The sequence below is a fragment of the Lynx rufus genome, unplaced genomic scaffold (assembly GCF_022079265.1).
Source record: "Lynx rufus isolate CCGP_SWC_20201006 ecotype Redwood Valley unplaced genomic scaffold, mLynRuf1.p SCAF_2, whole genome shotgun sequence".
In the NCBI taxonomy this organism is placed as follows: domain Eukaryota; kingdom Metazoa; phylum Chordata; class Mammalia; order Carnivora; family Felidae; genus Lynx; species Lynx rufus.
In genome coordinates, this window is record NW_025814834.1 from 37,761,513 (window position 1) to 37,822,460 (window position 60,948).

At 37.1% G+C, this 60,948-nt stretch overlaps 1 protein-coding gene across 1 annotated transcript; it reads left to right on the plus strand.

Annotated features, from left to right (window-relative positions):
* The first annotated feature begins 20,864 nt into the window (after positions 1-20,864).
* On the plus strand, positions 20,865-46,626 carry BOLL (boule homolog, RNA binding protein). The gene is made up of 10 exons (XM_047085751.1): positions 20,865-20,885; positions 24,470-24,613; positions 27,139-27,230; positions 29,102-29,156; positions 31,117-31,192; positions 34,185-34,312; positions 41,368-41,439; positions 43,606-43,653; positions 44,678-44,806; positions 46,510-46,626. The coding sequence occupies exons 1-10, from the start codon at positions 20,865-20,867 to the stop codon at positions 46,624-46,626; spliced, it is 882 nt and encodes a 293-aa protein (XP_046941707.1).
* The last annotated feature ends 14,322 nt before the right edge of the window (positions 46,627-60,948 follow it).

The window sequence follows — 60,948 nt, forward strand, 5'->3', positions numbered from 1 at the left end:
AAAGAAAACCAAGTTTAAGCCCCCCATTAAATTTTTTAAAACTTAGGACTTGGCATATAAGGGGGAAAACACAACTATAGTAGAAAAACAGCTATAATAGACGCTACAAAGATGTGTAAAGATAATTGTTGTTATTGTTTTCATCCGCTCAGAAGGAAACTGTTTTCTCAACTAAAATCATGTTTTCACAAATTAGAGAGGGCAAATTTACTGAAAACATTTCTTTTATTAATATACAAGACATTTCTTTTATTAATATACAAGACAGTCTGTTTCCTGGTATGATAGAGCAATGCACTATTCTGATTTGTCTAATATCCAAGTTAATAGAGAATATTCTAAGTTGAGCTGAAAATAATTTAATATTTGATGATTTACAACCTTTCAGTGGCTCAGAGTTATGATCATGAATATCAATTATCACAATACTAAGGCTATTTGGAACCGCATTTAATAGTTTGATTAACATAAAATGTACTACAGCCTTTATTTTTTATGTATGTTTTAATGCTAAATAAAAAGAACGCTTGGCCAAACTCTGAAGAATGTGTTTTTCTCTCAATATAGGATATGTGCTACATATTTATTATATGATCTAGACCGTTTTTAGAGACTCTCCTTTTTACTTTGCTAAAGTGAACAAACCATGGGGCAGCAGATTCAAGATGCCAACAGAAAGGTCCTTCCTTGATCTCAGAGATGGTGTGGAACAAACCCCACCACCTGCTTCTTTCCCCATTGGAAGAGAATGAAGGCCTCTGGGAACAGACCCTAAGGACCCATGCTCACCAATGATCCACCAGGTTATTCTTGAAAATTAACTGACACATCAGAACGATTTTGGACAACCCACTAGGAATCAAAAGCACTTGAAGCAAATTTGAAAATATGAGGCCTATAAACTTCAGTTAAATTTTATTATATAAATCAAGAACGTCAATAGTTCACCACAGATATATACAGATACATATGCTTACATATGCATGGAATATTTCTGGAAGGATACTTAAGAAAGTGTTAACAGCTATGGGGGCGGACTATGTAAGTGGGAGTGTGGAGTGGCTGGGAGTCTTCCCTTCATGCTCCTTTGCAACATTTGATTTTTTTTCTCATCTGCTTATATTTTCAATAAAACCTACTTTAAAATAATACCAATTTACTTCATTTTCTAGTACCTTTAATTACAAAAAACCATTTATTAAATGCTTATTTTACTATTAAATAGGGGAAAGATCAAGTTGATATTCTGTTGCCTCCCTCTTTTGCCACAAAAATAAACCTCAAAACCAAAAAGGCACAATTACTCAGCAAGGGTCCTTCTGAGAATATCATAATACAATATAGAAACTGCAAATTAGTTGCAAGCATTTATATATTCCTTACACTCTGTTACTTTTATTTTTTACAACACTATAGAGCCCACTTTTTGTGATGGTATATTTTAAACTATCTTGTGGTGTTTGTTTTCACACACAGGGAACACATGTAGTATCAATATCTTAGAATCCAAAATGTAATCGTTTCCTAATTGTGCTGTTTTTTAAGTTTCAGAATAATATGTTTTCTGACCTGTGGGTTAAAAGAAAAAAAAAGTGATCACTTCCTTTTTATCCAAATTCACACCCGGAATGGAACACTCCTTTTCAAATCATCTAAAAGGCACAGAATAACAGAAACTACTACAAGTCATTTGCAACTACCACCCACTCTTCTTTTTATATAGAAATCTTCCTGTTGGTTTTAAACTTCCATGTGTCAGTGTTGGGGAACAGCCCAGACAATACTAGGAGCTAGGTGGATGTACTGTGGGCACAGTCTCCCCACACTGGCAAGGGGAGCTGGGGCTTGGGCATTAGGAGCTGGTTACACAGCTCAACCCTGAACAATGGTCTTGAATGTATTAGCACACCAAGTAAATTGAATAGTAAGTAGTTTCAAGTCCATCTTTCAGTCTCATCTTTGGCAATACACACACACACAGTTTCATACTGACTACTCTACCAAAATCAATTTTGATCTCACATGCACATGATTACTCACGTTCGTTTATGCTGAGGCCCTTTTCCAAAGCCTAAGGGAGAGTTCTGACTTCCAGGATACGTAACCACATGTCATGCACCCAAAAGATGAAATCTCTAACAGGAGGCAAGCCCCGAGCGGAAGGAAGACAGAAAGAGATAAAGCAGGGAAAAGGCTTACAAATTTCTTGCCAAATAGATGAGGAGAAATATTGTCTGGTGGTCGAGCGGTCAGGAAGCATTTTCCCTTCCTGCGGTGGTAACCACAAAGACCTGGGATGATGCTCGAGGTATTTATTTAGACTGCTTTCTGCTCGCGCTTTCTGCAGTGCAGAAACTCTGGGCTCCACCATCGCTCTCCACTTGGTCACAGGGTCCACTGAAAACTCTGCCTGTCTACCGGGAAAGTTCACGCTTCTTCGGATTTTAGGATCATTGGAATCTGGAGGGTTGTTCTTGGGGTGGGGAGGAAGCTGTTTGGTTTTTGTTTTTGTTTTTGTTTTTTCTTTCACTTGAGGGTTAACTGTGCATTTCCTTTACTGGGGGGGGGTGGAGGGGGGATAAAGCTAACCTTTCTCTGGAGAGCAGTGCACAACCATCCTGTGGTTTGCATTTATATTGAATCCTCCCTTCCTCCTTCCATCAACGGTTTAGTGAAGCTTTCAGAGAAAATGAGGGAAAGCATCCATCAAAACGCAAAGACGCAGAGTGGAACTTTTCGTCTGCTGTCAGGGGGGAAAAAAAAAGTCACTTCTGCTTCTCACGGCCAAGAGCTGAGTCTGGGAACCTCCGGACGAGGAAGGAAGGTTTGGTAATGAGGGAGGTGGGAGAAAACAATGCCGAGCCTGCGATGCCTCCGGACACACCGTACGTACATCCTGCCTGGATCCCCGACCCACACGCCACCCACACCCACGCTCCCCGGGCGGCGCGGCCTCGCTCACCTTGATGATGCTGCTGCGCCGGGGGGTCGCCCGCGCCGCCTCCAGGAGGCCAGCCTCGCTGTCAGCCGGGGCCCCTGCAGAGCCCGTCAGCGCGACCCCGCTGCGACGATCCCTCCACCGGCCCCCAGGGGCCACAGCCGCTCCGTCCCCGGAGGGGGCGTCCGGGCCCACTCGGGGGTCGTCTTCGCACCCTGCCGCGTCCGGCTGCGCGGGACCCTCCCTGCCCGCCGCGCCCTCGGCCATGGCCGGCGAATCGGGCTCTCGGGGGGAGACGGCACGCCCGGCAGCGGAGTCCAGCCTCTGGGCACGAGTGCGCTCCTGCACCCGGAGGCGGCCCCGCCACACTTTGTTTCACCGCCCGGGGGCGGCGGCGGCGGCGGCGGCAACTTTCTGGAGAGGAGACATCGCTTGGGTAGAGACGTCCGCGGGCTTTGGTCCAGGAGGCCGGCAGTCCGCTGGGGTAGGGCGGCGGGAATGGGGAAGGAGATGCGAGCGGGAGGGAGAAGGAGAGGCGAAAAGGAGAGGGAGGTGTCCGAAATGTGATGCGAACGCCTGCTCTGCGCCAGACAAAAGGCCCCCCGGCGGCTGGCCAGGCGGCCTCCGAGGCCGGGACGCGCGCGGCCTGAGGGGGCCGGAGCCAGACGACCGCGGCCCGGCGCACCCGCCACCTGCCCGCGGACCGCGGCGCGGCGGCCCCAGGAAGTGCGGCGGCGGCGGCGGCGGCGGCCTCCACTCCGCTCTGTTGTGACAGGGAGGGAAGACTTGTTTTGACAGCCCGTGGGGATTGGCAGGCGCCTGGGCCTCTGAGGAGCCTAGCGTCGCCGAGGAGGGGTCGGCCCGACCAATCCCCACTGCGAAGGGGTGTGCCCGAGCGCGAAGAATGGAAGAATGTGTTCTATAACTGGGAGCCGGCCCAGCCGAGCTCGTGTACTCGAGCGAAGGTGTGAGCGCGCGCGCGTGTGCGCACCCTCAGGCGCTCCGTGTACATTTTAGGAAGTTTAGATGTTTGAAATGAGCCTGCAGATGCAACAAAATCCGGGGCTGGGGGAGGGGGCGGGGGAAGGAAACCTTTGGCAAAACAAAGCAATTTGGAGAAAAGGAGGTGTTGAGCCCTAATGTCAAAGTGTTTGAGGTGACAGAGCGCAGCTTCGCACCATCAGGGGTTTACACCAACCCTTTGAAGTCAAATCCATGCAGACATAAACTAGGGTTTACTGAGACTTTGGAGTTGGATAATTTGCTTCAGGTTCCATAAAATGATCTTCAGTTCACTCTCCAATGTGAAAAAACACAACAAGGAAAGGGAATCAGATAAAAAGAGGTGAGGGTAATGGGAATAGAAGAGGTGAGGGTAATAGGAAACTGAACCAACTAAATCCCTTTGGAGAGCGACCCCTAGCAAAGCCACAGTTATGATATGATGGAAGTTGGCCAAGTACAAGATGAGATGGGGGATTTCGTCTCTGTCCTGAAACATCCCTATTTGATTATGGTTCAACCTTCTCTCTCTAGATAATCCTATATAAACATATTTTGCTCCTTTCCAGCAAGTTAGCAACCAAGAAGAGAGACACCTATGGATGATGCATTGTCACTGAAATTTACCACAGAATGCTCAGGTAGATGTAAAAGATGGCTCTGAGCTTCCCGAAAGGACGGAAGATGACAAGTTGATTTAAAGGCTTTTCCGTGTTAAACCTCATGTATAACATTAAATTATATTTTAATTATTAATAATTTGATAATTTGAGATACTTTTTCCTTTGTCTGGCCAAGGACATGAGAAATTCTTCAGGCTTTTAGACCCAGAATTTATTAGAATTTCAGAATTTTAGAGATGCAAGGAGATTAAGAGATCATCTAGGGCAGACTTTTCATTTTACAGATGAGACAAAGGCCCAGGAAGCTTTGGTTTCTTGTCTACTACATAGTGCAGGAGCTGAAATTAGAATCTGCCACTTAACTCCTCCTGTAATCTCAGCTACTTTATCTGGCTCCTCTGGGGCTGCAAGCAGCCAGAACTGGATAAGGCCCCTGGGAGGTTTCAGACTTGACATCTGTCAACTTTTAGGTAACACTGAGAAAGCCCCAGTTTACCTTTTCTTTAAATATAAATGCAGCCCAGTAATGAATGTACTGTAGATTGGCAACCTCTGGTTTTAGAACCAACACCACCCTCTAGTGAGATTCTAAGAACTGCATCTGTAATGGCAAATGCTTTTTTCTTTCTTACATGTAAAAGACGGGAAGGGAAACTCAAAGTTTCCTTTTCAAGTGACCTGCCTTTATTACTCAGAAAGTAAAAGGGTCCCCAGACTTAAAACAACCATACTTGTCCTTCATCTCCATTAGTTCAGGGAATTCTTACCTTTCTTGTACAGGAAATATTTTTACTTGCTATCCTTACAAATATAACCTATTTTAGGCTATCATTTTTTTCTTTGATATTCAACTATTACTATCTTTTATTGTTATCTTATAAAGTTACTTTCAGAGCTTAATTTTTCCTTGTTACCCTAATAAAAATTCCATTATTGGATTGTCCTCCAAGAAATGTAAACAGCAGTTATCTTACTCATTATCTTGTTTTACAATATTAGTATCATTTACAAAGATTTCCCACCCTAAAGATTTGTATATTATTCTGATAAGAATTTGGTTTTTTTTTTATTTTTTAATGTTTATTTTTGAGAGAGAGAGAGAGAGAGAGAAAGAAAGAGAACAAGTGGGGGAGGGGGAGAAAGAGAGAGAGACACACAGAGAGGGAGACACAGAATCGGAAGTAGGCTCCAGGCTCTGAGCTGTCAGCACAGAGCCTGACATGGAGCTTGAACTCACAAGCCGTGAGATCATGACCTGAGCCGAAGTCAGATGCCCAACCTACTGAGCCATCCAGGTGCCCCAAGATTTTGTTTTTTAAGGTATTAAAATTAGTGTCACCTTACTAACATTTAAGGTCAGTAGTCTTCAAAGAAGGAAAAGGAGGAGGTGGAGGAGGAGGAGGAGCAGAAGCAGCTGCCAGAAAGTGTAGCATGTAAGAATACAAAATTTTTTGTTTCAACTAGATGCTTAGCAGCCTTCTCTGTCACCCTCATGTGAAGGCAAACACACACACACACACACACACACACACGTCTCAGCCCTTTCTCCTTCTCTCTCTCTCTCTCTCTCTCACACACACACACACACACACACACACACATATACACACACACCTCGTACTAAATCTTTTGCTCTGAGCATCTGTTCATAAAGGCTGTTATGTAATTCATTCTGCTTTGAGAAACTAGTTGAACGCTAGTCTAACAAGTCTTTCATACTATTGTCTTCTTTTTTTTATTTTTTAAAGTTTTTTTTAATGTTTATTTTTGAGAGAGACAGTGACAAAATGCGAGTGGGTTAGGGGCAGAGAGGGAGACACAGAATCTGAAGCAGGCTCCACACTTTGAGCTGTCAGCACAGAGCCCGATGCAGGGCTCGAACTCATGAGCTATGAGATCATGACCTGAGCTGAAGTCAGACACTCAACCGACTGAGCCACCTAGGCACCCCCATACTATTGTCTTCTATCATAAGCTCAATAGGCTTTTCCTGATACTCATATTTGCAGTTAAAAAAAAAAAAAAAAAAGAACTCCACTGAATCTGCTCCTACCTGGCGACAGATTCTACTCTGTGGCCCCACTCCCAAAACTGAGAGAAAGGTTAAGCCAGATTTGGTTAAGTCAGTAGCCATGGGCACATTCCTCCCTCACCATTAATAACCACCCTTAGCCAAATTAATATCACCCACAATTCTTGCCTCTCAACCTTTTACCAAATAAGGCAGCAATCACTTGACTGGCAAATTGGAAGCTGGAGTCAGGGTGGGGATGTGGGTGGGGGAAGAGATGTGAATAAGAATAATTCATTAGCAATTCAAAAGTCACCACCTCAGAAAGGTGTTCTCTGATCACAAATCTCAAGTTGCTCCCTCAACCCCACATACATATCATCCTCATACTATTCTGTTTTGCTTCCTGATAGCATTTTATCACTGTGAATAAACTGTCCTGTCCATGGAATTGTTTACTTATATATTCTGTCATACTGACCTCCTATCTCTGCCCCACTAAAATGGAGAGAGAATGTAATCTCTAGGTGCAAAAGACCTTGTTCATTGCTTTATCTCCAGCTCCCAGAACCATGCCTGGCACAGAAGAGGTGCTCAATAAATATTTATGGACAGAATCTTCATCTTTGCAATCCTCTGACTAAATAAAAAAAATCTTATTTTTTTTAAATTTTTTAATTTTTTTAAAGTTTATTTATTTTGATAGAGACAGACACAATGCCAGTGGGGAAGGGGCAGAGAGTGGAAGAGAGAGAGAGAATCCCAAGCAGGCTCCACACTGTCAGCACAGAGCCCTGTCAGCACAGTTTGAGTTTGGGGCTCAAACTCACAAACCATGAGATCATGACCTAAACCAAAACCTAGACAAACCAACACTTAACTAACTGAACCACCCAGAAACACCTGATTCTTTTTTTAAAGGCTCTGTCACTGCCCATACTATAGGACTTCTCATCCTCTGGGATCCTAGAATTCTATCCTAGGGCAGAAATCAGAGCATACCCAAAGCAAGCAGTTGCAAAAGTCAAAGGATGCTTATAAATCAGAATAACTTGAAATCTAGAATTAGACTGAAAGACAATTGATAGGAACCTAACCAACTAGCCCAGAATCAATGACCAGATATGTCAATGTAGTTCTTCCAGCCCAGAGAAGTCACCGCAGAGCCCTGGGCCTAAGAAAAATCCTGGGAGAATATTAAGACTTTGCATACACTACCAGGAAATCACAGTGGCGGAAGAGAACTGACACCTGCTTTCTATATACTTGATAACCCTCTATGAAGTATTTTGATCTCCACTTTACAGATAAGAATCAAAAGGGTCAATTAGCTTGCTCAGTATCAGAGCCAACAGGAAGTGGAACCAGGATTTAAGTCCTAGTCAATGACTTCGAAGCTTGTGCTCTTCCTGCTGCATGAGGCTCTCATAGGGTACAAGTTCAGTGAAGTCCTGCAGACTTCACTTATTCTGATGAGCCACTCCTGCAGATCACATTAGACATGACAACCTTTCCTCATAACTTCAGCATTACCTCTATGTCATCTTGACAGAGGGTGAGGCTTACTGATTCATCAGTGTGTGAGAAAACACATTTATTCTCTTGTCCACATATGTGTAAAAAAAATATTTTGACATTAAGAGCCAATTCTCCTGATAAGTTCAAAGATTCACTAAACATGAGTAGGGGGATTTTCAACTGAGTTACATATATCTTTATATTCAGTCATAACACTCTCCAATACACACTGTAATCACTTCAATTTGCTGGTTCAAGAAAACAACTTGCAGGGTAATTTGTAATATAAATATTATAGTGGAGTAAATATATACAGAGTCAATATGCCCTCTTAAAATTCTTGGTTTATTTTTTTCTTCAAAGGTATATCTTTTCTCCCTTATGTTAGCAAGTAAGTAGGAAATTTCTGTAACTAAAATGTAAAAGTCAACTAATTTCATTTAAAAGTACAAGTAATCCATGTCATGATAATGACCCTACAAAAATGAGAAGTTACAAATTATTTAGAATAAATCTAGATTCCCCACGTTAGTAAATCTTCAAAGTACTGAAAAGCAATACATTTAAGAAATCTTGAATTACAGCCAGTGTTCTTCAATGTCTGATGGCTGCTGCTTCTTTCCTATGTTGGGAAACCTCTACTACCTTCATGAAAGCAGGATGCCTGGATGTCTGTCCATTAACACTGCCCTCTCTGGAATCATGCAGACAATGAGGCTAAGATACAGTATTAGGAGCCCCAGACCAATCATCTGGGAAAGTCTGTATGTGCAAGGCAAATGTCTTTTTAAAATAGGCAATGTTGAACAAATAACAAATAAAATGAGATAGGCAGTGTTGATTTATTTTCTATGTATTAACTGACTTTGACATAGATCCTGGAGATGGAACTCGTGTCATCATTATGTTCCCCACTAATGCAGAAACCACAGAGGTATTTATGAAAACTACCACTGGAATGGCACCGACGAGGCCCACATGAAAACTTGTTTCTCTTCTTTTTCTATCTTATTTGACAACTTGGATCTTTTCCAGGTGTGAAGTTATACTAGAAACCTCTTCAAATGAAACATACTCACAATGCCTAACGCTTGGGATTCAGGAGTAAATACGGGTTTGGTTCCTCCTCCTCTCCCCATCCAGGTACATACCCCAAATCTACTTCATCTGCATATAGTAGGGGGTTTTTCTCCAATTTATGCCAAGATATAAATGTTTTGGGTTTTTTTACTAATTTTTTTTTTAGCATCTTAAGACCCTTTGGAGGAGAATGAAGAATCATATTTCTTTCCCTAACCACTCCTTTTGGTCATGATGTATCATCAGCCTTATACCTATTGGGTTAACCCTATTGATATGCCTTTGTGGCATTCTACCTCAAATCTTTTAAGAGGAAGAAGCAGAGTGGAATATTTAAATAAACAAAATTTTAATGCATGCTCTAAATTAAAATAGAAGACAGGAATAAAGTACAGTCTCTTCTGTAAGTTTTAGTTCCCAGTAAGTTTTCAGGTGCATAGCTCTTTCATTAAGCATAATGTAAGTTTATCTGCTTTACAAAATGAAAAGTTATAGAATGTGAGTCCCTAAAAAAAAATTCCATTTGAGGCCAAATGTCTAGTGAAAGCTGGATTGCTAACATTTGCTCGGTCATTAACCCCTGTGAGAATCCCCCAGTTCCCACCCTCACTGACTCATATAGGTCACCATGGATACAACTGCTTCCTCCCTTACCCACAGAGGAGGAACAACAGCTGCTGAACTACACTTGGGATGTTTGCCATTCTCTGTTCTATATAAAATGTACTGGTGAAAATGTTCAGATGATATCACAATTGTTTTTGAAAGATGGGGGGAAGCATGTTGCAGGAATCATCTAACATATTAAGCAGCAGCAAAGAACTCAAATTTAACTTAAACTGTAAAGTGGGATAATAAGCAACATTGGACAATACTACATTTAGTGTAATGAGAGGTTATAGAGCTTTCTTTAAATTTTCACCTAACTAAAATGGGATTTTAGTAACTAAACCAATAGCTGCAGACAGAATTCATTTGGAAGATTCCTTATGAGCAATACTTAAACTCCAGAGGAAAAGCATTAAACATCATTATTTTTAGACTTATTTCTAAAGGAAAGGATATTTTTCTGATTTTGATAGATTTTATATTTCTCATCAACATACTGCTATAAATTCTGAACTTCAGAAAAATAAAATATATGGATAAAATAGAATCTTACTCCTTCTATCTACGTTAATTTTTCTTGTCTTCAACGTACAGATTAAACGGGTTTTTGTTTGTTTGTTTCCTGAAAATGTAAAGAATGGTGTGTGATCTGTGATTGGAACTAAAGTCAAAAGGAGTACTTCTACCTGTACACCCAGTAGATGAAAAAAATAGCATTTATTTAATTAGAAAAAAAATATTTTCTCTTACTTCTCATCTTAATTCTCCTTACTCACCAATCATTAATGACATCCATTAGGTATGATTCACATGGAAATACTTCATTAACACTCTTTGTTTTAAAGATAATCTTCAGGGTGCCTGGGAGGCTCAGTCAGTTGAACTTCTGACTTGGCTCAGGTCATGATCTCACGGCTCTTGAGTTCCAGCACCCCCCCCCTCCACCCCTCCCATCAGCCCCACATCAGGCTCTGATGCTGACAGCTCAGAGCCTGGAGCCTCCTTCAGATTCCGTGTCTCCCTCTCTCTCTGCCCTCCCCCAACTTGCACTCTGTCTGTCTTTCTCTCTCTCTCTCAAAATATAAATAAACATTAAAAAATTTAAAGACAATCTTCAAACTCAGGGGGATGTTCACTAATTCTCCCTGTGGAAGAGTTTATGCCTCCTCGTACCACTGACAGCAGGCTCAGCCATGTGATTTGCTTTAGCCAATGAAAGATGAGTGAAAGAGCCCCTTCTGAACAGAAGCTTCAAGAACCAGTGTATGCTTAACCATGATCTTATTTTCCTCTACCAAAGATTAGTCAGATCCTAAGTGAAAATGGGATGGGGCAGAGCTCAAGCCAATCTACGATGGATGTGTAACACGAACAAGAAGACAACCTCTGTGGCAAGCCACTCAGATTTTGGGATGCTCTTTTACTGTAGTATTACTGAGTTTCTCCTGACTGATACAGATACATAAGTTCACTGAAAGCCCTATGTTTTCTACAACAATGCTATTGGTTCATATGACTGGATACTATTTGATTTATACAGCAAATAAACATCCCTGGCATCTACTAAACTAGTAAAAACTAAAAAATTTTGGATTTCCAAAAATTGTGTATAGTTTGTTCTATTTCAATGACATATTTTTCTATTTATTTCTTTCCTATAAATTATGTAAGCCCCTGATTCTGCCTTTCTTATTAGATTTAGAAATGACAGCATAAATGTGAGCATATGCATATTCTTTTGGTATAATTTTTTTTCTTTTACCTGTCCTGAACACTTCTCTCCTCCTCCACCCACATCAACTCTTCCACTCCTTGAAGGTAACTCAAATTAACAACTTGAGTTGCCAAGTTAACGCATCTTTTCAGCTTTAGTGTACATTTGTGTGTGTGTGTGTGTGTGTGTGTGTGCGCGCGCGCGTGCGCGCGCATGTGTGTAGAGGGAGAGAGAGAAAGCATGTGTGTTTGTCATCGTTAGCTTTACTAAAAAGAGAAGAGGTGGGAAGAAATATTTTATACATACTTTTCTGCATTTTCCTTTTCTCATTCAACAATACCTGGTAAGAATCCCACCACCTCATCTGCAACATCTACTCATTCATTCTTCTAAATAAATGCAAATATTCCATGGTATAGATATATCATAATTTGGTTAGTCATTGCTCTATTTGGTGTATTCAGCTTATTTCTAGTTTTTCACCACTACTAATGACATTGTAATTATCATTTCTGTACACATTTTTATGAACCAATTGTTTAATTTCCATCAGATAAATTCCCAAAAGTAGCATTTTTGGGCCTAAGGATGTATGTATTTTTAATTTTAATAGATAATGTTAGATTGATTTCCCAAAGAATCAAAATACTTTACATTTCCTCTTAATATGTATTGTAGTTCTTTTTAATTTCTGCCTATCTTATAGGCATAAAATTAGATTCCATTGTTATTTTAATTTTACTTTCCAGATTACCAAGCATCATTTCAAACGTTTTTTGGTCATTTGGACTCAGTCTTCAGTAAACCGTCTGCACATGTGCTTTGCCTAATTTTCCATTGGACTGTATGCCTTTTTCTTCTTAGTTTGTAAGAGTTCTATAGCAAACACAGAGATGCCACACTGAGACCCTGCTTCAGTAAAGGGCTCACTCTCCAGCTTCAAGGCATATGGTTCACTGACAGCCTTCACCTGTTCAAGTACTCAGGGTTCACCTCAACTTTTGAACCAAGGTCATGTTCTTCTTGGGGTGGCCCCTTGCCAGTGAATTGGTTAGGTGTTGATAGTTAAGAGCAAACTCTTCTATTCTCTGGGCAATCTCCAGCCAGTGGACCCTAGCCATTTCCAACATGGCAGGACTCCTCCAACAGGCAATCATTGTTCCAGCTGCCCCTTGGGCTGTTTGAGATTTTGTCATGTCTGTATCTGAACTCCTCCTGCCCAATCCTGCTCCTCCATTGTCCCTCCACATGTGTCACTTTCCAATTAATTTTTCACCTCTAACTCCAAATGCTTCTCAGAGAACCCAACCAGTATATTATAGATGTTATCCTTATTATTTCATCTGCTTTAGTATTTTTTCCAGAACTATTGTTTATTACTTTGTTTATGGTATCTACATTATATTAATTTTCATATAATCCAATATGTCTCTCTTCTTTTCAGCATTAAGAAGCACTTTCCAACCCCTAGGTTATATGTGTAATCTCCTACATTTTCTTAGAAGAATTTTATTTTTTTTTAACATGTTTGGTCTTTCTATACTGCATTTTTTAATTTATCTTATATGTATATACAAGAATTTACATAAAATTTTTTAAATAAGATGCTGGGCTGCTTTTATTTTCTTCATTAAATAATCTATTCTTTTCTCAATGAATTGAATTATTCCTCTTGTCATAGGTTAAATTCTCACATGTACTTCAATCTGCTTCCAGGTTATCTGTTCTGATTCCCATTCAATACCATATTAATTTGATTATAGTGACCTTGTAGCATGTTCAAATATCCATACTCCCTCCACATTGTAGCTAGAGGAATTTACCTAAACTACAAGTCTGACTCCCCATTACAAAGCTTTATTGGCCTCCCAGTACCAGCAGAATAGGATGCAGGCTTTTTGGCACATGTGGCCATGGCTCTTGTCTACTTCCCTGGTTTCCTTTCTGGCTACTCCACTTCTCTTCCTACTCCAGATGTTTAAATAATAGCTTTGAATTTTAGTTGCTTCTAAAATGTTTCAGTGCTTCGGGAAGACCCAACCTTAAAGAGATCCAGATATATAATGTAAGAGCAAATACAGATTAAAAATAAAAGGCTTGGGGTACCTGGCTGGCTCAATTGGTAGAGCGTGAAAATCGTGATCTGGGGGTTGTGCGTTTGAGCTCCATGTTGGGTGTAGAGATTCTTTAAAAAAAAATAGGCTTAATTATCCCGGTAGAAATAAGGAAAAAGACTTCCCCATCTCCCCCCCCCCATTTTTTTTCTAGAATTTCTTTCTCTTTTTCACATGTATGTAAACCTTTATAATGGCTAACTAGGCATCTTGCCAGTATCACAACTCAAGAATGTTTCCTCAAAAACCATCTTTTTGAAATGCAAACATTAAGAAAGATAGTTCTATTTCCCAGTTCCAGTAAGAATAAGAGCCTAACTTTGGTGTTTGCCCTGCTCCAGTTCACAAAACTACCTCCTGTTATAAAGATATGAGAAGTTTGTTTTTCCTCTGGTTAAAGCCAATAAGATGGTGACTCCAATCACTAGGTAAGGTTACGGTGAACTATGTGTGATGCAATGGGTTATGTCTGCCTGGCAATATAAATGGGTGACATTCTTTTCTTTGTTGTGTCTTTGCAATGTCTTAGTCAATTGCCTGAGGTGTGCACCACAGATTTCATGCTTATTTAACGATGAAACTGGTTTCTGTCTAAATATCTTTGTGGAGAGGTTTTCTGAATTGGGAAATGACTTTGTGTTTTAATTATATTTCCCCAATGATGACCAATACGGATATTTTCTTGAGCACAGAACCAACAGAAGGCAAACTCATAGAAAGTTGTTTTTTAGCCTGCAATCATTAAACACAATTGCAACCTAAACTTTCAATGTCACAGTCTTAGGTTACCAGATCTATGCTCCTGGTATTTGTCCCACGTGCAATCTCTGAGGTACCCTCTCTAAGAAAAAACAAGTTTGAATTTTTCCTGGAGTTATTCTGTTTTTGTCATGCTTTCCTTCAACCAAAAGCAAGTGTTAAAAACCTGCTTAACCCTATTGTAGAGAAAAAGTCATTCGATGGTTATGAACTCACTTTTGTCTATGCTGTCATTTGCCCAAATCCCCCTTGAGGACCGAGCCATTGTTCCACCAGATGCTGGGAGTGTGGGCTGTTCTCAGCTGAGTCCCTCTCCAGAAACTGCCCTCAGCCAAAGAGAATCTTGTCTAAAGTCCTGACTCCTCTCTGAGAGCAGCCTGCATCCAACGTCTATGGATGGGTACCTGGGGATATGGGATGCAATAGGGAGGGGAACCCTGGTCTCCAGGGACAACTCTGAAGGTCATCCTAGGATTGCTGGGACTCTGTTGCAAAAATCACAGTTCAACTTCTTCTGCCCAGCCCTGCTTCCCTCCTTCTTCTCAGGTATTGTTCCCAAACTCAAGATTCCCCAAAACCACTGCATGCAAATCTCAGAGTCTGTTTCCTGAGGAACCCACTTGCAGCATTTACCAAGATGAAAGGTTTTTCCAAATGTCAAGGAGTCACCAATGTCTAAGAATATGATAGTAAAACACGATGAACATAAACCAGTGTCTCTTGATACCATCTTATGGTGCAGGAGCTATAATTAGGTAGGACTGCCACCAATACATTCAGCATCTTTTTATGAACTGGAAAAAGGCACTCCCATTGAATGGAGGGGCCTGTGGCTACATGGTTCTGTGAGTGGAGCAGCAAGAGCTGGATCTTAGCCTGCTAGTCCTTTGGCCAGATACCCTTATGTACTGAGTAACCAATGCAACGGTACATGGTGGCCTTTCTTAGATTCAAAAGATAAGAGTGCACCAAGGCAACAATTGCTCACTACTCAAAAACAACATAGTTGCTGGAGGAGTGGACAAGTGACAATTAAAGAAATGTTTACACAAAGATGTTTGAAACGTCATGAATAGGAGGACATTAGGGACATAAAGTATTGCCAAGACACCTATGGGTAGGAGAAACATGAATTAAGAGATGTCATGATAGTACCTGTGAAAACACCTCATGTATATGAAGGAAACCAGAATATGTCACCCAAAAACATGCCTCTTTGACATACTAATTATTTGGGGTTGAAAGCAATTAAGAAGCAGTAAACACAGAAAAGGTTCCCCCTTTTCTGCTTAAAGGCAGGAAATAAATTCTTTTACTGGAGACAGACTCTTATCAGCCCAGAGACAGGGCACCAGAGGAATCTTCAGACTAACCTTGATAAACTAACCCTTATCTTTCTAGTTATTTCTTCACCATTTACTATCTCTAGCCTAAGCCCTTTTGTCTTGTCAATTACTCATAAATTTATTGTTTCTTTGTCCAAAAGATGCAAAAGCTTCCTACTCTGGCCAGTTCTTAGGTCTTCATTCCCTCATGAAGACCCCCATGTACATGTAAAAATTCAGTAAAATTTGTATGCTTTTGTCCTGTTAATCACTGTCAGTTTAATTTTCAGACCCAGCCAGGGACCCTAAAAGGGTTGATGAAAATGTTTTCCTCCCAGAAAGATAAAATCTAAGGATGAAATAACAATGGAAAGAGGTTAAAAAAAAAAAACAGCAGTTGGTGGTCAGAAGGTGAGAGCAAGTAAAGGTAAAATAAAGGGGCAAGCCAAGGCAAAGGCCTGAATCTACAAGTGGACAGTAAGTTCAGGACAATCATTCTTACACTGAAGTCTTACTTCATAGGTCTTATTTTTGTAAATGGTGTATCATTTGCTCTTAAGGAAATATCTGTGAATATTCAAAGGATTTTGCAGGTGGGATGTTCCAAACACAAGGTCTTCCCCTAAAAAGCAACCGAAAACATGCATAATTACTAAACCATACTTGTGTAAGTAGATCAAGAAAAAGATTCTCTGACAATGATTGTTTTTCACTCTTATTTCAGAAGTAAGAGTAAAATGGTAAGGGGTGGGGATAAAATGGAAAGTGGAGAGAGGGTCATTTAGTCTCTTATTTTATAACTATTTACTGAGCTCCTACCTTATCTTGAACAGTCAATTCTATATTGTATACTCTTGTATCTAAATAGTTGCTCAAAGTAAACAGCATAACCAAATAAAAGAATTTTATAAGGAATTTTCCAATAAATCAGTTACTGTTTCAGTCTAGACTAGCTCTGTAACACCCTCTCTAAATGTAAGTATTACACTCTGTAAAGGAAAAGAAGATCTGCACTGGACTCTGCTTCCTTAAGGCAGATTTTTAAAAATTCTATCCCTAAAAAATAATAATAGTAAAATAAAATAATAAATAAATAAATAAATAAATAAATAAACATCCTATCCCTCATCTCTCCCATTTCAAACATCCAATCATCACAGAGAAAAAGAAAGCATCTGATCATCCTCCAAAACACAACAACAGGTTAATAGACTTGGGAACTAGAAAGAAATAAAATGGAAGTAGAGGCATCTTCTAAACATGACTTTTCATGTTTTTCTACCAAGTCACTCCTGATCTGGGCTATCTCTGCGCTTGGCAACTCTTCTACTGCTACATTGAATGTATGAACTTTTCTATTTACTTAGCTCCTTCTGGCACTAGACCACAGGCTGTTGGAGAGCAAGAACCACATCTTCATCGTAGCCATAGACCGTGCCTTAGGGTAAAGCCTGGTCCACAGGAGGCCCACAAATGGTTATCTAGGCCTATAAGCTAGAGCACACATCCAAAGGGTTATTGAGAAAAGGACTGCCTAAAATAGATATTAGGACTTAGAATCTGTGGCTAGAAGACTCAAGAGGCAGTAATGGGAAAACTGCCAGTAATGGAAGGCAAGCAAGAGGGAAGGCAGCTTTGGGTAAATCTCTGAAACAGGAACTATACTCTTAGCAGACTGTGTGAAAGAAAAAGATGAGAGATGTTGGGATGCTGGCTGGAAATATAAGCAAATGGGATATTAGGTTTGCAATTTGTTATGTGTTGCACTTTTATATTTATCTTTGTCAATGACATCTCCAGGATTTGAAACTTGAGACTTCTGAACCATCCTCACCAACCCCTCCCCATCATCACCACATCCAAGTTTCAGTTCTTCTCTGGTTTCTCCTTAACCCTTTCCCAGTATTTTATTCTCAGAGCTGCTACTTTTGTTTAGGTCCCATTATTTTTCACTAGAGTAGTATGCACCTGACTCAATTCTGTTTCCAGTCTTTTAAAAACTGTTCCTCTAATCTGAGAATATAAATTTTGGCTCTGATTTTGTAACTTCCTGATTCAACAACCTTCAATGGCCCTTTATTTGCAAAGTCTCCAGAATAAAATTCTAAGTCATTACCACGGTATAAATAACATGGCAGAGTACACTATGCATGGGCAAATGGAGTCAAATAGAACCAAGTTTTGAAAACTGTATCTACCAGTTACTAACAATGTAACTACCTGAGTCACTTTTACCTTTCCAAGGCTTAGATTTCCAAAGAGAGAGAGAGAAAGCGAGCAAGAATGGTAACTAAAAAGACTAAAAAAGAATGTGCCTAGCCTAGCCTAATGCTGAATAGATGACAGGGATTCAGTATCTTTCCTTTCACCTTCCCACCCAGACCAGAATATCAGTTCTGATGGAGCTTTTACCCAGCCCTGGACATTGTGCTCCACTATATGGTCCTCTATGCTCCCATAGATCTTTGATCACAGTTCATATATCACTTATCCTGTTCTGCTTATGTCTTATTAATTATAAGCACATTTAGGTGTCATTACTATTTTTGAGCAACTAGTCTTTTCTCCCCTTCTAGATTGAAAAACACGCAAGATGAGGATTTGATCTTGTTCATCCTCCTATCTCTCATAACATACAGCCTAATATTAGGTCCTACACACAATAGGAACTCTATAATGTCTACTAGTTGAATTGTATACTTTTACATGATTTATCCAAATTTTAAAACCAAAAATTCCTTTTGCTTTAACAATGAAAAGAGAAGCAGAATAATTATCTACTGTAAATACAGTATATCCCCCTAGTACCTAACAGGGGCCTTAAAATACAGTTAATATCCCCTAAATTGTGTTGATTAATTTGTGTATTACACACTGAACACCTTTTATGGTGAAGACAGTCTTCAAAAGGAAGGGTTTTCAGCCAATTAAAGACTTGGGCAAAAGAGGGGATAGTAATAACTACTCACACCCATCATTACTATTGAAAAAAAAAACAAACCCAAAATCAGTTCTGTTATTGAACAGCAAAACTATTTTGCTCTAGAATATGAGTATTAATTTGAATAGGTTTGTCTTTTCTGTTTCCACAGAAACTAAAACCTAAAATGAGCTTAAATTGCATGCAAAACTAATGACTGAATAACTGTATTCAGTGAAAAAATTATGCTTCCCATTTTATTTTTGGTAAATAATATGAAGAGCTAATCTCTGTACAGATTACAAATTAAGTCATACTGCATATTTTTGAACGTTTATCTTTAAAGTAAAATAACACAAACTTTTATAACAGAGAGTACAAAAGTTATTATTAATGTCATTTTTAATAGTTGTTATGGCTAACTTCTTAAAAGCACATGTCAAAATGGTTAAGCTCATGGGGCACCTGGGTGGCTCAGTCAGTCGACCATCGGACTCTGGCTCAGGTCAAGATCTCACTGCTCATGAGCTGAAGCCCGGAGTTGGGTTCTGTGCTGACAGCTCAGAGCGTTGGAGCCTGCTTCAGATTCTGGGTCTCGCTCCTCTGCTCGCTCTCTCTCTCCTTCAAGAATAAATAAATATTTTTTAAAAAAAAATTTTTAGGGGCGCCTGCGTGGCTCAGTCGGTTGAGCATCCGACTTCGGTTCAGGTCACGATCTTATGGTTCGTGAGTTCGAGCCCCGCGTCGGGCTCTGTGCTGACAGCTCAGAGCCTGGAGCCCGCTTCGGATTCTGTGTCTCCCTCCCTCTCTGATCCTCCCCCGTTCATGCTCTGTCTCTCTCTGTCTCAAAAATAAATAAAACATTAAAAACAATTTTTTTTCATTTTTTTAATGGCTAAGCTCATGAATCGTCAGAGAGATCCCAGTTAAATCTCTTATAGCTTTAGCTCTTAAGAGCTTTAGCTCTTTAGCTCTTACAGTTAAATCTCTTATAGCTTTAGCTCTGTATCTATAGATACAGTAGTATCTATTTGAAGGGTTTCTGTGAGAACAATGAAATGATATTGATTATAAAGCACTGTGACTGGCACAAAATGAATTCTTGATAAATGGTAGGTGCAATAATCATCAGCATTATTACATGTTTACTTAGTTGTAATTATTTACAACTTGATTATATATTATATACCGCTTATATATTATATATTTATATACCATATATATGTGTGTATAATATTACATTATGCATTATAGCGGCGATATACAGAACTCTCAGCTACCTTTCACAGATATTTTTTACAAAGTACTCTTTCAAAGGCTATCCCAAGGCCGCCGGAGCCGCTCCAGTCAAGCCGCACAGGGCTCACCCCCTCTGGCGAGCGGGTGGCCTCGTCGCAGACCGGCTCCCAAGGCTGTTGCTGCGGCCGGCCGGGCGGTGCTCAGCCGCGAGGGGCCCGCGGGAGCTGCTCCAGGCGCCAGCCTGTGACGGGCGCCGAGGCCCAGACTGGGCTGCGCGGCGGGTCCCGGCCAAGCCGCCCGCGCCGCCCCGCCCGCTAGCGGGGATGAGTGACGGCGACAACAGGTGCAGCGCGGAGTCCCAGGCTTCTCGGGAGTCCCCGAGTTTGGCGCGTCAGGCCCGGGGGGTCAGAGTTTGACTCTGGAAACCGTCCTCCTGGCCCTGCACCAGCCTTCCGAAGTCACCCCTCAACCGGCCTCTTGCTGCTTAGTAAAGCCTGAGGTCACGTCAACCTCTCGAAACCCACCAGTCCCAGACGCCGACTTTCCTCCAAAGGGGAGAAGAGAGGAAAGTGTGCGGTGCATGGTGCTTTGCATAACCGTTCTTTCTCTCCTCCCCAGCCGTCCGAAAGCAGGCGAGAGTGGCCCCAGAGCCGAGCCCTCGTCTGCACACCACACGTCCGCCCCGACTTGCTGCACGCTCTTCCCTCCCCAGACGGCCCAGCTCCGCGACCACGGGCCACAGCCGAAACCGCCCGCCCGCGCCGCTCCCCGGCTTGCTGCGCCCGCCCGCCCCGCCGCCCGAGGCGACGTCGCCTGCTCCTCCCCACCCCCCCTACCGGGTGGCAGGTTCAGGTCCCGGGTCCGAGCCTGCGCCCCTGCAGCTGCCACTGCCGCCGTCGCCGCCAGGGGGAGTGTCCGTCGGGAAACGTGGTGTTGCTTCCTTGGTGTGAAGGTGCTTTCAAACTTCAGGTTTCTGATCCTTTCCCCTGGGTTCTGAAGAGCGTAGAGGAAGATGGAGACCGAGTCCGGGGCGGTGAGTACGGCAGTCAGGGCCTCCGGCCCCGGGATAGCAAGGGGAAGGAGCAACGTGGACTCCGTTCCTGAGGGGCTGGAATTGTGAAGTATAGGGCCCAAACGCCCGCTATTTTTTCGGGAAGAAACGTGGACAGGATGCCCCATCGACCACCGTGAAGAGCGGCCTCCCTGCAGGCCCCGTCGGGTCGGGTCGTGGGGTCGGGAAGGTGGGAACCACCGGGCCAGGACCGGGTGTAGGCTGGCTGGGGGACCTCGGAAATGGCCGGAAGGTTTCAGGAGGCGGCGGGTGGCCGGGTCCTGTACAACAGGCGGGGCTGGGCTAGAAAAACAGCTTTCCCGCCGAAACCGGGCTCGGCACCGTCTTTGACGCCTGCTCAGGCCGGACTCCGCCCAGACGCCCACCGCAAGGGATTGCCAGGGCGGCTGACACCGCCTTTCCCTGGCTAGTCAGTGGGGACCGGAAGGCCGGAGAGACCTGGAGGGAGGGGTGGGGCACCGTGGCCCTGGACGGACCCAGACACTTTAATACCGGGTGTGCGCCCGAGACGCTGAGGGCCGGGTGGGGGAGGGGCGGGAGACGAAGCAGGCCTGAGGAGCTGAGGCGCTGAGGCGAGGTGCCACTGTGCCCCGCCCCCGCCCCTCTGGCAGCCAATCAGCGCGCGCCACGTGAGTGCCGAGTTGTTGCCGAAGCTCGAGGCCACCGTCGGGTCGGTGCCGTTGAGGGTTACAGCCACTGCTGCCAGCGGGTTTGCAGGTCAAAATTTCTCGCTGGCTAGCCTTCTTTTCCCTCCCGCACTTTGGTGGGGAGGGGGTGGATCCTCGTGTCAGTGCCCAAGTTCACGATGACCCGAGAGAACCCGAGGAAATTGTCGCAGCGGCCATATCCTCCAGCGCCTCAGCTTGCTGGCCTCGGAGGGGAAGGAGCTTCGAGGCCTTGACTGCGACGGTTAGCCTGCCCTCTTCCCGTTGTCTTCGCTGGCAAAGTGGATGATAGATTTCGAGGTTAATTCTCAAGGGATGGAGGCAGTGAGGGCACATTACTTTGAAGGAAATTTTTAATAAACTCTTTAGTGCTAGAAGTTTTGCTAAACTAAGAACCCTTACTTCTAATCTAACAACACCTGCCTAAGTGCTTTTCATACATTTGCAAAATTATTACCGGTGGAATCTGAGGCTTTATTAGCTCAGTGCATCGCCAACCTTCTCTGAGGAATTGAGATATTTCTGCTTAAGCCTTGTCACTACTAACATTATTTTCTAGGTTCTTTTCATATTGTATTCTTAAACCCTCTGCCTAATGGTTGGGATATCATGAGCAGGGAGAAGGGATTCATTCGTTTGTTCAACAAATTATTTATTGAACACCTGCTATGTACCATCTCCACTTTAAATGATCAGTGAACAAAATAGGCAAAATCCCTTCCCATATGAACATTGCACTACATTGGAAAGTGGTAAGCAATAAACATATGTAAACTATATAGTATGTTGGAAAGTGATAAGTGGTAAGAAGAAAAATAAGGCAGTAGGAACCCACAGTACAGCAGGAGCCTTAGAAATGAGAATGAAATGAACAGGATATAAAAAGTTGATGTTTTTCCTTTCTCAGTATCACCTAACTAGTTTCTCAAGATTGGAAATAAAGCACCTGTTCACTTTTGTTCATGTCCTTTCTCTGTGAAAAATAATGGAATGACTTTTATTTAAACAAATTGGAGAACAAATGAATTCATCTGTCGAACTTGTTTTTCAGAAGAAAATTTCATGAAGACTGATTTTTAAAATTTTACAATCTGTAAACAGACAAGATTGTATCTACTAGAGCTATGCTATTATCTCTAGCAATGCAAATCCACAGTTGAAAAATAAAACTAAGCATCCCAAAATCATCATTCTCTGCACTACATCCTAGAAGTAAAGTGACTGAAGTTACAAATAACCTCCAAATGCCCAGAGAGAATGCTTTTAAGATTGGTTCCCCAATTTCTTTAATTGGAAACTACAACATAGCAGTTATTAAATGTGATGATTTTTCTGTGGGTTAATAGGTGTTTTTATGAACTCCCTTTTTAGGAATTTGTGTTGTTCCTCCTTAACACTAGATGCAGAATGGAACTCAATGAGGTCCAGCCTGTAGCCCTGTAGTCACTACTGGCCTAGTCATTTCTCTGTATATCTTGAAGGATTGACTTAGGGATCATGGTTTTATTGGCCAATTAAGTGAGACAGAAGAGCAACTATGAAAAAGAACAACTCCATTATCTATGTTGGAAATTCATTTTCATGTATTTGTTTCTCAGAGAATTGAAATTCTGAAACCAAGATTTTTGAAGCATACTCATTTAGTACATTAGACTGTCTGAGAAGCCTGTTTAATGTTCCCAGAACGAAAATAATTAGCAAGTGCTTAAATTGGTTTCTCTTCAAAATTCTATTCTCAAGTCTTGTTTTTTTGAGATGTAGGTTAAGAGCTTACCATCTTGCCATTATGCAAAGGCATATATGTTAATATATGTTTATTAGAATCTAAATTAGGCCCCCAACTTAGAATTATGAACATGTATGTACTGAGTTCAATCTTTGGTATAAAAATTTATGCCTATGAGATATAGGTATGTAAATTTCTTTTTTCTTTACAAAATCAGTTCAATCTTCAAATTGACAAGTGCATTTAAAACTTTGACTTTAGAGTTAAAAAACAGTGAACTTGAATGTCAGAATTTATGTCAGTGCCCTTTAGCCAAAGACTACCAGGAACATACTGTAGTTCACTAAAGTTGGGTGTATTGAATTGTTGCCACAAGGAAGAGCATGCACCATGGAGCCTTTTGGTAAGAGGGTGCTAGAAAAGAACTTACTATGGGATTTAGACTTGTGTTAAGCTCTTTTTAGATAGGGTTTAAGGAAGAGCGGCTTTACTGTGAGATGCATGTTGTCAGAAAGTGGGAGTAATTCTGCTAATTCTTATCTAGAAGGCAAGAAAAATAGATTGAAGCCAAAGCTGTGATTGATAAAGATGGAGCAGTTATATATATCAGCCAGAATAGAGGAATGTTTGGTCATTCTTATGGTTTGGACAATGCTTTTGTTTTTGTCAGAGTTCAGACATGGTTATGGAATGGTCTTGTTTTTGTTGTGATCCATCACAATCACAGAGTAACTTTGCCTAATGCCTGTTAACAAGAGAACAACCATAGCCTAGCTGTGAGTTCGAGGCCAACTCCTAACAACACCAGAACAAAGCCAGTTCCCAGCTGTCAGGGCTGCTTTTCTCTTTCTGTTTTTTGAGTTTAATATTCCTCAATATTTATAATATTTAAATTGTATATTTAATAATAATTCACAGAAACATTTTAAGTAATTAAGATTTTCTCTGTAGTGGAGTAGATTCTACATTTCCCATATTTTTATTGCTCCAAAAAAAGTATTAGTTCTAATTATAATCTTCATAATATTAAACTAAAATTAAAGTCTAAAATATTACATTTTGTCTAAATGACTCATCTTTTTGAAAGATATTGTTTTCAGCCTGCATCAAACTTCTACCCAATGCTAAAAGTTTAAAAGAATTTTATTTTACAGCAAACATCAAATCAGACGCAAACAGATTCATTATCTCCATCCCCTAATCCTGTGTCACCTGTGCCTTTGAATAACCCAACAAGTGCCCCAAGATATGGAACAGTGATCCCTAATCGCATCTTTGTAGGAGGAATTGACTTTAAGGTACCTATTTATGCATGTAACATAGTGTATTTTTTGCATTAGAAGTTATTTTATTTCTCAGAAAATTTTTGTACAACTGCAAAAATAACAATTGCTATTTCCATAATGATTAGTAGGTTTCACATTATCTTACTATAAAGAATCTTTTCAATACCAGTGTTGGTTAAAAAGAATATGTGTAATTTCCCATACAACGAAATTGAGGCTCACTGATATATCTGTAGGCTCCTAGCTGCTTCGTGACAGAGTGAAGACTAGAATCCCACTATTTTGACTCATAGTTCCATATTCCTTATTTCACCATACCACACTAATTATACTTTATTATGTCATACTCCAAAAAAAAAGTAATGCATGGTAATAATTTCGAAAAAAAACGCAATTTTTTAAAAAAACACAAAATTTAGTCCTATGAATTTGTTTCTTTATCCCAACTTTATTCTCAAGTTCCTATTGAATAACCTCCTAAACTTGCATCAAAATTGCTTTCCACCATCTAATTTAGAATCTGATCACAAAAAAAAAAAAAGTGTCAGAATAAAACATCTTAACATTAATACACTTTAATAATGTAATCAGTCATTCTACTCTTTCAGAGAAGCTTAGTTTGTGAGATGTTTTAGCACCCCCATTTGGGAGGTAGTAGTAAACACCTATAGGAAAGGTCTGCATGCTATTTTAAGTGGAATATCCTTACTTCTAAGTGGATATGTAGAAAGATTTCCAAGTTTCCATATTATATATTGAAAATTACAGGGATAGTTGTCTTTCTTAATTAAAAAAAATCTTTGTGCCAAAGATGTGTCAAATAAATTTGACATTTATTACTCACTATTTCCCTATAATCAGTCTTTTGCAATTTGGATGAAAATACTTTTTTTCTTCTCAAGAGAAATGATACACATACTGTATTTGTGTATTTGTCAAAATAATGATTTTTAAGCAAGTATGTCATTGGTTCACTAAACATGAATAAAAATGATTTATAATGAAATGCTAATTTTTAAAAAGATTTTCTGTTTCTATGAAAAATATTAATGGCTGACCATAAATATTCGAGTTGAGTATTTTTGTTCAGAATTAATTTATATCATAAACACTTAGTATATTTTTAAATAAATTATCAAGAAATGGAAATATTCATATGGTTAGGCTATTCTAGGTTATTGAATTTTATCAGCTACGTTATGAACTTAAGAGGCCATTGTTAGAACACAGTTGTACCTTTAAGGTAATGGCTAGGGTTCCCTCCCTGATACTTACACCGTTTCCAAAACCATAGACAAATGACAACAAGGAAATGAACATCCAGAGATGGGTTCCTGGATGGGTTTCTGTAGTAGCAAACAGTGTCAAACTTTTTAAAACTCTTCTTTTTGGAAGCTTATAGCCCATCCCTCTTGATACTTAATCATCTTGACTTTGTCTCCTTATTTTTCAACTAGGAAGTAGAGCTGCAAAATTGAACTAATGATTCTTCTATCAGAGAATAGTTTGAATTGTTTTCAAATCTCTAACAGAAATTCTTCTGGCATTGGTTCCATTTGAGTTTATTGAAATAAGAGGCATTTAGTTATTCTTAAGATTATCTCAGTATTTGTCATCATCCAATTTACCAGGCTGTAGGCTACCAACTAAAACCTGATAATGTATATAAGAGGCATAGCACTGCTGTTGGGCATGCCTTTTTCTGTGTATATAAAGAAATTCTTTTCTAAAGATATTTAAAGTTTCCATGGGGTAGTTATACCTGAACCAGAAAATGAAATTACAATGAATTTAGTGTGAATATTGTAGGAAAAGATAAAATGAGTGTATTATGAGACTACTGCAGTTAAAACCATCTTTGTAGATATCTTGTGTATTATAGTCCAATGATGATTCAGATTTTTATTTTGAATATTATGATGTCATTATTTAGCTGAAATGTATGTTGAGTACAGATAAACTATCTAAAAACTCTAAATCTTGTAGCTACTTCATTGACATCACAAATTGAGTTCAAGTACTTTTAGAAATGTATTCCTTTCCTAAGACCTTACTGTTCCTGGAGACTGCTGATTAAAATAGAGGGACTGGTATACACCAACAACTTAGTTCCACTGCCATGACCATGGGCCTCTCTGAGCCACAAAAAACAATAGTAATATGCCCTTACTATAGTTATAGCCGTGCCTAATTCAAGTTATTTTTTTAACTGGCCAACAAGAATTCCTTTAAATATGAGTGAACTTTCTTTTTGTTTTTAAAGCAATTCAGCTTAAATTTTTTTCATTGATTATAATAGTTTAACATCATAGTTACTGCATAAAGCAATGTATTTACATTGGTTTTAATAATTTAGTGGTTTTATATACTGTTTTTATGCTGAGAGGCATTCTTACGTTTATATTACTATTTGTTTACAATCTTTTCTGTCTCCAAAACAAGCATAAGACTTGTTTCATTTTTTAGCAATTAGAGGATATTTTAAAAGCCATTAAAAGCTATTAAAAGCAATTTTTTGTGTTTTCATTTTCCTTTAGACAAATGAAAATGATTTAAGAAAATTTTTTTCCCAGTATGGGTCTGTAAAAGAAGTGAAGATTGTAAATGACAGAGCTGGAGTGTCCAAAGGGTTAGTATTGCTATAGATAGTACATAGAATTAACAATTGTATTTTTATTGGCTTACTAGATTTGGTATGCTAACTTATTTTGATTCCATTTTTTAAAAAGAGAATTTCATGCTCTCTTCTTTCTTCTTGCCTTTAATCTGCATTGTGTGTGTGTGTGTGTGTGTGTGTGTGTGTGTGTGTGTGTGTATTTTGGCACAGGGGAGGACACTATAATATTCCTTAATTTGTTAGGAAGCTATTCTTGCATTGGCTGAGGAACTATTCAATGTTATGTAGCAAGCATTTAATGTTGGGTAACTAATGTCCAGTAGCTAAGGAACCAGAAGCTAAAGGAATCAGATGCTCTTGGAATTGTGTGCCTGCTTTAGACACAGAGATAAGGAACTAACCTGAGAAATATAACTCTAAAGAGAATGATTTTTAATTGCCAAATCAAAGAGAATAAAAATTGAGAAGAAATCAGGAGGATTTGTCTAGAAATGGCTAACGACCTTAGAGCTATTGCAGTGGACTGGTTTATACAAAAGCCAAATCTCAGAGAAGACGTAGTTTACATAGTGTACTTACTTAAGAAGTTTGATAGCAAAGTTAAAATGGGTAAGACAGAACTTGGTTGTAAATTTTTAAAAATAAAAAATAAAATTTTAAAAAATAAAATAAAATATCCATGGGAAAAAAATGGATAAGACAGTGGAGATCAGTGAAGGATTATGTCCATTTTCTTGAAAGAGAGGCAGGACATACATAAGAGAAATGACTAACAAGGTAGATAGAAAATTCTACTAGAGGGAAGCAACTTGTAAGAATGTCAAGTGAGCACTTTGGAAGAGATGGGTTCCTGGAGAGATGTTATTTTTAAACAAATGAGATACTTCTCAGACTGACAAATAGTATTAGGAAGAAGTGAGATTGTAGCTCTTGTATTTGGTTAATAGAATTTGCAATATTTTGGTAATATCCACTTTTTACCACTAAAAACATAGATATGTAAACTGTATTTTATGCCTTTTCCACTGGGTGGTGTATGTGTTCTATCAAAAATTTAGTGTAAAAGTATTTCCTTAATCCTTGTTTAATGTTTGGGCAAATAGAAAAAGAGAAATTCTTTGTTAGAGGAAGAAACTTTTTATATAATACAGTAACTATGAATTGAAGAAAATAGTCAAGATATTTAACACTACTCTAGTTTCCTTAAGTTACCTAAGTAGAAATTATGCTTGGCAGGGGGATATACTGTTTTATCTCTTTCATATCGTTTTGTCTATCTGTTTTGGCTTTTTGGACATTGCATTCAAAATATATTTGTATCTTGAATATTATATGAATTGTACTCTGGAGGTAACAATTATCCATGCAAACAGCAGGTAGAAAGTCTGGGATGTACATATTTTTTTATTTGTCTTTGGGAAATACTAGTAATTGCATTATCAGTTTAGATATGCTAATAATAATACATCCATATAAATAAACATTTACCAATTTAAAAAAATTTTGTGTTGAAATTTTTTTTCCCTACTCTGATTCCTATTTAAGCCAAACTTCTATTATTTTAAAAGGTGATTATGTCTCTGTACCAAAATTTATTGCATCCTAATTTGTAAGCCAGAACTTGAATCTTTCATGCTTTCCTGATTTATATACAAGTCAGATATGAAACTGTTTGAAGATCCTGGTTTGTTTTTTTTTTTTTTTTAGTGTCCTGACTCTAAGAGGAGGTGACAGTGTTAAGCTGTGAATGATTCTCTTAAATTTTGCATGCTGGGCACCTTAGAAAACTGCTCACTACTACAGTGACCCATGCTTAAAAGAAAAAAAATTAATCTTAGTATAACTCTAACGTTCTAAAGAAAATAATTAATGCATTTTTTTAGGTATGGTTTCATCACTTTTGAAACACAAGAAGATGCACAAAAAATTTTACAAGAGGTAAGATCTCTTACTGTATTCAACTTCCTTTTTTGAAACTAATCCTTTAGGATATTTGTTTTAGTATTAGCATTCCAGTACAATGATCAATTGCTAGAAAAAATTTTTAACTTATTTGCATCTTAAGACTAACATTGGTCTCCAAAAAAATTGAATTAAAAAAAGATTAAGGGCACCTAGGTGGCTCAGTCAGTTGAGTGGTCAACTCTCGATTTTGGCTCAGGTCATAATCCCAGGGTCATGGGATCAAGCCCTGTGTCAGGCTCCACACTGAGTGTGAAGCCTGCTCGCCATTCTCTCTGTCTCCTTCTGGCCACTACCCTGCTCACACACTCTTGCGCTCTCTCTCTCTCTCTCTCTCTCTCTCTCTCAAATTAAAAAAAAAAAAAGTTGTTGGCTTTTTTTTAAGATTAAACAGGGGTGCCTGGCTGGCTGAGTCAGTGGAGCATGTATTTCTTGATCTCAGGTCTATAGGTCTGAGCCCCAGGTTGGGTGTAGAGATTACTTTTAAAAACATATTTTTAAAAATCTTTTTAAAAAAGATTAAGCATAGATTTTTATCAATAGAAAAATTCTAAATCATTGCATGCGTTTGTTTGTCAAGCTGTAATATAATTTTTTACTTTATTTGCTTAAACTAAGAACTTGGGGATATATCTTTTCTCAAGTGTTAGTTGATAGCACTTTGAATTCCTACAAACACTACAACACTAGAGTGAAATTATCTGAGATTACTTCCCTCTTGTGAAAAACGTTATATAAACTAAGAACATTCATAGAAAAAGTCTATAGCCTGCAGTTCAGTGTAATAACTAAATTTGGTAAATGTTAGTTAATTTTTAAGGAAAAAAATAGTTTGAATTATATATTAAATCACATGCAGCTGATCCCCACTATTCATACTAGTTATGTTCTTTAAAGTCACCATGAACACTGAATTGGCAAATATTGGACTGCTGTTCCTAGAAGAAATACAAGACTAGGTTCCCACAAGTTTCTGGTTACATTATTTTCTTCTTTGTTTTTTTTTTTTTAATGTTTATTTATTTCTGAGAGAGCACAAGCAGGGGAAGGGCAGAAAGAGAGGGAGACAGTGAATCTAAAGCAGGCTCTGAGCTGTCAGTGCGAGGCTTAAACTCACGAACTTGTGAGATCTGACCTGAGCTGAAGTTGGACACCTCACCAACTGAGTCACCCAGATGCCCCTACGTTATTTGCATTAACCAATTAATACATAACTTTGTTTTATGTGTTTCTGTTTAAAGACTTCATGTTAAATATATATTGTTGATTCATTAACATGGAACTCCTGTTCAACAGCATTATGTAACACATGCCTGAATTAAATTCATGTAACACATATTTTCTCCATAAGGCAAATGACATTCTTCTTGTGCTTGGGAATACTAGCCAGTACCTCAGCACCACACTTGAGGGCTATTTTAAATAGCAAAATAAAAAAGATAGCAAAATCACCAACATAAAACACAAAAATGCAAAAAACATGGCACTAAACAGAACATGAAATGGACTCTTGTTTTCACCGTAAGAGCTGAAACAATAATGGACAGAGTATTCCCTTGTTTGACCTTAGCTGGGACCATATATGTCAGGCAATTAAAAATTTTCACCTCTCTGCTCATGTCCACTAGTAATCACTAAATTGCTACAAGTATTGATTTGGGGGTTACAAATAATTTTAATGAATAGGTGAATTCCCAAATATGGGATCTATGAGTAGAGGCTTGACTGTATTCCCATTAAAGAACTAGGGTCAAAGCATTGGAACCAAGATTCAAACCCATATCTTTAATATTCAAAGACTTTGTCCTTTCCAGTATTCCTTGCTGCTTTCAAAACTATTATAGTCTGAATTTTAAAAATGTTTCTCACTAGTTTTTCACTATTGATTTTATAAAACAGTAGTGCCAAAATAATAAAAAAAATTTTTTTATTCTAGGCTGAAAAACTTAATTATAAAGATAAGAAACTGAACATTGGTCCAGCAATAAGAAAACAACAAGTAGGAATTCCTCGTATGTATTGAGAACTAATGCATTTTCCAGTATTTTTACATGGTTCTTTTTTGAAATACTAGACTTTTTCTAGAATTTAATTAGAAAGTCAGACTTCTTTAATAAAGTTATTTCAGCAAAGTTGGTGATCAAATGAATATTTCTTACAAATTAATGTATGTTAGATTTTCAGGGGGTAGGGAAAATTTTACATAAATAATGGTGCTTACATATATTACATATAATTACATCTTTAAAGGAAAACTCTTCTAAAATAAAAATATAATTTAAAATTACAAAGGTAATTAGAAGTAATTTGGCATTATGAATTGGAAATTTTTATAATTAGAAAAGTAATTTAAAATTAGAAATTTAAATTTAAAATACTGAAAATAAAAATAAAGAACCAATATCAGAAACTTTAGTTGCATGGTAGGTACTATAACCCAACTAGATGTGTCATAATTATCAGAGGGAACAATTCCTAAAGCTTTAATAATTGGCTATATTATGTGCCTTTCTCAAATTTCTGCAAGGTTTTCAACTCTACTCTTCTTTTTTTCTCAATCTTCCTATTTATTGTATTAGGCATCTTTACAGTTTGCTTTTTACCTAAATATTTATTAAACTCTATAACAGTCTTTGGCTAGAAAATTCACAACTGAATTTTCTTATTCTTCCTTAGCTGTGTCCTAATGTCCACTGGGATGTGTAAAACATTAGGTGTTTATTGTACATCTGTTAACAAATTAATAGTTGTACTCATTTGGGTGGTCTAGTTTAATTTAGAAGTTAATCAGGTTTAATTTTGACTTAGTTATTTGTTAATTTAGAAGATAACTGAAGTGTCCTCAGTAGATTAATACTTCTTTCTTGTTCCAAGAATTAAGCTGTTGACACGTAGTAACCATTTTTTATCACCAGCAGTAGGTATAAGTAGTAATGTTCATATTATGACCCACAAGTTGCTAAAAAAAAAAAAAAAACATGAATCACTATGCTGAATGCTTTCAATCAGGTGGTGAATTTGAAAAGTATAGGGTTAAGTAACTATATAACCAAATAGTGGCATTAACCTTCAAATCTAGGACAGGTTGACTCCAAAGCTTATTATACTTTTCTGCAAATAAATATTAAGTATAAAAGTAGATTCTCAAGATACAGGGGATTCTTATCTCAATTTTTTCTCAGATCTGTTGCTTTTTTTTCCATCTCCATTACCAACATTCTAGTCTGAGCTACCCACTTTCCTTGCCTTGATTACTGGAAAAGCCTCCTAACTGGTCTTTCTGAATCCAGTCTTGGTACCTTCCAACCTATCATACACAAGGAAGCCGGAGTAATCTTTCAAAAGTGCACATCTTAAGTTATTTTCTGCTTATTTTTGAACTGTCCTTTATTTTTCTTCCCATGCTTTAGCCATCTAGCCTCATCTCAGTTCCAGAGCATACCGTACTCCTAATATACACTATTTACCTAGAATGCTCTTTGCCATTCCATTAAAATCCCATTCATTCTTTAAAGCTCAGCCCAAACATCATTTACTCACAAATTAAATACAATTGGAACATTCATACTACCTAGTATAATAGACTACACTACGTCTTAATGTATTTATCAAAATTGTCTTAATTGATTAATTGTCTAGTTACCTAATAACTATCTTTCCCACAAGAGCCTAACTTCAATACGGTATGTCAATTTTTTTCTTTTTTCTTGTTGGCTGTATCACCAGCCAAGTTCAATGCCCTGTAACTGTACTGACTTAAAATTCATTCATTCATTCATTCATTCATTCATTCATTCATTTAGCAGATAAACCTGTGGTTCCTTGATTATCTTTGGAGGCAAATCCATGAACTTCATGAATTGTGTGCAAAATTTTGTTTCAGTATATATCTCTGAGAAAAGACTCCATGACTTTCATCAGATTCTCAAAAGGATGGGATTAAGAATCACTAAAGTAAGCAGTAACAACTCTAGATGAAATACAGTGAAAATATAAAGGCTGAGAAGCAGTAGTGCTGCTTAAAATGGTAGGCCAGTGCTACTCACAGTGTGGTTTGCAGCCAGTAACAGTTCACTTGGAATCTGTCAAAATGCAAATCCTCAGGCCCTATCCCAGACTTACTGAATCTAAATCTCTGCAAATGTGGCCCTGGATAATAAGCTATCTAGGTGATTCTAATGTATGTTAAGTTTTGAGAATCACTGATATACTGGAAGAAGGATTGCCAGTTCCAGTAATTTACATAAATTTGCTGGTCAAGTACTTAATCTAACTTGGCTTATATAAATTTTCCAAGTGTTCTCCTGACAAAAACATACATATTTTTTAATTTGGGGGGAGGAGTGTAATAACTTGATCTGAGAAAAGAGATGGGGACCCAGAACTAGCCACATGGAAGATTTGTGGTTACGTTTGCAACAGCAGCAGTTACAGCAAAGGGAAGCTAGAGAATAAGAGTTACAGTGTCAATGAATTCTAGTGAGAGTAGATCCAAAGAATTTGTGGGGTAGAACCAAAATCCCTTCAGGAAAGTATGGAATCTTTTCCAACCTCACTGATTTCATCATCTTTGGCCTTTTACAAATAAAAGGTCCTTACTAAGGTCTTAGGAAATTTATTATAGTGTCTATAGTCTTCAGTTAACTTTATAATTTATATTTATAAAAATAATGGCCTTTCTGATAATAATTTAAATTGTTAAGCTTTGTGTTTCGTTACATTGGTACTAAAATCTAAGTTAATGAATTTTTAGTATTCTTTTTTGAACTTGTTTCTTTTTCTCTTATTCACCTTAAAGTAATAAAAGCTCTAAGATAGTAAGTTTGAAAACATATATTTCAAAGATACTTTAACGTATGGAATTTTTTTTTTAATTTGCAACATTCAATTTTTACCATAACTATATAGGTGTATTAAGATAAACATTTTCAAATGTTCAAAAATTACCATTTTAAAAGAAAATTGAACATTTTAGTTATTGTTATTATTTAATCTTTGCTTTAGGTTCCAGTATAATGCCTGCAGCTGGAACAATGTATCTAACAACTTCAACTGGATATCCTTACACTTATCATAATGGTGTTGCTTATTTTCATACTCCAGAGGTAACTTCTGTTCCACCACCCTGGCCTGTAAGTAATTTTCATCTTAGAAGGTTTTCCATCTATTCTATTGATTTTGTAAAATATTTATTTCTGAGATATTTCAACCACAGACAAGCACAAATAATAATATAATCGCCATGTAGCTACCACTTAAATTTAACAGATGTTAAAATTTTGCCATATTTACTTAAGTTCATTTAATAGGGGGAAATAAAATATGAGAAATTCAGGTAAAGTCTCCTTGCCCCCACATTCTTACTCTCTTTTTCTCCTCAGATATATCCAGAATATATAACCAGAATGTCTTTCCTATCATTTTATGGTTTTTCTACACATGTAGGTGTCCTTAAACAATAGGTAGTATTACTTTGGGTGGTTTTTAAACACTATGTAAATAATCTAGTTTTTCTATTCAACATTATTTTTTAGAGATTAAACTATGCTGATGCTAGTATATCTAATTCACTTTTAATATTTTATAATATTCCATTATATCAGTGTATATTCCCCTATTGATGGACATTTTAAGTTTTTTTTCTGTAATCAAGAGTGCAGTGAACATCTAGCTCTTGTATGTATTGTGTGAGAGTTTGTCTAGGAAAGTGGTCTTCAAAGTTTTTTCTTCTACAGCCTCTAAAAATTTTCTGAAAAATTATAAATAGTCTCACTCATTTTTTTTTTTAATTTTTTTTTCAACGTTTATTTATTTTTGGGACAGAGAGAGACAGAGCATGAACGGGGGAGGGGCAGAGAGAGAGGGAGACACAGAATCGGAAACAGGCTCCAGGCTCTGAGCCATCAGCCCAGAGCCCGACGCGGGGCTCAAACTCACGGACCGCGAGATCGTGACCTGGCTGAAGTCGGACGCTTAACCGACTGCGCCACCCAGGCGCCCCGTCTCACTCATTTTTAAGTTGACACCTTAAATTTGTCATAATTTTATTTTTTTAATTTTTTAATGTTTGCTTATTTTTGACAGAAAGAGAGACAGAGTGTGAGTAAGGGATGGGCAGAGAGAGAGGGAGACACAGAATCTGAAGCAGGCTGTAGGCTCTGAGTTGTCAACACAGAGCCTGACACAGGACTCAAACTTACAAACTGTGGGATCATGACCTGAGCCAAAGTCAGACACTTAACCAACTGAACCACCCAGGAGCCCCTAAAATTTTAAATAATGTAGGAATATTGTATATTGTGGAGTATTGTAGATTTATTTTAGATACATTTTTATAAAACTTTGTAGCTGTATATTTCGTTTAAGAAGAAGTGTTGTGGGGTGCTTGGGTGACTCAGTCGAGGGGCTGACTCTTGATTTTGGCTCAGGTCATGATCCCAGGGTCATGGGATCAAGCCTTACTTCTCTCTCTCTCTCTCTTGTTCTGCCCCAGTGAGCCCCAGACTGCTCACAGTCTGTGAGTTTGAGCCCCACGTGAGGCTCTGTGCTGACAGCTCAGAGCCTGGCACCTCCTTCAGATTCTGTGTCTCCCTCTCCCTCTGCCACCCACCCCCACTCACACTCTGTCTCTCTCTCTCTGTCTCACGCTCTGTCTCTCTCTCTCTCTCTCAAAAATAAATAAACTTAAAAAAATCTTTTTTAAAAAAAGGATGGAAAATGTCTGCTCTAGAACTCAGTTAACAAAATTAGTCAGCCAAATAAAACTTTGTTTCTATTAGAAAATTCTGACCTTTAGTATTTTTATAATGTTTAAGTTCAAATGAATGAGTTAGTATGTATTCCTGTGACGATCATGTAACTTATTTTGTTCCCTCTATGAAATAAGGGACCATCTCCCCTTTAATATTTCTTTTTTTTTTTTTTAAGTTTATTTATTTTGAGAGAGACAACAGGGGAGGAGCAGAGAGACAGGAGAGCAAGAATCCCAGGCAGGCTCCAAGCTGTCAGCACAGAGCCTGCCACAGGGCTCAGTCCCACAATCTTGAGATTATGACCCGAGTGAAAATCACGAGTCGGTTACTTAACCAACTGAGCCACCCAGGCACTCCTCCTCTTTAATATTTCTTATATAAACTCTTTTTGCTTTGCTATCTCCTATTTTTTAAGGGCATTGCCTTCTTGAATTGTTTCATGCCCTGTTGGTATTTATATTCCAGAACAAAGCACTATAACAGATCCAGGATGATTGAGAAGTGTGTCTTTCATTGTGAAGGAGAAGGGTAATTGTGAAAGGAGAGTTATGAAAAGAAGACAGACACATAGTACACAGACACATTCACAAATCAAATCAGGAAGGAGTACATGTGTTAGGATCTAAAAATTAATACTCTTGGAGCACCTGGATGGCTCAGTTGGTTAAGCATCTGACTCTTGATTTGAGGTCAGATCATAATCTCACAGTTTGTAAGTACAAGCCCCACGTAGGGCTCTGTGTTGACAGTGCGAAGCCTGCTTGGGATTTCTCTCTCACCCTCTCTCTCTCTCCTCCCCTGCTCACGCACTCACATTCTCTCTCCCTCTCTCTCCAAATAAATAAATAAACTTATAAGAAAAAAAATTAATACTCTTAAACTTATTCATGCCTATGTACCACTGGAAAAATTTTGTATTCTCCTGCTGTAGCAGGATTCTCACACAGAGAGTCGTGACACCGAGGCTTTTTAATTTCCAGAAAGCAACTTTATTCATGCCGGCACCACTCAGTTGGGTTCATACCCAAAAAACTGAGCACCAAACACGTAGCATAGGTTTTTTATGCATTTTCTATTTCTTTGTCTCCCATATATGGTAACATACACACACATGTAGTCTGATTAAGTGTTCTCAGTTTACAACGTCATGAGGGATGTTGTCACATAGGCACATAGCCAGGTTACCTTGTTTTTTGTGGTTTTTTTTTTTTTTTCCTTTTCTCTCTCTCTGTCTTTTTTTTTTCTCTCCTTAGGGAGGGGTCCCTACCATACTAACTTGGTCTAGGCTACAATATATGCATAGAAGTAAAATTTCACATTATAAAGTATAAACATCTTTGACTAAATGTTGCCAAATGGCTTTCCAAATATACACTTTAGCTACAGTTAATGAAAGCTGCAATTTCTCCATAATCTGACAACCCTTTAATTTTACATTTTTGCCAATGTTATTATGAAATAGTATGTTGTTTTTTTTATTTAATCATTGGTAAGATTTAACATTTCATGTATTTATTTGCCATTCTACTTTCTTCTCTGAGGTGCCTCTTCATATCCTTTGTCCAGTGGGGTTACTTATTTTTTTCCATTGGGGATTATTGTCTTTTTCTTGAGTTCATGTATGAATTTTGTGAGTTCTAGTTTGTGGCTTGTCCATTAACTTTATAAGTTTTGTCTTTGTCACATGCTAGTTCTTTTAATGTTAAAAAATATATTAATGTTTTCCTTTATGGCTTCATCTTTTAGTATCTTGTTTTAAAAAAAAAACACTTCCTGGGGCGCCTGGATAGCTCAGTCGGTTGGGCATCTGACTTCAGCTCAGGTCATGATCTCACGGTCTGTGAGTTCGAGCCCCACGTCAGGCTCTGTGCTGACAGCTTCAGAGCCTGGAGCCTGCTTGGATTCTGTCTCTCCCCCTCTCTCTGCCCCTCCTCTGCTCATTCTCTTCTCTCTCTCTCTGTTTTTCTCTCTCTCTCTTAAAAAAAAAGAAACAATGTTAAATAATTGAAAGTTTATGCAATTATGATTCTAGACTCAGATTAATCAGAATCTATATTTGACCAAAAAAAAAAAAAAAGTTTAACTATCAAAGAGCTTACATTTTTAGAGCTATGACTAGCCTTGACTGAAAATCTTGGTTTTCATTTAGAATACTGTCAGCTAGAAACAAAACAAAACAAAACAAAACAAAACAAAACCAACCAAGCAAAAAATAATAATAATAATAAAAAATAAACATTAACAAAAATTTTTTAATTAAAAAAAAACACTTCCTTATTACTCAAATATAGATATTTTATATTTTATTTGTAAAATACTATAGTGTTGCTGTTTTTCACATCTAGATCTTAAATCTGGAGTTCATATATTGACTAATTCATCATCTTCCACTGTTTTGAAATGAATCCTCTGTGAAATGCCACACTTCTGGGGTGTGGGTGGAGTGTGGTCTTCTTCTGGGCTCTCAGTTCTATTCCACTGGTGTATTTGTTTGCCCTGCCCAATTCTCTTTTAGGTCCTGTTGCTTTAGAACTATTTAAAATCTGGTAGGGCAACCCTATCACTTTTTTCTTCAGGAGTCTCTCATCTATCCTTAAGTCTTTATTTTTATAAATATAAATATTATAATCCAGCTTGTTCAATTCTGTGAAAAGCCTTTGTTGGGTGTTTATTATAATTGCATTAAATATGTAGATTAATTTGTGTATAATACTGCATTTTATTATTTTTTTTAAGTTTTTTTAATGTTTATTTATTTTTGAGACAGAGAGAGACAGAGCATGAACAGGGGAGGGTCAGAAAGAGAGGGAGACACAGAATCTGAAACAGGCTCCAGGCTCTGAGCGGTCAGCACAGAGCCCGATGCGAGGCTCGAACTCACAGACTGCGAGATCATGACCTGAGCCAAAGTCGGCCGCTCAACCGACTGAGCCACCCAGGCGCCCCTATAATACTGAATTTTAACATCCACAAACATTTCGTTAGGTTTTTTATTTCCAGCTAATCATAAAATTTTCTTTCTCCAGGAAATAGTTTAGTACATCTTTTGTTGGATTTATTCTTAAGTACTTTATGGTTTTTGTTAATTTTAAGAATGACATTTTTTAAATCACATTTCCTAATAGGTTGAGACTCATAGGTAGTAATGCTTTTGATTTTTAAGTGTTCATATTCTATCAGTAATCCTTCAAAACTCTTATATAAGACAATCATTTATTATTCAGTATAGTTATTTTTTTCTGCTCTTTTCTCATTTTTTTTCCCATTGAGTTATTGCACTGGCATTGTCTCTGCTACAGTATTTATATAACAACATGCCCTTGTCCTTGAAAAAGGAAACAAGTTTAGTGATTCACCATTAAGTTTTGTATACATATACTGTAGATTTTGGAAGATAATCTTAGATTTAACGAAGGTTTCTCAACCTCAGCACCAGACATTTGGGGCCAGATGATTCTCTGTTGTTGGAGGCTCTCATGTACATTGGATGTTTAGCGGTGTCCTAGCCTCCTCACATCTATAAAAACCAAAAGTATTGTCAAATGTTCCCTAGAGGGGCAAAGTCACCCTGATCAATTAAGAAAGGTGTTTTACATTCTGTTTGCTAAGAAAGAAAGAGTATTAAATTTATCATGAAAAAGTATTGAATATTTTTCCTTAAACATATCTATTTTTTTTAATTTTTTTAATGTTTATGTATTTTTGACAGAGAGAGAGAGAGGGAGAGAGAGAGCATGAGTGGGGGAGGGGCAGAGAGCGAGGGAGACACAGAATGCCAAGCAGGCTCCAGGCTCCAAGCTGTCAGCACAGAGCCCGACGAGGGGCTTGAACTCACACACTGCAAGATCATGACCTGAGCTGAAGTCGGACGCTCAACCGACTGAGCCACCCAGGCACCCCAGACATATTTATTTTTTAATTAATTATTTATTTTTTAATTTATATCCAAGTTAGTTAGCATATAGTGCAATAATGATTTCAAGAGTAGGTTTCTTAATGCCTCTGACCCATTTAGCCCATCCCCCCTCCCACCACCCCTCCAGCAACCCTCTGTTTGTTCTCTATATTTAAGAGTCTCTTATGTTGTATCCTCCTTCCTGTTTTTATATTCTTTATTTATTTTATATTCTTTATTAACATTTCCTTACATTGATCTGTTTTGTATCTTAAATTCCCCATATGAGTGAAGTCATATGTTATTTGTCTTTCTCTGACTAATTTCGCTTAGCATAAGGGGTATTGAATTTTAACAAATGCTTTTTCTATGTCTGCTGAGATTTTTCCCCCTTTGTTATTAGAAATTAAATAAATTAATATAGTAAATTACATTATTATTTTCTAATGTTAATCTCTACAATTTTATTAACATATGATAGTCTGAAAATTGTACAATGATACTTTTTTCATTTTGTGGGTGGGGTGGTACGGTGAGAACTAAAATAAAACAACATAAGTTAGATCCCATATTGGAAACTGAATTTTAACTGCTATCGTTAAAGCTTATTTTAACTATCCTGTAATACAATTTGCCTGTTTTATTAGTCTGATTTTAAATAACCTAATTTGGGGTTTACTCTATTACTTTGAATAATTAAGTGTTATGTGTACTTTTTCAAACATAGAGAAATCACTTGAAGTTTATTGGATGATTAACTCATTTATTTTTTTTTAATGTTTATTAATTGAGAGAGAGAGAGAGAGAGAAAGAGAGCACATGTGCACGTGAAAGCAAGCAGGGAAGGGGCAGAGAGAGAGGGAGAGAGAGAATCCCAAGCAGGCTCCACACTGTCAGCATACAGCTGGACATGGGGCTTGATCCCACGAACTAGGAAATCATAACCTGAGCCAAAATCAAGAGTCGGCCGCTTAACCAACTGAGCTACCTAGGCACCCCGGATGATTAACTCATTTAAGTGTCAAATTAATAAAACAGAATTTGATAAATGCTTCAATAAGAAATGTATTTGCCTTAATTAAATGTATAACAAAGGAATAGGATTTAATTATTTGTAAGTAGTGGGAAATCAGTGGCAAAATTAGATGTGATTATTCATTCAGTTCTGTATGTTAACATTATCTATTGCTGGTCTCATGATGGAAATAGGCATCATCACCTTAAGTCCAACTGCCATTTTCTTTTAAAAAATTCTCTTAGAACTATATTTTCATAGTCTGGACTAAACAACTTTTCTGGTGGTGGTTTTAGCATTACCATGGAAATGAAACCAAATAAAAGTGGGACTACTGTGATGATTTTAGTAGACTTAAGTGGGGTTGGTAATTCTATCAATAACAGGTGGAAAAATGACATTTCCAATCATAGACCACAGGTTGACTAGGTTTAGGTAACAATTCGAGATAAATTTTGTAAAAACTATTTTAAAGAATTTTGCTTAGGCCTAAAATAATTTTTCACTTTTTTTTCCCTCTTATAGTCACGTTCTGTATCTAGTTCCCCTGTGATGGTAGCTCAGCCAGTTTATCAGCAACCTGCGTATCACTATCAGGTAAACATGAAATTACAATTAAAATTCTCTTTAATACCTTCAGTCCTTTTTGGGTAAATTTCATTGTATTCTTTCTCATGCAATAACTCTAGTAATTAAAATGAGATACTTAAGCCTTGATAACAGTGGGGTTTTTTTTTTCTTATGGGGAACTAAACAATATCATACAAGAAGGTAGAATGTTTGCTTCATTTAACCAAATGTAATGAGGTCAGTTTTGCTCCATTTGGCTAACATTTAATCTAAAAAGTCTTTAGAAATTCCCAAAGCAACATACAGATAACACATTCAGGGTCACAGCCTAATTTTTTAATGTTATTGTTAACATTATATTACTTCCTTGCTATTATATTTAACATAATCTATATTAAAATAAGCCTCTTTTAGTTAACCAACACTCTTCTGTTAATTCTGTGGGAGATTGGTGATAAGTGATCCATAATGCCAGACTATTTTGGTGTTTTGCAAATAAAGATTTGTTTACATATCTTGTATTTGTATTACATATCTTGTATTTGTTTACTTACTGTCTCTGGCTGCTTTTGTACTACAATGACAGAGTTTAGTAGTTCTAACAGAGATACTATGGACTGCAAAGCTTAAAATATTTACTCTCTGGCCCTTTACTTGCCAACCTCTGATCTATAGCATTCACAAATAAAATCACATTCTTTCTTACTTCTGGAATATTGGAAGAGAATTTGTTTCTTTTTTTTTTTTTTAACTTTTAAAATACACCCACATCAAGTGTTAAGTTTACTGGAATTCTTTTTAGTATTAGACTCAGTTTTGGGAGGGAGTTATTTTAGATAGAATTTAAAATTTAAATTTATTTAAATTTGTTATATTATCATATGTTAATGTATATTATATTTTTTTTAATGTTTATTTTTGAGAGAGAGACAGAGACAGAGTGCAAGCAGGGGAGGGGCAGAGAGAGAGGGAGACCCAGAATCCAAAGCAGGCTCCAGGCTTTGGGCTGTCAGCACAGACCCTGATGTGAGGCTCGAACCCACAAACTGTGAGGTCATGACTTGAGCTGAAGTCTGGCACTTAACCAGTTGAGCCACCCAGGCACTCTAGTGTATATTATATTATTATGCTATATTGCTTATTTTTAAATAAAGTTATCAATTCTATTAGCATGCTAAATATAAAATATCTAAAGTATTTCCTTCATTTACTAAAGATGAAAATAACTTAATGGCATATATTTAAAATACATATGTGGTATCACTTTTTCTAAGCTGCCTCAAAAGTTTAGCAGAAGCCTCAAAGACAAAACATTAGGTACTGCAGCTTTTAACACGACCAGCCAAATATTGTGAAACCAGTTTGAGGACCCTTAGCTTATTGTCCACCTTGAACACAATGAGGGGAAGCTGAGATTGCTGAGGGAGATTGGTAGCAAGGTTTTCTTGAATAAAAGAATTGTTAGAATGCTATGGCATTTCCCCTTCTTCTCAACCAAGTAAAGAGGACATCAGAGAATGACTAAGAAAGCTTAATGCACCTGACTTTGGACTAAAAAAGTCCAAAGAAGCAGCTGAACTAGTCTCTGGAGGCAGAGCCTGGAGAGAAGGCTACAGTGGGAATGTGTTGAACTTTTACTCACAACAAGAAAGGTTTATATGTCCCAAGAGCAAGATGTGAACCTCACAGAAGAGACCCTTTTCAAAAAACTTTAAGATGACCCCAATAAAGAAAGAATATGTGTGAAGTAGACTTCTAGAATCAAGGGCTAGAAATGTAGTTAGAAGTTCTCAGCAGGGAGATCACCAAAGAATCCAGTAAACTACCTAACTAGAGAGTCCGCATTTGGAATCTGCCACACCCCAAGAAGTGCTCTGTCCTAATTTTTATCTAGGGTCAAGGAAGAAAAGCTCAACCCAGTGCTTTTAAAGTGTCAGGGGGTGAGAAAGAATGCTACATGTCATATATATTTTTTTTAATTGCCTAATTCGAACTCACAAAGATTTACACATATTTTCTTCTAAGAGTTTTATAGTTTTAGCTCTTACATTTTTAGATCTTTGACCCAACTTGAGTTAATTTTTGTATATAGTTTGAGGTGTAGGGATCCAACTTCATTCTATTTGCATGTAGATATCCAGTTTTGACCCCTGTTTATAATGTGGGTGGGTTTGTTTCTGTTTTTCATTTTAGGCCCCTGCACAGTGCCTACCAGGACAGTGGCAGTGGGGCGTTCCTCAGGTAAATATTAACTTTTTTAATTGTATTTTTATGAAGACTATATGAATATTAAGGTCAGGAGAACTAGATTTGAGATGTTCCTTTTCTATTTAGTAACTGTGATACCTGTGGCAGTTTGTTTAATTACTATATTTCTTAGCTTCCCCATTTGTAACATGGAAGTAATGATACCATACCTTTGTAAGTTTCTTTACCTGATCTTTGTGAAGATCACATGAGATCGTGTTAGTGAAAGCATTTTGTTAAAAAGTGAGTACTTATATAAACATGCAAAATTACTTTTTATTATTTTTTTTAATTTTTTTTAACGTTTATTTATTTTTGAGACAGAGAGAGACAGAGCATGAACGGGGGAGGGTCAGAGAGAGAGAGGGAGACACAGAATCTGAAACAGGCTCCAGGCTCTGAGCTGTCAGCACAGAGCCTAACGCGGGGCTTGAACTCACAGACCGCGATATCATGACCTGAGCCGAAGTCGGCCGCCTAACCGACTGAGCCACCCAGGCGCCCCTACTTTTTATTATTAATATTATGGGGAAATGTAGCATTTTTCCAGTTTTATTTCAAATTTTTCTTCAGTTTGACTATGCTCCTTAGTAAAATTCCATTTCTCAATTTTTGATACAAACAGTATACCACCAAAAAGACTATTTAATGACATTTTGCATTCCCATGTGAAGTCACAAAGCTGAGAATAGGTATTTATGCGAATTTAAACACTGTAAGTTATATTATTACAACCTTCAATAGTGATCTTAATATCATTATTATCTGAATTTATAAACGAGGTTCTGAAGCATTAAGAAACTTTAGTATTTACCAGTGATAAAGTTCTTTGATCACATCTACACAATTGGAATTTATAATAACCAAGAACTCCTTATTTGTTGTTAAGATACTTCTATCCTATTCCTGGAAAAGAACTTCAGCAAATTATGAAACAAATATTTCTGTCATCTGTTGGGTAAGTTATTTGGTTTAACTGGAATCATATTTGATTTGGAAATATGGCTTTGTGTTTTAGTCTCCTGCATCTTCTGCTCCATTCTTATACCTGCAACCTTCTGAGGTTATTTATCAACCGGTGGAAATCGCACAAGATGGTGGATGTGTCCCTCCTCCACTGTCTCTGATGGAAGCCTCAGTTCCAGAGGTATGTATTAGTCTCAAAGTAAATTATCTATAACTACCTCATCGTTATATTTTATTTCTTTTTCTTTTCTAAAGATATTTAAGACCCTCATGGAAGCTGCACATCTTTTTTCTTTGATTTATTCACATCTTTTCCTCTTTAATATCTAAGAATGCTCCAACTTAGACTTCTTCATTAACTAGTTCTGAACCATTTCTGAAATTAGCTGTTCACTGTACTAGGCTAATCCCTGACTTGATCTCCTTGAAAGAGTAAGGTACCAAATACTTCTCTTTCTTTTGGTTTGCCTGTCAATCTGTATTGTTACTAACATTCTGTCAATTAAAAGCATATAAAAATTAAAGAAGAAAATAATCTAAAAAAAAATCTTCCTTTAAAATGTAAATCAAAGTACTTCATAACTACAAATTGTAAATATCATGTTCAGTGTCTTTAAACTACATTTCCAAATCATTACTTACCTTACCATCTATGGGCCAGGAACTGTACAGGTATGTTTTAAATCAGTGTTATGAAAGATTAGAAAATTAACACCCACCTCCCAATTAGAGTGTATTATATTACTTTTTTATATTACTAATGTTTATAACATTATGATGACATTCTGGAACAATAATTTCCACAATTGGATCTTAATGTTACTATCACTACTTCTACTAGGATTTCTCCATTTTTCATCTTACCCACCATCACCTGGTTGACTGAATCTTCAAGAACTCATTGTTAAAGAAAGCTTGTGGTTGTTACATTCTCTTAAGAGATTTCTTACATACTTGTTTGTTGAATATTGTTTGTTGTCTATAAATCTGAAAGACAGTTACACTAGCTGTAAAATAGCTACATCATACTGCCAGAACAAAGTACAACAAATTATGGCTTAAACAACAGACATTTATTGTCTTAGAGTTCTAGAGACTCAAAGTTGAAGACCAAGATGTTGGCAGGATTGGTTCAGTCTGAGGGCCATGAGGGAAGCATTTGTTTCAGGCTTCTCTTCTTAACTTGTAGATGGCCATCTTTCCCCTGTGTCTTCACATTATCTTTGTCTGTGTCTCTGTGTCCAAATTTCTCGATTCTGTGAGGATAGCAGTCATACTGGATTAGGTTCCACCTTAATGACCATTTAACTTGATTATCTCTATAAATATCCTGTCTACAAATAAGGTCACGCTCTGATGCACTAGAGGTTAGGACTTCAAAACAGAAGTTTTGAGGGAACACAATTCAACCCTTAACAACACTATTTAATTATAGAACTTCCGGTGTACTCTTCTCTGGTGTTAAGAAGTTTGAAGCCAGCCTGATTTTCTCCCTGGTACATAATTTGCTTTTTCTTCTTGCATACCTGGAGAAGTGAGGTGTGTTCTTAGTTGTCTTTGTACATACTATTCCCATCTTCTTTCCCTAATTCTTCAAATTCAAGCATCAATTCCACTAGAAAACTTTTCCTGACTACCTCCCTGACTTTCTTAAGCTAAATAAAGTAGTTCTTTTCTTTTCTCCTATACGTTTCATAGGATTTATGGTAATTTTGGCTACTCAGCTATCCCCAATCAGTCTATAAATTAATTAAAGATAGAGAGTGTGTTTTTCATTTGTGTTCCTCTATTAGGTAGCAAAATTCCTGTACATTGTAATGCTGAATAAATATTTTGAATTAATAAATGAAAAGCAATAATTTTTTTTTCTTTTTTTGTTAACAGCCTTATTCTGATCATGGAGTTCAAGCAACATATCACCAGGTTTATGCTCCAAGTGCCATCGCTATGCCTACACCTGTGATGCAGCCTGAGCCAATTAAAGTAAGAAGTTTGTTTTGATTTTTTGGTGTTTTTTCAGTCATTTCAAGTTTTTCAAATTTATTTTCTGAAAAGGAACAACTTTGGATATTTAGATCACATTTGTGATCAGAAGAACAGAATTAATGAACTTTTTCATGTGAAGGATGTACAATTCTAAATTATAATTTTTATTTATTATTTTTGAACACGTTATAAACCATACATGGTCAAAAATATTTTATTTACTGTAGTAAAATACATATAACTTAAAATTTGCCATTTTAAGTGTACACCTAAGTGTTAATTAATTACATCCACAATGCCGTGCAACCATTACCACTATCTATTTCCACACTTTTTCATTACCCCAAATAGAAAATCTGTACCCATGAAGCAATAACTTCCAATTCTTCTCTCCCTACAAATCCCTGGTAACCTCTAATCTACTTTTTGTCTCACTGAATTTGCCTAGATATTTCATATACTCAGATTTTGGTTATGTGTGTTAATGGAATGTGGCATTTATATGGGGAGATAAAAACAGTTAACAATCTATTCAGCTAGTTTGGGAACTGCTCATGCATCCTAAATCAGATGCATGCCAAAGAGTGGGAATCTAGTTAGATGCATGGATATACTCAATATATTTCAACTAAATTCTTCTTATTCCTTTATGACCTTCAATAAAAGTTTCTTATTGAAACTCTTCATCATTACTTGGGGGAATTGGGACTACATCTCTAAGTGAAGAATCACAGATTAACTATTGTGATGGTAATATGAATCTTGCTTGCAGTGTACTTTGGTAAGGAATGTAGGCATATTCTATGACAAAATGATGGAGATTAGCTATTTCACAGTCATATTTATGCTTCTGAGCCATCCCATGTGTTAGAACTTGGTACCAAGACAGTCTACTTTAAGGAGCCTCCCACTCTCTCATATCCCCTCATCCCATTACCACTCACTGCATCCCTTCACTGCTATTACTACTGTACTGTACACATGAAGTAAAACCATAATGGTGACCTAGTGTCAAAGCCTAGAGTGTTCCTAAACTTTATTTATAGAGTTATTATACTATCAAAATTTTCTAAAACAGATTTCCTCTGGTGTTAACATTTTCTCCTAATATACTTCTCTAGGAATAGCTGAAAGAGCTTTGCCATATTAAGCAAGTACTAATTACTTTCAGTTACTGATCATATACACTATATATATAAACACAAAGGATTGAAGTTTTATTGCTTGAGTGGTACTAGAAGAAATTTCCAAAGAATGTTAATGTTACACATTCTTTTTTATTTTTTTTAAGTTTGTTTATTTACTTAGAGAGCGCTAGCTGGGCAGGGGCAGAGAGAGGGGGAGAGAGAGAGAGAATAGAATACCAAGCAGGCTCCACACTGCCAGTGCAGAGCCTGATGTGGGGCTCAAACTCACACACCGTGAGATCATGACCTGAGCCAAAATCTAGAGTCAGACACTTAACCGACTGAGCTACACAGGCACCCCTAATGTTACACATGCTAATTTAAAGTTTAATTCCTCTAGTTTAAGAGTAAACACTTTTCTACATTTTCTTAAATCTATGAATAGGAAATGAAAGAAGTTATACAGAGAAACTAGTATCTTACTCCTTAGTCACATAAAAAGTACATTTATGTTGCATATAAATCATAACAGAGTCATGAAAAGGTAGGTATCTTCTCTTTTTTCATATATAAGCCTAAAACTGGAATCAGTAACCTGTCTCTTCATGTCTAAAGAAATGCTGCTAGAAGGAACTTTCCCCGTTCTATCCTGATGCAGATCTTTGCTTTACTATGCCACAGGCCAAAGGGGAAGAAAACTACTGACTTGTTTCAATTTAATCTGTCTCATTAAGGGTTATAATAATTCTGGTTGTCACATGGGATGCATCCTAGAGAATGTTTTAGTCCTATTCAAATTAAGATTTAAGGATTAGGGAAGAATTGAAGAGCTATGAACTATGCTTAACTAGCTTACTCCAAAACCCATCATGTCTCACACAACCTAGTTATCAGATTTCATTGAATCTGCAACATCATGGGTTATAAGACACACCATTCTTTATCACCATGAAGGAAAAAAACATTGCCATCAATTGTAAACGTATCCTTACTCAGAGGTTTTGAAGTATGAAATGCTTTAAGGAATGCAATGTCTCAGTATCAGTGGAATTTAACCTTTTATACTTAGAGATACAAAGTTAGGAGGGATGGGGAAGAAACCCAAAAATCCTCTTTTGTTAGAGATGAGGAAAAAAAGAAAGTTTAATTTAATAAACTTTAAAAGTCAAAACTGAAACACAGGGCTATTGTATACAGTTTTATATTTCCGGTTTTTATTTTTTAAGGTCTAATGTTCTGTGTATTTTATACCCAATAATTTTCTTTAGGTGATTTGATGGCCCTCAATAGAAAATGCTACCCCACCTAGGGACAGAAACTCTAAAAACACTCCCATAGTTTTCTAAAACTATACAATCCTATAGAAATGCTTTAATATTCAAGTTTTACTGTATGGAAAATTATCTCCTGTTGTTTATAGTACATTTGTATTATAACATAGAAGTCTTAATACACAACTGTTATATCATTAGTTGATGATCTTTTCCTAAAACATATTAAGTACACTAATATTAAAATATTGACATTTGAAACATTAGCCTTCATTCTTATTATGCAAATTTTCTCTGGTGTACCAAATAGCTTGATGAGTTAAAAGAAAAAGGTAGAAATATTCCTTAGAATAATGTGAGCTTGGGGTGCCTGGGTGGCTCAGTCGGTTGAGCTTCCGGCTTCGGCTCGGGTCATGATCTCACAGTTTGTGGGTTCGAGCCCTGCATCGGGCTCTGTGCGGACGGCTCAGAGCCTGGAGCCTGCTTCAGATTCTCTGTCTCCCTCTCTCTCTGCTCCTCCCCCACTCATGCTCTGTCTCTCTCCTTCAAAAATAAATAAAAACATTACCAAAAAAATTTTTTAAAAAAGAATAATTTGAGCTCTAATGATTATAATTTTAAGGGTGTTAACTGGATATATTCCAAAGTAGCAATTTCAGATGTCAAAACTATCTTGAAGCATCAAATCTAATCAACAAAATAGAGACCTTATTCAGGGCTCAGAGCACAGGTCTAACTACTGTAAAAGACTGTTTGCTAGAAATCACTCATTGACTGTAAGGCACACGCTACTACCAATATAGAAATACCAATATAGAAACTACTAGATGAATAAGGTATTAATTAGGGTATCATTTTTTAATTCAGCAGAGCCACACCTTATACATAACTGAGTTTGGAAGTCAATAAAGCAAATCACAGAATGTCAAAATTAGCCCATTGATCTAGACTACAGGAAAAAACAAAAGGAAAATCTTTGTGTATCTGGGCATTTGAACTATTATGCTTTTAAGATCAGTATCAAATCCCAGGGTAAGAAATGTGTAAGTGGAAAATTATGAAGTGTTTATGTTTTACAGTTTTTCCATTTTTGCATTAATATGTGTCCAATAAATTTGTTATGAGGATTAATTGAAATACTAGAAACTGGGGAAATTATAGTTTTAAGTTCACCTTTAAATTAAATGTTCATTTTATTTAATTCCAATGTATAATAGCTATTCATGAAAATATTTAATGTTAATAATATTTAACTATTTGCCAGCCTATGAGGAATTTCTTCTTCTTCTTTTTTTAATGGTTATTTATTTTTCCTGTGCCAGTACCATACTGTCTTAATGAGTACAGCTTTGTAGTATAGCTTGAAGTCTGGGATTGTGATGCCTCCTGCTTTGGTTTTCTTTCTCAAGATTGCTTTGGCTAGTCGGGGTCTTTTCTGTTTCCATACAAATTTTAGGATTATTTGTTCTAGCTCTGTGAAGAATGCTGGTGTTAGTTTGATAGGGATTGCATTGAATATGTAGATTGCTTTGGGTAGTACCGACATTTTAACAATATTTGTTCTTCCTATCCAGGAGCATGGAATCTTTTTCCATTTTTTTTGTGTGTCTTCTTCAATTTCTTTCATAAGCTTTCTGTAGTTTTCAGTATATAGATTTTTCACCTCTTTGGTGAGATTTATTCCTAGGTATTTTATGGTTTTTGGTGCAACTGTAAATGGGATCAATTCCTTGATTTCTCTTTCTGTCGCTTCATTGTTGGTGTATAGGAATGCAACCGATGTCTGTGTGTTGATTTTATATCCTGCAACTTTGCTGAATTCATGAATCAATTCTAGTTTTTTGGTGGGATCTTTTGGGTATTCCATATAGAGTATCATGTCATCTATGAAGAGTGAAAGTTTGACCTCCTCCTGGCTGATTTGGAGTTGTCTGATTGCAGAGGCTAAGACTTCCAATACTATGTTGAATAACAGTAGCAACAGTGGACATTCCTGTCGCGTTCCTAACCTTAGGGGGAAAGCTCTCAGTTTTTCCCCATTGAGGATGATATTAGCATTGAGTCATTCATATATGGCTTTTATGATCTCGAGGTATGCTCCTTCTATCCCTACTTTCTTGAGGGTTTTTAACAAGAAAGGATGATGTATTTTGTCAAATGCTTTCTCTGCATCTATTGAGAGGATCATGTGGTTCTTGTCCTTTTATTGATGTGATGAATCATGTTAATTGTTTTGCGGATATTGAACCAGCCCTGCATCCCAGGTATAAATCCCACTTGGTTGTGGTGAATAATTTTTTTAATGTGTTGTTGCATCTAGTTGGCTAATATCTTGTTGAGGATATTTGCATCCATTTTCATCAGGGAAATTGGTCTATAGTTCTCCTCTTTAGTGGGGTCTCTGTCTGGTTTTGGAATCAAGGTCATGCTGGCTTCATAGAAAGAATTTGGAAGTTTTCCTTCCATTTCTATTTTTTGGAACAGCTTCAAGAGAATAGGTGTTAACTCTTCCTTAAATGTTTGGTAGAATTCCCCTGGAAAGCCATCTGGCCCTGGACTCTTGTTTTTTGGCAGATTTTTTATTACTAATTCGATTTCCTTCCTGGTTATGGGTCTGTTCAAATTCTCTATTTCTTCTTGTTTCAGTTTTGGTAGTGTATATGTTTCTAGGAATTTGTCCATTTCTTCCAGATTGCCCATTTTATTGGCATATAATTGCTCATAATATTCTCTTATTATTGTTTTTATTTATGCTGTGTTGGTTGTGATCTCTCCTCTTTCATTCTTGATTTTATTATTTGGGTCCTTTCCTTTTTCTTTTTAATCAAACTGGCTAGTGGTTTCTCAATTTTGTTAATTCTTTCAAAGAACCAGCTTCTGGTTTCATTGATCTGTTCTACTGTTTTTTTTTTTGTTGTTGTTGTTTCAATAGCATTAATTTCTGCTCTAATCTTTGTTATTTCCTGCATTCTGCTGGTTTTGGGTTTTATTTGCTGTTCTTTTTCCAGCTCTTTAAGGCATAAGGTTAGGTTGTGTATCTGAGATCTTTCTTCCTTCTTTAGGAAGGCCTGGATTGCTATATACTTTCCTCTTATGACTGCCTTTGCTGCATCCCAGAGGTTTTGGGTTGTGGTGTTATCATTTTCATTGACTTCCATATACTTTTTCATTTCCTCTTTAACTGCTTGGTTAGCCCATTCATTCTTTAGTAGGATGTTCTTCAGTTTCCAAGTATTTGTTACATTTCCAAATTTTTTCCTGTGGTTGATTTCGAGTTTCATAGTGTTGTGGTCTGAAAATATGCACGGTATGATCTCAATCTTTTTGTACTTACTTAGGGCTGATTTGTGTCCCAGTATATGGTCTATTCTGGAGAACGTTCCATGTGCACTGGAGAAGAATGTATATTCTGCTGCTTTAGGATGAAATGTTCTGAATGTATATGTTAAGTCCATCTGGTCCAGTGTGTCATTCAAAGCCATTGTTTCCTTGTTGATTTTTTGATTAGATGATCTGTCCATTGCTGTGAGTGGGGTGTTGAAGTTTCCTACTATTATGGTATTACTATCGATGAGTTTCTTTATGTTTGTGATTAATTGATTTAAATATTTGGGTGTTTTCACATTTGGTGCATAAATGTTTACAATTGTTAGGTCTTCTTGGTGGATAGACCCCTTGATTATGATATAATGCCCTTTTGCATCTCTTGATACAGTCTTTATTTTAAAGTCTAGATTGTCTGATATAAGTATGGCTACTTCGGCTTTCTTTTGTTGACCATTAGCATAGATGGTTCTCCATCCCCTTATTTTCAATCTGAAGGTGTCTTTAGGTCTAAAGTGGGTCTTTTGTAAACAGCATATCAATGGATCTTGTTTTCTTATCCATTCTGTTACCCTATGTCTTTTGATTGGAGCATTGAGTCCATTGACGTTTAGAGTGACTACTGAAAGATATGAATTTATTGCCATTTTGATGCTTGTAGAGTTGGGGTTTCTGGTGGTGTTCTCTGGTCCTTTCTAATCTTTTTTGCTTTTGGTATTTATATATATATATATATATATATATATATATATATATATATGTAAAATGTATATGTATATGTTATATATATGTAAAATATATATGTTTTCATCTTCTCTCCCCTCAGAGAGTCCCCCTTAAAATTCTTGCAGGGCTGGTTCAGTGGTCACAAACTCCTTTAATTTTTGTTTGTCTGGGAAACTTTTTATCTCTCCTTCTATTTTGAATGACAGCCTTGCTGGGTAAAGAATTCTTGGCTGCATATTTTTCTGATTCAGCACACTGAATATATCCTGCCACTCCTTTCTGGCCTGCCAAGTTTCTGTGGATAGGTCTGCTGCAAACCTGATCTGTCTTTCCTTGTAGGTTAGGGACTTTTTTTTCCCTTGCTGCTTTCATGATTCTCTCCTTGCCTGAATATTTTGTGAATTTGACTATGATATGCCTTGTTGATGGTTGGTTTTTGTTGAATCTAATGGGAGTCCTCTGTGCTTCCTGGATTTTGATGTCTGTGTCTTTCCCCAAGTTAGGAAAGTTTTCCACTATGATTTGCTCACATAACTCTTCTACCCCTATTTCTCTCTCTTTCTTTTCTGGGACCCCTATGATTCTGATGTTGTTCCTTTTTAATGAGTCACTGATTTCTCTAATTTTTAAATCGTGCTCTTTTGCCTTAATCTCCCTCTTTTTTTCTGCTTCATTATTCTCTATAAGTTTGTCCTCTATATCGCTGAGTCTCTGTTCTGCTTCATCCATCCTTGCCGCCGCTGCATCCATCATGATTGCAGCTCAGTTATAGCATTTTTAATTTCATTCTGGCTATTTTTTACTTCTTTTATCTCTGCAGAAGACTCCAGCTAGTATTCTTATTATCGTGATTCTAAATTCTGGTTCAGACATCTTGCTTATATCTGTGTTGGTTAAATTCCTGGCTGTCATTTCTTCATGCTCTTTCTCTTGGGGTGAATTCCTTCATTTTGTCATTTTGAAGGGAGAATGGTTATTTATTTTTGAGAGAAAGAGAGCACGTGCAAGCAGGGAAGGGGCAGAGAAAGAGGGAGAGAGAAAATCCCAAGCAGGCTCCACACTGTCAGTGCAGAGCCCAGCACAGGGCTTGATCTCACAAACCGTGAGATCATGACCTGAGCCGAAATCAAGAGTTGGATGCTTAACAGGCTGAGCCACCAGGTACCCCTGAGGAATTTCTTCTAATTAAAGCACCGATTGGACTTGAATGAAAAAAACAGCTATTTATGTATTATATGTTAGCTTTTAGAAAGACACTGTGATTCAAAAGTAAATTAGAAAAGGACCTGTTACCACTGTCTGTTTCTAGCTCAGAGACCCATAACGTACACTTAAACTAAAAATTAGCAACTTACCTTTACTTCACAGAATCATTCCATTACTATCTTCTTCCTAAACATTTCGTCATTTCGGTATCATTAACACTTCTCATAAAGCAATTTAGAGACTAAAATTTCCGCATATTCAGCAAGTCCTCAGAGTAGAGGATGACAACTGTAAAGCACTGCATTGTAGAGGGCAGGGACAGGAAAAGTCTGTGCTTTGCAGCTATGAACATACAGGAGGGTATAAATTTTTATGTACTGTACAAAGTCAAACTATACATAGTCTCAGATTCTGCAGAATAAATTATTTTACTCAACAGAGAACTAGGCAGCAGAAGCAAAAAAGATTACCGATCTAGAGGCACTAGAAATTGCATAGGTTGTATGTGTACCAAGCCTCTTTCTTGCTACAAACCTAAGAGATGGGACAGAGGACGGTAAGAGAAACAAGAACTCATGAAATGGATCTTTTAGAATTTTCATGGATAGATCTACATTCAAGGATAAGTTAAACAGAAAAGTATACATTATATGGGTCCCATGAAAATATTTTTGTATATGGCACTACATTGAAGGCAAGGATAAATAGCATATATATGTATATATGCATATGAACATATATACAAGAGGAAATTAAATAAAGTTATAAAAACATATCCCATGTTCCTAGTAATTACAGACTGAAAAACAGGAAAGATGAAATGGTTGCTAGTCAGTGTAAGAAGACACCATATGAAACTATTGATATGATGGAAAAAATCAAATTTGCCTTGGCTGTAAAGGACCAGTAATTACTACATAAAAATAATTCCTTGATGTAGAAAGAATTTTTTGAAATCCTCCCAGAATACAGAGGAAAATAACATGAAGGATAAAATGATGAAAAATAAAATGCTAGAATAGAGAGAACAGACACAAGTCCAGCCAAAAAAGGAGTGACTCTCAAAAGGAATACAGAAAAAGACAAAAAGAATGAACACACATTTTAATAGTAAAACAAAAATAAAAATATGCTTGATTTGTTTGAATTTAAAAGTCAAAAAGGATTCACCATCCTTCAAGCCTAATTAATGAGAGACAATCCATGTATAAATATGCTGGGAAATAGCCATTTCTGTCCTTCAAACATCCTGGTCCTTTTAACTTTTTGTTAACCATTTATTTTTAAATAATTTTAGAGTTAAAGAAAAGTTGCAAAAAATAAGAGTTTATGTATCCCTTCACCCAACTTATCCTAATTTAACAATTTATGTAATCATAGAACAATTAGGAAAAACAAAAATTAGCAATAGTATAATATTATAAACTACAAGCACTATTTAAACTTCACCAGTTTTCCACAAATGTTCTTTTTCTGTTCCAGGATCTAACCCAAGAATCCCACATTACATTAATTTGTCATCTCTCCTACTCTCCTCCAATCTGTGAAATTTACAGTCTTTCCCTGTCTTTCATGACCTTGATACTTTTAAAGACTACTGGTCAGTTATTTTGTTGATAATCCGTCAATATGAGTTTGTCTGGTATTTTCTCTTGATTAAAAAGAAGTTATGCAGGGGTGCCTAGCTGGCTCAGTTGGTACAGCACGTGACTCTTGATCTCATGGTTATAAATTTGAGCCTCACGTTGAATGTAGAAATTACTTTAAAAAAAATAAAACCTAAAAAAAAAAATAGAAGTTATGCATTTGGGGAAAAAATATCACAGAAGTGATGTGCCCTTCTCAGTGTATCATTTCAAGGGATACAAGATGCCAGTATATCTGATTACTGGTATTATTAACCTTGATCACTTTAAGCATGAGAAGTAAATTACCTAAATAAGCAGATCCAGGAGTCTAACAGAAGCATGCTTTCTAACAAGAGAAAAACTTAGCTGGCCCTATGAAATCCCTAACAGTAAAGTTCATTGATAAAACTATCCACACACAAAGAACTTCCCATTAGGATTTTAGTGCTTCTTCCTTAAATATGGATATGCAGTCACGTTAGAAGAAAACCTTCAGAATGAGAGATCATAATAAACAGAAAGAAACATATAATGCAGAGAGAAGAAAATATCAAACTATAATATCCACTTAAAGATAAGAGAAAATAAGAAGTGTTCCATGCATAGACATCCTAGCAAACACTTCATTTTTATCAAACATATTGCTCCTTTTAACTTTTTTTTAACTTTGTAATTTTTTTTCAACGTTTTTTATTTATTTTTGGGAGAGAGACAGAGCATGAACGGGGGAGGGGCAGAGAGAGAGGGAGACACAGAATCGGAAACAGGCTCCAGGCTCTGAGCCATCAGCCCAGAGCCCGACACGGGGATCGAACCCACGGACCGCGAGATCGTGACCTGGCTGAAGTCGGACACTTAACCGACTGCGCCACCCAGGCGCCCCTTAACTTTGTATTTTGAAGTAATTTCCGATTTACAGAAAAGTTATAGAAATAATAGAGTTTCTGTATATCCTTCACCCTCCTGTTCTTTGACTGGAGGGCATTGGTAGAGAAAATGAACGCTAATATGTCCTCTTAACCTAACTATATACCTTACTCAAATTTTATTAGTTTTTACACTAATGAGGTAGCTGAAATAAACCAAATGTGAAAGGGTTAAACATTACAATCAAAAGCTTTCAGAAAATAGAAAAAGAGGTAAATAATAATAGAGAAAAAGATAAAATTAGATTGATCCAAGAAGTCAAATATTAATTCCAGAAAAAGAAAATGGTTTGAAGGAAATTAGCAAAAAGTTAACACAAGAAAATTCCCTAGGAAGTTAAGGACAAGAATCTCTAGATTAAAAGGCCCTAGGGGCGCCTTGGTGGCTCAGTTGTTAAGCATCTGATTTTGGCTCAGGTAATGATATCATGGTTTGTGAGTTTGAGTACCACATCAGGTAAGCCCTGCATCGGGTTCATGAATTCAAGTCCCACATCAGGTAAGCCCTGCATCAGGTGAGCTCGAGCTCCACATCAGATGAACATGAGCCCCCATCAGGTAAAACATGAGCTCTGCTTCAGTTGAGCCCGGCTTTCTCTCTCTCTCTCTCCCTCTCTCCTCTCTCCCTCTGCCCTTCCTGGGAGTGTCTCTCTCTCTCTCTGCTCCTAGCTCACTTGTGCCCTCTCTAAATAAATAAATAAATAAATAAATAAATAAATAAATAAATAAAAGGGCCTACCAACTACTTCGGACAATTGCTGTAAAAGACTCACAGTTCAGGCACATTATTCTGAATTTTATTTTTATTATTCTGAAATTTCAGAATGGCAGGGATTTAAAAAATAAACCTAAGCGAGAAAATAGATCACAGACTAAGAATCAGCAACACTGAAAGCTAGAAAACAATGGAGCAAAGCTTTAAAAATATTTAATGAAAGTTTTAATCTAGGATTCTATAATAGACAAGTATAAATGAAAAAATATATTTTCATACAGTAGAGTCTCAATTTACCTCACGTGCATCCTTTCTTGGGGTGCTACTAAATGTGTATTTCACCAAAACAAGAGAATAAACTAGGAAAAGACATGGGATAAAAGCAAAAAAGCAGAAAATGAAAATGAAACAAACATCTAATGCAAGGCAGAGGCTAAGGATGACAACAAAAAGAGGTCTTGGGATGATGGCTGTTTAGATGGTTTAAAGAGCAATCAGTCCAGAATTAGATTGTTCTCTGCAGGAAAAATAAGTTTTATTTGTGTAGTAACTTGTATTAACTATCTTACAGAGCTGTTTAAAGATATGGAGAGACTTGACATTAGGTCTGAATAAAACTAAATGAATGGGGGAAATGAAGAAATTAGTGAAAACCCAAAAGGTGTTCAAGAAAGAAAATGTAATTGTAATGCACCACTTGGCTTATTAGTGAGTAATATTTACTTAAGCATAATAATTAAAATAATTAACAAATTTGGGGCGCGTGGGTGGCTCAGTCGGTTAAGCATCCAACTTCAGCTCAGGTCACGATCTCGCAGTACGTGAGTTCAAGCCCCGCGTCAGGCTCTGGGATGATGGCTCAGAGCCAGGAGCCTGCTTCCGATTCTGTGTCTCCCTCTCTATCTGCCCCTCCCGCGTTCATGCTCTGTCTCTGTCTCAAAAATAAATAAACGTTAAAAAAAAAAATTTAGAAAAAAAATAATTAACAAATTTAAGCAAAACTTATAAAAAGGATGGGCAAGGCAATAAAAGAGATGTAATAAAAGATATAAAAGAATTAAAATCCTTATCTACCATAAAGAAGTCATTAAATAATGAATGAAATTGTTCAGTTAATATAGATAGAAATAGGGAAACAAATACTAGAAGAAACAACTTAAACAAATCAATGTGGCCATCTCTGAAAAAGTGAAGTGGGACAGGAGTGGAGTGGCAGGGGAGGGCTAATGTGTTGAGGCCATTTTTCCCTTTAACCACTATTCGATTTTTAAAACGAAGTATGTAATTACCTTATTATTTATTTATTTATTTATTTATTTATTTAGAGAGCATGAGCACGGAGGGGCAGAGAGAGGGAGAGAGAGAGAATCCCTAGCAGGCTCCACAATGTCAACACAGACCCTGATGCAGGGCTCAAACTCACAACCCATGAGATCATGACCTGAGCCAAAGTCAGACACTTAACTGACTGAGCCACCCAGGCACCTCTATAGTTACATTAACAAAAATAAAAATTAATTTCAAAAGTGCTATGTACTCCAGATTGTTTCAAGCCAAGATATATCAGGCAAATGTGAACAATAGTAGGGAAAACCCAAGATGATACTAATAAGAAAGTAAATTTCAAAGTAAAAAGCATTAAACAAGACAGGGAAGATTAGTTTGTTGTGATAAAAAGTTAAATCTAAAATGAATAAGTAAGTCTAATAATGTAACATCAAAACTATAAAGTAGGGTTGCCTGCCTGGCTCAGTCAGAAGAGCATGCGACTCTTGATCTCGAGATCATGAATTCAAGCTCATCTTGGGTGTAGAGATTACTTAATAAAAATTTAAAAACTTAAAAAATATATACAAAGTAAAAACTGTTAGAAATACCAAGAGAAAGAAACACAGCTGTGATAGGAAACTTTAATATCATAATCATAACTCATGTTTGGATAAATAAGATCTAAAGACATATATAAATAATACATATTGAATTTTGTGCCTTGCAAAGAGAAAGCTATTTCTTTTCTAACATTTACAAAAGTTGGTAATATTTTGGTCACAACATAAATCTCTATAAATTCAATAAAGTGGTCCTGGACAAATGTCACTGACTATAATGAATTATGTATAAGAAAGGAGAGCATTGTGCAGGGCAGAAGTATTGAGAGACTGACCCCTAATAGGCAGAGTTGCCTACTGAAATGGCAACAAAAGGTTGTTATAGCCTAGATGATGATGCCTAAGGGCTCTCTGTCCTGGGCAAGACAACACCTACTCCTTCTCAAACCACAGCATGAGCTAAGACCACTCTCTACTCTTCCATTTTTTTTCCCACGCATGTAAATATTACCAAACATCTTAGCTGATGATGATCTCAGGAGAAAATTTTATGAAGGCAAAAACCACAAAACATCTGAGAACAACACAATAAGTAATATGTGACAGAAATAGCAATGAGATATAATTGACATATAACATTATTAGTTTCAGGTGTACAGTGTATGTATATATTATGAAATGGTCATCACAGTAAGTCTAGTTAACATCCACAAAACTTCACATACTTAACAAATTTTTTCCTTGTGGTAAGAAATTTCTTAAGATCTACTTTCTCAGCAGCTTTCCAATATGCAATACAGTATTATTAATTATAGTCACCTACATTATAGTCACAGTATAGTAATGCTGTACATTAGTGGTCCACTTAGAAATGTCTTCTGTAGCTTTGCATTACCAAAGCAGTTATTTTTGCTTACTTTTCCATTACTCAGACTTAAGATAAGTTTCTATCAATTTGAGTTAGTTTTCTCCACACAACTAAATCAGATAAAATACACTGAAATCTCTTATATATTCACTTAGCTATTCTTTCTTGAGTACTTCAGACTTTAGTTATACCTTTCATGAAACAGTATTGTTTAAAAGCATGTAATTGTTGCTGATCTTTAAAACTTCAGAATAAACACATTAGGGACAGATCTTAAAGTATTTGCAAACTGCTAACCACCTTATCTTCCTTCATTCTTTCTGCAATGAAATGTTCTTAACCTGAACTCTATTAGCTTTTCATTGGAAGATGGAAAAAGCCTCCTGTTTCATGTTGTAAACCTTTAAGGAAAAGACCTTTATGTCATTCTGAAAATTTTAACCAGGATTTATTTAAAACCCTCCTCTCTCAACTTTAAAAATTGGCTAAAACAATTTTTATTTGAAAAATATTTATAGGATATATTTTCTCTTTTATACTGTCAATTTGGTCTTTTTCATATATACCAATTTACATCATTTCCTTGTGTGTATACTACCTGCAGGTTACCTCATCTCGTTTATTTTCACTTTCTATCTGTTGGGTTTTTTTTTTTTTCCTTTTTTGAATGCTCTTTAAGAAAGTTTCTTTAAAAAGAGTCAAAGTCAAATCAGTTTG

Excerpts from the sequence above, each read along its gene's own strand:
- BOLL (XM_047085751.1), top strand. The coding sequence starts at position 20,865 with ATGGAGACCGAGTCCGGGGCG. Across the intron at positions 27,231-29,101 it reads AGAGCTGGAGTGTCCAAAGG|GTATGGTTTCATCACTTTTG; the intron begins GTTAGTATTGCT and ends GCATTTTTTTAG. Across the intron at positions 44,807-46,509 it reads TGGAAGCCTCAGTTCCAGAG|CCTTATTCTGATCATGGAGT; the intron begins GTATGTATTAGT and ends TTTTGTTAACAG.